Source organism: Heptranchias perlo, chromosome 19 (assembly GCF_035084215.1).
Source record: "Heptranchias perlo isolate sHepPer1 chromosome 19, sHepPer1.hap1, whole genome shotgun sequence".
Taxonomy (NCBI): Eukaryota; Metazoa; Chordata; class Chondrichthyes; order Hexanchiformes; family Hexanchidae; genus Heptranchias; species Heptranchias perlo.
The window spans coordinates 39958581-40030669 of NC_090343.1; positions in this window are offsets into that span (position 1 = coordinate 39958581).

Here is a 72089-nt window from a genome sequence, read left to right on the forward strand (position 1 = left end):
GCTCTAATATTTGCAGCATTTCCTTCAAATCTGCACTTTAGATTATGGGATAAATTTAAGATTTAGCATTCCCAATGGAGGACATAATAGGCAACCTCAACCTTACTTGTGTGTTGTACACACAGCTCTGTATATACAGTGACTTCTGTGTAACTTTACATGTGACACCTCTTGTCCAGATACATAAACTTGGCATATAACAGTTATGAAATAAATTATGAGCTAGTTTTTCCATTTTGGACCACAAATAGAATAAAAGTCAATCACTACAGCTGGAAGTTATGGGATGAAAGACACAGTGGTATCAAAAATTTGTAAGTGCAGGATATCATTTCCACGATGAGCTCTCTTCCGTTGTGGTTCTGCTTCACACACAGAGTCATTGCCTGCACACTGACTGGCTTGTGTGTCATGAACAGTTGTTTGTTATGGCTTGTGTTTTTGTGCCTTGTTGTGGAAATTCTCTCCACATTGTACCATTTTTTTTCTTGTTTTCAAGATCTTTTCCCTTGTAGTTTGCACATCCAAACTAGTGTACATGAGAAATCTTGGGCTGACTGATGGAAAGAAAGAAAGACTTGCATTTATATAGCGTCTGTCATGATCTCAGGATGTCTCAAAATGCTTTACAACCAATGAAGTATTTTTGAAGTGTATTCGCTGTTGTAATGTAGGGGAACGTGGCTGTCAATTTGCGCACAGCGAGGTCCCACAAACAGTAATGAGATACTGACCAGATAATCTGATTTAGTGATGTTAGTTGAGAGATAAATATTGGCCAGGACACCGGGGAGAACTCTCCTAATCTTCTTCGAATAGTGCCATGGGGTCTTTTAAAAAAATAATTCTTGGGATGTGGGCATTGCATTTATTGCCCATCCTTATTACCTTTGAGAATGTGGTGATGAGGCTTCTTCTCAAACCGCTGCAGTCCGTGTGGTGAAGGTACTCCCACTGTGCTGTTAGGTAGGGAGTTCCAGGATTTTGACCCAGCGACTATGAAGGAACAGCGATATATGTCCAAGTCAGGATGGTGTGTGACTTGGAGGGGGAACTTGGAGGTGGTGGTGTTCCCATGCACCTTGTCCTTCTAGTTGGTGGAGGTCATGGGTTTGGGAGTTGCTTAATTGTTCACCACCATTCATGAGTGGATGTGGCAGGACTGCAGAGCTTGGAGCTGAACCATTACATCCACATGAGAGGGTAGAGGGGGGCCTCGGTTTAACATCTCATCCGAAAGACGGCACCTCTGACAGTGCAGCACTCCCTCAGTACTGCATTGAAGTGTCAGCCTAGATTATGTGCTCAAGTCCCTGGAGTGGGACTTGTATCCATGACCTATCTTCATTAATGACCCCAGCCCAGGCTCAGAATGAGGAGTCTGTACAGTTGGGTGACAACAGCTTCCTCCGTTACACTAAATGCTCTCAACCGGGCATCTCCAGGCTGATGTATTGGAGCATCTTTGCCCGTGTACCACCCCCTCTCCCACCCCTGCTATTCATATATGTGAAGAAAGAGTGTTACAGACATTCTTCTTTCAAATCTTTAATGAAGAAAAATATTCCGAAGAAGTCCCACTGATTGTGAATAGGGTATGTGGTCAAGGGAGGGGATATGGTGGATAGAACAGGGTTGAATCTGTATAGTAACTGCTGCCAGGACACGGTATTTTATGTTTCAACTGGTAGAAGTATGACACCAACCTCTGAAGGGGGTCTGTTTTACACCAGTGTAGGCTCTGTGACCTTGATAACAGAAGGTTACTGAATCTATCACCACAATAACAGTCGGTTATTGAATCTATCACCATGATAACAGTCAGTTATTGAATCCAACACCATAATAACAGTCGGTTATTGAATCTAACACCATGATAACAGTCAGTTATTGAATCTAACACCATGATAACAGTCGGTTATTGAATCTAACACCATGATAACAATCAGTTATTGAATCAAACACCATAATAACAGTCGGTTATTGAATCTAACACCATGATAACAGTCGGTTATTGAATCTAACACCATGATAACAGTCGGTTATTGAATCTAACACCATGATAACAGTCGGTTATTGAATCTAACACCATGATAACAGTCGGTTATTGAATCTAACACCATGATAACAGTCAGTTATTGAATCTAACACCATGATAACAGTCGGTTATTGAATCTAACACCATGAGAACAGTCAGTTATTGAATCTAACACCATGATAACAGTCAGTTATTGAATCTAACACCACGATAACAGTCAGTTATTGAATCTAACACCATGATAACAGTCGGTTATTGAATCTAACACCATGATAATAGTCAGTTATTGAATCTAACACCATGATAATAGTCAGTTATTGAATCTAACACCATGAGAACAGTCAGTTATTGAATCTAACACCATGATAACAGTCGGTTATTGAATCTAACACCATGATAACAATCAGTTATTGAATCTAACACCATGATAACAGTCGGTTATTGAATCTAACACGGAGATAACAGTCGGTTATTGAATCTAACACCATGATAACAATCAGTTATTGAATCTAACACCATGATAACAGTCGGTTATTGAATCTAACACGGAGATAACAGTCGGTTATTGAATCTAACACCATGATAACAGTCAGTTATTGAATCTAACACCACGATAACAGTCAGTTATTGAATCTAACACCATGATAACAATCAATATTTGAATCTAACACCATGATAACAGTCGGTTATTGAATCTAACACCGTGATAACAATCAGTAATTGAATCTAACACCGTGATAAAAATCAGTTATTGAATCTAACACCGTGACAACAGTCAGTGATTGAATCGACGACCATGATAACAGTCGGTTATTGAATCTAACACCATGATAACAATCAATTATTGAATCTAACACCACGATAACAGTCAGTTATTGAATCTAACACCATGATAACAGTCAGTTATTGAATCGAACACCGTGATAACAATCAGTAATTGAATCTAACACCACGATAACAGTCAGTTATTGGATCTAACACCGTGACAACAATCAGTTATTAAATCTAACACCATGATAACAGTCAGTTATTGAATCTAACACCATGATAACAGTCAGTTATTGAATCAAATGCCATGATAACAATCAGTTATTGAATCCAGCACCATGAAAACAACATGTTGTTGAATCAAACACCATGATAACAATCAGTTATTGTATCTAACACCATGAAACAATGATTATTTGAATCTAACACCATGATAACAGTCAGTTATTGAATCTAGCAACATGATAACAATCAGTTATTGAATCTAACAACATGATAACAATCAGTTATTGAATCTAACAACATGATAACAATCAGTTATTGAATCTAACACCATGATAACAATCAGTTGTTGAATCTATCACCATGATAACAACAGGTTATTGAATCGAACACCATGATAACAATCAGTATTTGAATCTAACACCATGACAACAGTCAGTTATTGAATCTAACACCATGACAACAATCAGTATTTGAATCTGACACCATGACAACAATCAGTTATTGAATCGAACACCATGACAACAGTCAGTATTTGAATCTAACACCATGATAACAATCAGTTATTGAAGCTAACACCATGACAACAATCATTTATTGAATCTAACACCATGACAACAATCAGGATTTGAATCAAACACCATGCTAACAATCACTTATTGAATCGAACACCATGATAACAATAAGTTATTGAATCTAACACCATGACAACAATCAGTTATTGAATCTAACACAGTGATAACAATCAGTATTTGAATCTAACACCATGATAACAGACAGTTATTGAATCTAAGACCATGATAATAGTCGGTTATTGAATCTAACACAATGATAACAGTCGGTTATTGAATCGAACACCATGATAACAGTCGGTTATTAAATCAAACACCATGATAACAATCAGTTATTGAATCTAACACCATGATAACAATCAGTTGTTGAACCTATCACCATGATAACAATCAGTTATTGAATCTAACACCATGATAACATTCAGTATTTGAATCTAACACCATGATAACAGTCAGTATTTGAATCTAACACCATGATAACAATCAGTATTTGAATCTAACACCATGATAACAATCAGTTATTGAATCTGACACCATGACAACAGTCAGTTATTGAATCTAACAACATGACAACAATCAGTTATTGAATCTAACACCATGACAACAATCAGTTATTGAATCTAACACCATGATAACAATCAGTATTTGAATCTAACACCATGATAACAATCAGTTGATGAATCTAACACCATGATAACAATCAGTTATTGAATCTAACACCATTACAACAATCAGGATTTGAATCTAACACCATGCTAACAATCACTTATTGAATCGAACACCATGATAACAGTCAGTTATTGAATCTAACACCATGACAACAATCAGTTATTGAATCTAACACAGTGATAACAATCAGTATTTGAATCTAACACCATGATAACAATCAGTTGATGAATCTAACACCATGATGACAATCAGTTGATGAATCTAACACCATGCTAACAATCAGTTATTGAATCTAACACCATGATAACAGTCAGTTATTGAATCGAACACCATGATAACAATCAGTATTTGAATCTAACACCATGATAACAGTCAGTTATTGAATCGAACACCATGATAACAATCAGTATTTGAATCTAACACCATGATAACAATCAGTATTTGAATCTAACACCATGATAACAGTCAGTTTTTGAATCGAACACCATGATAACAATCAGTATTTGAATCTGACACCATGACAACAGTCAGTTATTGAATCTAACAACATGATAACAATCAGTTATTGAATCTAACACCATGACAACAGTCAGTTATTGAATCTAACACCATGATAACAATCAGTATTTGAATCTAACACCATGATAACAATCAGTTGATGAATCCAACACCATGATAACAATCAGTTATTGAATCTAACACCATTACAACAATCAGGATTTGAATCTAACACCATGCTAACAATCACTTATTGAATCGAACACCATGATAACAATCAGTTATTGAATCTAACACCATGACAACAATCAGTTATTGAATCTAACACAGTGATAACAATCAGTATTTGAATCTAACACCATGATAACAATCAGTTGATGAATCTAACACCATGATAACAATCAGTTGATGAATCTAACACCATGATAACAATCAGTTATTGAATCTAACACCATTACAACAATCAGGATTTGAATCTAACACGATGCTAACAATCACTTATTGAATCGAACACCATGATAACAATCAGTTATTGAATCTAACACCATGACAGCAATCAGTTATTGAATCTAACACAGTGATAACAATCAGTATTCGAATCTAACACCATGATAACAGACAGTTATTGAATCTAACACCACGATAACAGTCAGTTATTGGATCTAACACCGTGACAACAATCAGTTATTAAATCTAACACCATGATAACAGTCAGTTATTGAATCTAACACCATGATAACAGTCAGTTATTGAATCAAATGCCATGATAACAATCAGTTATTGAATCCAGCACCATGAAAACAACATGTTGTTGAATCAAACACCATGATAACAATCAGTTATTGTATCTAACACCATGAAACAATGATTATTTGAATCTAACACCATGATAACAGTCAGTTATTGAATCTAACAACATGATAACAATCAGTTATTGAATCTAACAACATGATAACAATCAGTTATTGAATCTAACAACATGATAACAATCAGTTATTGAATCTAACACCATGATAACAATCAGTTGTTGAATCTATCACCATGATAACAACAGGTTATTGAATCGAACACCATGATAACAATCAGTATTTGAATCTAACACCATGATAACAGTCAGTTATTGAATCTAACACCATGACAACAATCAGTATTTGAATCTGACACCATGACAACAATCAGTTATTGAATCGAACACCATGACAACAGTCAGTATTTGAATCTAACACCATGATAACAATCAGTTATTGAAGCTAACACCATGACAACAATCATTTATTGAATCTAACACCATGACAACAATCAGGATTTGAATCAAACACCATGCTAACAATCACTTATTGAATCGAACACCATGATAACAATAAGTTATTGAATCTAACACCATGACAACAATCAGTTATTGAATCTAACACAGTGATAACAATCAGTATTTGAATCTAACACCATGATAACAGACAGTTATTGAATCTAAGACCATGATAATAGTCGGTTATTGAATCTAACACAATGATAACAGTCGGTTATTGAATCGAACACCATGATAACAGTCGGTTATTAAATCAAACACCATGATAACAATCAGTTATTGAATCTAACACCATGATAACAATCAGTTGTTGAACCTATCACCATGATAACAATCAGTTATTGAATCTAACACCATGATAACATTCAGTATTTGAATCTAACACCATGATAACAGTCAGTATTTGAATCTAACACCATGATAACAATCAGTATTTGAATCTAACACCATGATAACAATCAGTTATTGAATCTGACACCATGACAACAGTCAGTTATTGAATCTAACAACATGACAACAATCAGTTATTGAATCTAACACCATGACAACAATCAGTTATTGAATCTAACACCATGATAACAATCAGTATTTGAATCTAACACCATGATAACAATCAGTTGATGAATCTAACACCATGATAACAATCAGTTATTGAATCTAACACCATTACAACAATCAGGATTTGAATCTAACACCATGCTAACAATCACTTATTGAATCGAACACCATGATAACAGTCAGTTATTGAATCTAACACCATGACAACAATCAGTTATTGAATCTAACACAGTGATAACAATCAGTATTTGAATCTAACACCATGATAACAATCAGTTGATGAATCTAACACCATGATGACAATCAGTTGATGAATCTAACACCATGCTAACAATCAGTTATTGAATCTAACACCATGATAACAGTCAGTTATTGAATCGAACACCATGATAACAATCAGTATTTGAATCTAACACCATGATAACAGTCAGTTATTGAATCGAACACCATGATAACAATCAGTATTTGAATCTAACACCATGATAACAATCAGTATTTGAATCTAACACCATGATAACAGTCAGTTTTTGAATCGAACACCATGATAACAATCAGTATTTGAATCTGACACCATGACAACAGTCAGTTATTGAATCTAACAACATGATAACAATCAGTTATTGAATCTAACACCATGACAACAGTCAGTTATTGAATCTAACACCATGATAACAATCAGTATTTGAATCTAACACCATGATAACAATCAGTTGATGAATCCAACACCATGATAACAATCAGTTATTGAATCTAACACCATTACAACAATCAGGATTTGAATCTAACACCATGCTAACAATCACTTATTGAATCGAACACCATGATAACAATCAGTTATTGAATCTAACACCATGACAACAATCAGTTATTGAATCTAACACAGTGATAACAATCAGTATTTGAATCTAACACCATGATAACAATCAGTTGATGAATCTAACACCATGATAACAATCAGTTGATGAATCTAACACCATGATAACAATCAGTTATTGAATCTAACACCATTACAACAATCAGGATTTGAATCTAACACGATGCTAACAATCACTTATTGAATCGAACACCATGATAACAATCAGTTATTGAATCTAACACCATGACAGCAATCAGTTATTGAATCTAACACAGTGATAACAATCAGTATTCGAATCTAACACCATGATAACAGACAGTTATTGAATCTAACACCATGATAACAATCAGTTATTGAATCTAACACCATGATAATAGTCGGTTATTGAATCTAACACAATGATAACAGTCGGTTATTGAATCTAACACCATGATAACAGTCGGTTATTGAATCGAACACCATGACAACAGTCTGTTATTGAATCTAACACCATGATAACAATCAGCATTTGAATCTAACACCATAATAACTGTCAGTTATTGAATCCAACACCATGATAACAATCAGTATTTGAATCTAACAACATGACAACAGTCAGTTATTGAATCTAACACCATGATAACAATCAGTATTTGAATCTGACACCATGACAACAGTCAGTTATTGAATCGAACACCATGATAACAATCAGTATTTGAATCTAACACCATGATAACAGTCAGTTATTGAATCTAACAACATGATAACAATCAGTTATTGAATCTAACACCATGACAACAATCAGTTATTAAATCTAACACCATGATAACAATCAGTATTTGAATCTAACACCATGATAACAGTCAGTTATTGAATCTAACAACATGTTAACAATCAGTTATTGAATCTAACACCATGACAACAATCAGTTATTGAATCTAACACCATGACAACAATCAGTATTTGAATCTAACAGCAAGATAACAATCAGTTGATGAATCTAACACCATGATAACAATCAGTTATTGCATCTAACACCATTACAACAATCAGTATTTGAATCTAACACCATGATAACAGACAGTTATTGAATCGAACACCATGATAACAATCAGTTATTGAATCTAACACCATGATAACAGTTGGTTATTGAATCTAACACAATGATAACAGTCGGTTATTGAATAGAACACCATGACAACAGTCAGTTATTGAATCTAACACCAGGATAACAATCAGCATTTGAATCTAACACCATGATAACAATCAGCATTTGAATCGAACACCATGATAACAGTCAGTTATTGAATCTAACACCATTATAACAATCAGTATTTGAATCTAACACCATGATAACAGTCGGTTATTGAATCTAACACCATGAGAACAGGAGGTTATTGAATCTAACACTATGATAACAATCAGTTATTGAATCTAACACCATGATAACAATCAATATTTGAATCTAACACCATGATAACAGTCGGTTATTGAATCTAACACCGTGATAACAATCAGTATTTGAATCTAACACCATGATAACAGTCGGTTATTGAATCTAACACCATGAGAACAGGAGGTTATTGAATCTAACACCATGATAACAATCAGTTATTGAATCTAACACCATGATAACAATCAATATTTGAATCTAACACCATGATAACAGTCGGTTATTGAATCTAACACCGTGATAACAATCAGTAATTGAATCTAACACCGTGATAAAAATCAGTTATTGAATCTAACACCGTGACAACAGTCAGTGATTGAATCGACGACCATGATAACAGTGGGTTATTGAATCTAACACCATGATAACAATCAATTATTGAATCTAACACCACGATAACAGTCAGTTATTGAATCTAACACCATGATAACAGTCAGTTATTGAATCGAACACCGTGATAACAATCAGTAATTGAATCTAACACCACGATAACAGTCAGTTATTGGATCTAACACCGTGACAACCATCAGTTATTAAATCTAACACCATGATAACAGTCAGTTATTGAATCTAACACCATGATAACAGTCAGTTATTGAATCAAATGCCATGATAACAATCAGTTATTGAATCCAGCACCATGAAAACAACATGTTGTTGAATCAAACACCATGATAACAATCAGTTATTGTATCTAACACCATGAAACAATGATTATTTGAATCTAACACCATGATAACAGTCAGTTATTGAATCTAACAACATGATAACAATCAGTTATTGAATCTAACAACATGATAACAATCAGTTATTGAATCTAACAACATGATAACAATCAGTTATTGAATCTAACACCATGATAACAATCAGTTGTTGAATCTATCACCATGATAACAATAGGTTATTGAATCTAACACCATGATAACAATCAGTATTTGAATCTAACACCATGATAACAGTCAGTTATTGAATCTAACACCATGACAACAATCAGTATTTGAATCTGACACCATGACAACAATCAGTTATTGAATCTAACACCATGACAACAGTCAGTATTTGAATCTAACACCATGATAACAATCAGTTATTGAACCTAACACCATGACAACAATCATTTATTGAATCTAACACCATTACAACAATCAGGATTTGAATCAAACTCCATGCTAACAATCACTTATTGAATCGAACACCATGATAACAATAAGTTATTGAATCTAACACCATGACAACAGTCTGTTATTGAATCTAACACCATGATAACAATCAGCATTTGAATCTAACACCATAATAACTGTCAGTTATTGAATCCAACACCATGATAACAATCAGTATTTGAATCTAACAACATGACAACAGTCAGTTATTGAATCTAACACCATGATAACAATCAGTATTTGAATCTGACACCATGACAACAGTCAGTTATTGAATCGAACACCATGATAACAATCAGTATTTGAATCTAACACCAAGATAACAGTCAGTTATTGAATCTAACAACATGATAACAATCAGTTATTGAATCTAACACCATGACAACAATCAGTTATTAAATCTAACACCATGATAACAATCAGTATTTGAATCTAACACCATGATAACAGTCAGTTATTGAATCTAACAACATGTTAACAATCAGTTATTGAATCTAACACCATGACAACAATCAGTTATTGAATCTAACACCATGACAACAATCAGTATTTGAATCTAACAGCATGATAACAATCAGTTGATGAATCTAACACCATGATAACAATCAGTTATTGCATCTAACACCATTACAACAATCAGTATTTGAATCTAACACCATGATAACAGACAGTTATTGAATCGAACACCATGATAACAATCAGTTATTGAATCTAACACCATGATAACAGTCGGTTATTGAATCTAACACAATGATAACAGTCGGTTATTTAATAGAACACCATGACAACAGTCAGTTATTGAATCTAACACCAGGATAACAATCAGCATTTGAATCTAACACCATGATAACAATCAGCATTTGAATCGAACACCATGATAACAGTCAGTTATTGAATCTAACACCATTATAACAATCAGTATTTGAATCTAACACCATGATAACAGTCGGTTATTGAATCTAACACCATGAGAACAGGAGGTTATTGAATCTAACACTATGATAACAATCAGTTATTGAATCTAACACCATGATAACAATCAGTTATTGAATCTAACACCATGATAACAATCAATATTTGAATCTAACACCATGATAACAGTCGGTTATTGAATCTAACACCGTGATAACAATCAGTAATTGAATCTAACACCGTGATAAAAATCAGTTATTGAATCTAACACCGTGACAACAGTCAGTGATTGAATCGACGACCATGATAACAGTTGGTTATTGAATCTAACACCATGATAACAATCAATTATTGAATCTAACACCACGATAACAGTCAGTTATTGAATCTAACACCATGATAACAGTCAGTTATTGAATCGAACACCGTGATAACAATCAGTCATTGAATCTAACACCACGATAACAGTCAGTTATTGGATCTAACACCGTGACAACCATCAGTTATTAAATCTAACACCATGATAACAGTCAGTTATTGAATCTAACACCATGATAACAGTCAGTTATTGAATCAAATGCCATGATAACAATCAGTTATTGAATCCAGCACCATGAAAACAACATGTTGTTGAATCAAACACCATGATAACAATCAGTTATTGTATCTAACACCATGAAACAATGATTATTTGAATCTAACACCATGATAACAGTCAGTTATTGAATCTAACAACATGATAACAATCAGTTATTGAATCTAACAACATGATAACAATCAGTTATTGAATCTAACAACATGATAACAATCAGTTATTGAATCTAACACCATGATAACAATCAGTTGTTGAATCTATCACCATGATAACAATAGGTTATTGAATCTAACACCATGATAACAATCAGTATTTGAATCTAACACCATGATAACAGTCAGTTATTGAATCTAACACCATGACAACAGTCAGTATTTGAATCTGACACCATGACAACAATCAGTTATTGAATCTAACACCATGACAACAGTCAGTATTTGAATCTAACACCATGATAACAATCAGTTATTGAATCTAACACCATGACAACAATCAGTGATTGAATCTAACACCATGACAACAATCAGTATTTGAATCTAACAGCATGATAACAATCAGTTGATGAATCTAACACCATGATAACAATCAGTTATTGTATCTAACACCATGACAACAATCAGGATTTGAATCTAACACCATGCTAACAATCACTTATTGAATCTAACATCATGACAACATTCAGTTGTTGAATCGAACACAGTGATAACAATCAGTATTTGAATCTAACACCATGATAACAGACAGTTATTGAATCGAACACCATGATGACAATCAGTTCTTGAATCTAACACCATGATAACAGTCGGTTATTGAATCTAACACAATGATAACAGTCGGTTATTGAATTGAACACCATGACAAAAGTCAGTTATTGAATCTAACACCAGGATAACAATCAGCATTTGAATCTAACACCATGATAACAATCAGCATTTGAATCGAACACCATGATAACAGTCAGTTATTGAATCTACCACCATAATAACAATCAGGATTTGAATCTAACACGATGCTAACAATCACTTATTGAATCGAACACCATGATAACAATCAGTTATTGAATCTAACACCATGACAACAATCAGTTATTGAATCTAACACAGTGATAACAATCAGTATTCGAATCGAACACCATGATAACAGACAGTTATTGAATCTAACACCATGATAACAATCAGTTATTGAATCTAACACCATGATAACAGTCGGTTATTGAATCTAACACAATGATAACAGTCGGTTATTGAATCTAACACCATGATAAAAATCAGTTATTGAATCTAACACCATGATAACAGTCGGTTATTGAATCGAACACCATGACAACAGTCAGTTATTGAATCTAACACCATGATAACAATCAGCATTTGAATCTAACACCATAATAACTGTCAGTTATTGAATCCAACACCATGATAACAATCAGTATTTGAATCTAACAACATGATAACAGTCAGTTATTGAATCTAACACCATGATAACAATCAGTATTTGAATCTGACACCATGACAACAGTCAGTTATTGAATCGAACACCATGATAACAATCAGTATTTGAATCTAACACCATGATAACAGTCAGTTATTGAATCTAACAACATGATAACAATCAGTTATTGAATCTAACACCATGACAACAATCAGTTATTGAATCTAACACCATGATAACAATCAGTATTTGAATCTAACACCATGATAACAGTCAGTTATTGAATCTAACAACATGATAACAATCAGTTATTGAATCTAACACCATGACAACAATCAGTTATTGAATCTAACACCATGACAACAATCAGTATTTGAATCTAACAGCATGATAATAATCAGTTGATGAATCTAACACCATGATAACAATCAGTTATTGCATCTAACACCATTACAACAATCAGGATTTGAATCTAACACCATGCTAACAATCACTTATTGAATCGAACACCATGACAACAATCAGTTATTGAATCTAACTCCATGATAACAATCAATTATTGAATCAAACACCATGATAACAGTCAGTTATTGAATCTAACACCATGATCACAGTCAGTTATTGAATCTCACACCATGACAACAGTTGGTTATTGAATCTAACACCATGATAACAATTAGTTATTGAATCTAACACCATGACAACAATCAGTTATTGAATCTAACACCATGATAACAATCAGTATTTGAATCTAACACCAGGATAACAATCAGTTGATGAATCTAACATCATAATAACAATCAGTTATTGAAGCTAACACCATGATAACAATCAGTTATTGATTCTAACACCATTATAACAATCAGTATTTGAATCTAACACCATGCCAACAATCACTTATTGAATCTAAAACCATGATAACAATCAGTTATTGAATCTAACACCATGATAACAATCAGTATTTGAATCCAGCACCATGATAACTGTCAGTTATTGAACCTAACACCATGATAACAATCATTATTTGAATTTAACACCATGATAACTGTCAGTTATTGAATCTAACACCATGATAACAATCAGTATTTGAATCCAACACCATGACAACAATCAGTATTTGAATCTAACACAATGATAACAATCAGTTATTGAATCTAACACCATGACAACAATCAGTTATTGAATCTAACTCCATGATAACAATCAGTTATTGAATCTAACATCATGATAACAGTCAGTTATTGAATCTAACACCATGACAACAATCAGTTATTGAATCTAACACCATGGCAACAATCAGTATTTGAATCTAACACCATGATAACAAGCAGTATTTGAATCTAACACCATGATAAAAGTCAGTTATTGAATCTAACACCATGATAACAGTCAGTTATTCAATCTAACACCAGAACAGTCGGCTATTGAATCTCACACCAAGATAATAGTCGGTTATTGAATCTAACACCAAGATAACAATCAGTACTTGAATCTAACTCCATGATAACAATCAGTTGATGAATCTAACACCATGATAACAATCAGTTGATGAATCTAACACCATGATAACAATCAGTTATTGAATCTAACACCATTACATCAATCAGGATTTGAATCTAAAACGATGCTAACAATCACTTATTGAATCGAACACCATGATAACAATCAGTTATTGAATCTAACACCATGACAACAATCAGTTATTGAATCTAACACAGTGATAACAATCAGTATTCGAATCTAACACCATGATAACAGACAGTTATTGAATCTAACACCATGATAACAATCAGTTATTGAATCTAACACCATGATAACAGTCGGTTATTGAATCTAACACAATGATAACAGTCGGTTATTGAATCTAACACCATGATAAAAATCAGTTATTGAATCTAACACCATGATAACAGTCGGTTATTGAATCGAACACCATGACAACAGTCAGTTATTGAATCTAACACCATGATAACAATCAGCATTTGAATCTAACACCATAATAACTGTCAGTTATTGAATCCAACACCATGATAACAATCAGTATTTGAATCTAACAACATGATAACAGTCAGTTATTGAATCTAACAACATGATAACAATCAGTATTTGAATCTGACACCATGACAACAGTCAGTTATTGAATCGAACACCATGATAACAATCAGTATTTGAATCTAACACCATGATAACAGTCAGTTATTGAATCTAACACCATGATAACAATTAGTTATTGAATCTAACACCATGACAACAATCAGTTATTGAATCTAACACCTTGATAACAATCAGTATTTGAATCTAACACCAGGATAACAATCAGTTGATGAATCTAACATCATAATAACAATCAGTTATTGAAGCTAACACCATGATAACAATCAGTTATTGATTCTAACACCATTATAACAATCAGTATTTGAATCTAACACCATGCCAACAATCACTTATTGAATCTAAAACCATGATAACAATCAGTTATTGAATCTAACACCATGATAACAATCAGTATTTGAATCCAGCACCATGATAACTGTCAGTTATTGAATCTAACACCATGATAACAATCATTATTTGAATTTAACACCATGATAACTGTCAGTTATTGAATCTAACACCATGATAACAATCAGTATTTGAATCCAACACCATGACAACAATCAGTATTTGAATCTAACACAATGATAACAATCAGTTATTGAATCTAACACCATGACAACAATCAGTTATTGAATCTAACTCCATGATAACAATCAGTTATTGAATCTAACATCATGATAACAGTCAGTTATTGAATCTAACACCATGACAACAATCAGTTATTGAATCTAACACCATGGCAACAATCAGTATTTGAATCTAACACCATGATAACAAGCAGTATTTGAATCTAACACCATGATAAAAGTCAGTTATTGAATCTAACACCATGATAACAGTCAGTTATTCAATCTAACACCATAACAGTCGGCTATTGAATCTCACACCAAGATAATAGTCGGTTATTGAATCTAACACCAAGATAACAATCAGTACTTGAATCTAACTCCATGATAACAATCAGTTGATGAATCTAACACCATGATAACAATCAGTTGATGAATCTAACACCATGATAACAATCAGTTATTGAATCTAACACCATTACATCAATCAGGATTTGAATCTAAAACGATGCTAACAATCACTTATTGAATCGAACACCATGATAACAATCAGTTATTGAATCTAACACCATGACAACAATCAGTTATTGAATCTAACACAGTGATAACAATCAGTATTCGAATCTAACACCATGATAACAGACAGTTATTGAATCTAACACCATGATAACAATCAGTTATTGAATCTAACACCATGATAACAGTCGGTTATTGAATCTAACACAATGATAACAGTCGGTTATTGAATCTAACACCATGATAAAAATCAGTTATTGAATCTAACACCATGATAACAGTCGGTTATTGAATCGAACACCATGACAACAGTCAGTTATTGAATCTAACACCATGATAACAATCAGCATTTGAATCTAACACCATAATAACTGTCAGTTATTGAATCCAACACCATGATAACAATCAGTATTTGAATCTAACAACATGATAACAGTCAGTTATTGAATCTAACAACATGATAACAATCAGTATTTGAATCTGACACCATGACAACAGTCAGTTATTGAATCGAACACCATGATAACAATCAGTATTTGAATCTAACACCATGATAACAGTCAGTTATTGAATCTAACAACATGATAACAATCAGTTATTGAATCTAACACCATGACAACAATCAGTTATTGAATCTAACACCATGATAACAATCAGTATTTGAATCTAACACCATGATAACAGTCAGTTATTGAATCTAACAACATGATAACAATCAGTTATTGAATCTAACACCATGACAACAATCAGTTATTGAATCTAACACCATGACAACAATCAGTATTTGAATCTAACAGCATGATAACAATCAGTTGATGAATCTAACACCATGATAACAATCAGTTATTGTATCTAACACCATTACAACAATCAGGATTTGAATCTAACACCATGCTAACAATCACATATTGAATCGAACACCATGATAACAATCAGTTATTGAATCTAACACCATGACAACAATCAGTTATTGAATCGAACACAGTTATAACAATCAGGATTTGAATCTAACACCATGATAACAGACAGTTATTGAATCGAACACCATGATGACAATCAGTTATTGAATCTAACACCATGATAACAGTCGGTTATTGAATCTAACACAATGATAACAATCAGTATTTGAATCTAACACCATGATAACAGTCGGTTATTGAATTGAACACCATGACAACAGTCAGTTATTGAATCTAACACCAGGATAACAATCAGCATTTGAATCTAACACCATGATAACAATCAGCATTTGAATCGAACACCATGATAACAGTCAGTTATTGAATCTAACACCATTATAACAATCAGTATTTGAATCTAACACCATGATAACAGTCGGTTATTGAATCTAACACCATGATAACAATCAGTTGATGAATCTAACACCATGATAACAATCAGTTATTGAATCTAACACCATTACATCAATCAGGATTTGAATCTAACACGATGCTAACAATCACTTATTGAATCGAACACCATGATAACAATCAGTTATTGAATCTAACACCATGACAACAATCAGTTATTTAATCTAACACAGTGATAACAATCAGTATTCGAATCGAACACGATGATAACAGACAGTTATTGAATCTAACACCATGATAACAATCAGTTATTGAATCTAACACCATGATAACAGTCGGTTATTGAATCTAACACAATGATAACAGTCGGTTATTGAATCTAACACCATGATAAAAATCAGTTATTGAATCTAACACCATGATAACAGTCGGTTATTGAATCGAACACCATGACAACAGTCAGTTATTGAATCTAACACCATGATAACAATCAGTTTTTGAATCTAACACCATGATAACAATCAGTATTTGAATCTGACACCATGACAACAGTCAGTTATTGAATCGAACACCATGATAACAATCAGTATTTGAATCTAACACCATGATAACAGTCAGTTATTGAATCTAACAACATGATAACAATCAGTTATTGAATCTAACACCATGACAACAATCAGTTATTGAATCTAACACCATGATAACAATCAGTATTTGAATCTAACACCATGATAACAGTCAGTTATTGAATCTAACAACATGATAACAATCAGTTATTGAATCTAACACCATGACAACAAACAGTTATTGAATCTAACACCATGACAACAATCAGTATTTGAATCTAACAGCGTGATAACAATCAGTTGATGAATCTAACACCATGATAACAATCAGTTATTGAATCGAACACCATGATAACAGTCAGTTATTGAATCTAACACCATGATCACAGTGAGTTATTGAATCTCACACCATGACAACAGTTGGTTATTGAATCTAACACCATGATAACAATTAGTTATTGAATCTAACACCATGACAACAAACAGTTATTGAATCTAACACCATGATAACAATCAGTATTTGAATCTAACACCAGGATAACAATCAGTTGATGAATCTAACATCATAATAACAATCAGTTATTGAATCTAACACCATGATAACAATCATTATTTGAATTTAACACCATGATAACTGTCAGTTATTGAATCTAACACCATGATAACAATCAGTATTTGAATCCAACACCATGACAACAATCAGTATTTGAATCTAACACAATGATAACAATCAGTTATTGAATCTAACACCATGACAACAATCAGTTATTGAATCTAACTCCATGATAACAATCAGTTATTGAATCTAACATCATGATATCAGTCAGTTATTGAATCTAACACCATGACAACAATCAGTTATTGAATCTAACACCATGGCAACAATCAGTATTTGAATCTAACACCATGATAACAAGCAGTATTTGAATCTAACACCATGATAAAAGTCAGTTATTGAATCTAACACCATGATAACAGTCAGTTATTGAATCTAACACCATAACAGTCGGCTATTGAATCTCACACCAAGATAATAGTCGGTTATTGAATCTAACACCATGACAACAATCAGTTATTGAATCTAACACAGTGATAAAAATCAGTATTCAAATCTAACACCATGATAACAGACAGTTATTGAATCTAACACCATTATAACAATCAGTATTTGAATCTAACACCATGATAACAGTCGGTTATTGAATCGAACACCATGATAACAGTCAGTTATTGAATCTAACACCATTATAACAATCAGTTTTTGAATCTAACACCATGATAACAGTCGGTTATTGAATCGAACACCATGACAACAGTCAGTTATTGAATCTAACACCATGATAACAATCAGCATTTGAATCTAACACCATAATAACTGTCAGTTATTGAATCCAACACCATGATAACAATCAGTATTTGAATCTAACAACATGATAACAGTCAGTTATTGAATCTAACACCATGATAACAATCAGTATTTGAATCTGACACCATGACAACAGTCAGTTATTGAATCGAACACCATGATAACAATCAGTATTTGAATCTCACACCATGATAACAGTCAGTTATTGAATCTAACACCATGACAACAATCAGTTATTGAATCAAACACCATGATAACAATCAGTATTTGAATCTAACACCATGATAACAGTCAGTTATTGAATCTAACAACATGATAACAATCAGTTATTGAATCTAACACCATGACAACAATCAGTTATTGAATCTAACACCATGACAACAATCAGTATTTGAATCTAACAGCATGATAACAATCACTTATTGAATCGAACACCATGATAACAATCAGTTATTGAATCTAACACCATGACAACAATCAGTTATTGAATCGAACACAGTGATAACAATCAGTATTTGAATCTAACACCATGATAACAGACAGTTATTGAATCGAACACCATGATGACAATCAGTTATTGAATCTAACACCATGATAACAATCAGCATTTGAATCGAACACCATGATAACAGTCAGTTATTGAATCTAACACCATTATAACAATCAGTATTTGAATCTAACACCATGATAACAGTCGGTTATTGAATCTAACACCATGATAACAATCAGTTGATGAATCTAACACCATGATAACAATCAGTTATTGAATCTAACACCATTACATCAATCAGGATTTGAATCTAACACGATGCTAACAATCACTTATTGAATCGAACACCATGATAACAATCAGTTATTGAATCTAACACCATGACAACAATCAGTTATTTAATCTAACACAGTGATAACAATCAGTATTCGAATCGAACACGATGATAACAGACAGTTATTGAATCTAACACCATGATAACAATCAGTTATTGAATCTAACACCATGATAACAGTCGGTTATTGAATCTAACACAATGATAACAGTCGGTTATTGAATCTAACACGATGATAAAAATCAGTTATTGAATCTAACACCATGATAACAGTCGGTTATTGAATCGAACACCATGACAACAGTCAGTTATTGAATCTAACACCATGATAACAATCAGTTTTTGAATCTAACACCATGATAACAATCAGTATTTGAATCTGACACCATGACAACAGTCAGTTATTGAATCGAACACCATGATAACAATCAGTATTTGAATCTAACACCATGATAACAGTCAGTTATTGAATCTAACAACATGATAACAATCAGTTATTGAATCTAACACCATGACAACAATCAGTTATTGAATCTAACACCATGATAACAATCAGTATTTGAATCTAACACCATGATAACAGTCAGTTATTGAATCTAACAACATGATAACAATCAGTTATTGAATCTAACACCATGACAACAAACAGTTATTGAATCTAACACCATGACAACAATCAGTATTTGAATCTAACAGCGTGATAACAATCAGTTGATGAATCTAACACCATGATAACAATCAGTTATTGTATCTAACACCATTACAACAATCAGGATTTGAATCTAACACCATGCTAACAATCACTTATTGAATCGAACACCATGACAACAATCAGTTATTGAATCTAACTCCATGATAACAATCAATTATTGAATCGAACACCATGATAACAGTCAGTTATTGAATCTAACACCATGATCACAGTGAGTTATTGAATCTCACACCATGACAACAGTTGGTTATTGAATCTAACACCATGATAACAATTAGTTATTGAATCTAACACCATGACAACAAACAGTTATTGAATCTAACACCATGATAACAATCAGTATTTGAATCTAACACCAGGATAACAATCAGTTGATGAATCTAACATCATAATAACAATCAGTTATTGAATCTAACACCATGATAACAATCATTATTTGAATTTAACACCATGATAACTGTCAGTTATTGAATCTAACACCATGATAACAATCAGTATTTGAATCCAACACCATGACAACAATCAGTATTTGAATCTAACACAATGATAACAATCAGTTATTGAATCTAACACCATGACAACAATCAGTTATTGAATCTAACTCCATGATAACAATCAGTTATTGAATCTAACATCATGATATCAGTCAGTTATTGAATCTAACACCATGACAACAATCAGTTATTGAATCTAACACCATGGCAACAATCAGTATTTGAATCTAACACCATGATAACAAGCAGTATTTGAATCTAACACCATGATAAAAGTCAGTTATTGAATCTAACACCATGATAACAGTCAGTTATTGAATCTAACACCATAACAGTCGGCTATTGAATCTCACACCAAGATAATAGTCGGTTATTGAATCTAACATCATGACAACAATCAGTTATTGAATCTAACACAGTGATAAAAATCAGTATTCGAATCTAACACCATGATAACAGACAGTTATTGAATCTAACACCATTATAACAATCAGTATTTGAATCTAACACCATGATAACAGTCGGTTATTGAATCTAACACAATGATAACAGTCGGTTATTGAATCTAACACCATGATAAAAATCAGTTATTGAATCTAACACCATGATAACAGTCGGTTATTGAATCGAACACCATGACAACAGTCAGTTATTGAATCTAACACCATGATAACAATCAGCATTTGAATCTAACACCATAATAACTGTCAGTTATTGAATCCAACACCATGATAACAATCAGTATTTGAATCTAACAACATGATAACAGTCAGTTATTGAATCTAACACCATGATAACAATCAGTATTTGAATCTGACACCATGACAACAGTCAGTTATTGAATCGAACACCATGATAACAATCAGTATTTGAATCTCACACCATGATAACAGTCAGTTATTGAATCTAACACCATGACAACAATCAGTTATTGAATCAAACACCATGATAACAATCAGTATTTGAATCTAACACCATGACAACAATCAGTTATTGAATCTAACACCATGACAACAATCAGTATTTGAATCTAACAGCATGATAACAATCAGTTGATGAATCTAACACCATGATAACAATCAGTTATTGTATCTAACACCATTACAACAATCAGGATTTGAATCTAACACCATGCTAACAATCACTTATTGAATCGAACACCATGATAACAATCAGTTATTGAATCTAACACCATGACAACAATTAGTTATTGAATCGAACACAGTGATAACAATCAGTATTTGAATCTAACACCATGATAACAGACAGTTATTGAATCGAACACCATGATGACAATCAGTTATTGAATCTAACACCATGATAACAGTCGGTTATTGAATCTAACACAATGATAACAGTCGGTTATTGAATTGAACACCATGACAACAGTCAGTTATTGAATCTAACACCAGGATAACAATCAGCATTTGAATCTAACACCATGATAACAATCAGCATTTGAATCGAACACCATGATAACAGTCAGTTATTGAATCTAACACCATTATAACAATCAGTATTTGAATCTAACACCATGATAACAGTCGGTTATTGAATCTAACACCATGATAATAATCAGTTGATGAATCTAACACCATGATAACAATCAGTTATTGAATCTAACACCATTACATCAATCAGGATTTGAATCTAACACGATGCTAACAATCACTTATTGAATCGAACACCATGATAACAATCAGTTATTGAATCTAACACCATGACAACAATCAGTTATTGAATCTAACACCATGATAACAGTCGGTTATTGAATCTAACACAATGATAACAGTCGGTTATTGAATCTAACACCATGATAAAAATCAGTTATTGAATCTAACACCATGATAACAGTCGGTTATTGAATCGAACACCATGACAACAGTCAGTTATTGAATCTAACACCATGATAACAATCAGCATTTGAATCTAACACCATAATAACTGTCAGTTATTGAATCCAACACCATGATAACAATCAGTATTTGAATCGAACAACATGATAACAGTCAGTTATTGAATCTAACACCATGATAACAATCAGTATTTGAATCTGACACCATGATAACAGTCAGTTATTGAATCTAACAACATGATAACAATCAGTTATTGAATCTAACACCATGACAACAATCAGTTATTGAATCTAACACCATGATAACAATCAGTATTTGAATCTAACACCATGATAACAGTCAGTTATTGAATCGAACAACATGATAACAATCAGTGATTGAATCTAACACCATGACAACAATCAGTTATTGAATCTAACACCATGACAACAATCAGTATTTGAATCTAACAGCGTGATAACAATCAGTTGATGAATCTAACACCATGATAACAATCAGTTATTGTATCTAACACCATTACAACAATCAGGATTTGAATCTAACACCATGCTAACAATCACTTATTGAATCGAACACCATGACAACAATCAGTTATTGAATCTAACTCCATGATAACAATCAATTATTGAATCTAACATCATCATAACAGTCAGTTATTGAATCTAACACCATGATCACAGTCAGTTATTGAATCTCACACCATGACAACAGTTGGTTATTGAATCGAACACCATGATAACAATTAGTTATTGAATCTAACACCATGACAACAATCAGTTATTGAATCTAACACCATGATAACAATCAGTATTTGAATCTAACACCAGGATAACAATCAGTTGATGAATCTAACATCATAATAACAATCAGTTATTGAAGCTAACACCATGATAACAATCAGTTATTGATTCTAACACCATTATAACAATCAGTATTTGAATCTAACACCATGCCAACAATCACTTATTGAATCTAAAACCATGATAACAATCAGTTATTGAATCTAACACCATGATAACAATCAGTATTTGAATCCAGCACCATGATAACTGTCAGTTATTGAATCTAACACCATGATAACAATCATTATTTGAATTTAACACCATGATAACTGTCAGTTATTGAATCTAACACCATGATAACAATCAGTATTTGAATCCAACACCATGACAACAATCAGTATTTGAATCTAACACAATGATAACAATCAGTTATTGAATCTAACACCATGACAACAATCAGTTATTGAATCTAACTCCATGATAACAATCAGTTATTGAATCTAACATCATGATAACAGTCAGTTATTGAATCTAACACCATGACAACAATCAGTTATTGAATCTAACACCATGGCAACAATCAGTGTTTGAATCTAACACCATGATAACAAGCAGTATTTGAATCTAACACCATGATAAAAGTCAGTTATTGAATCTAACACCATAACAGTCGGCTATTGAATCTCACACCAAGATAATAGTCGGTTATTGAATCTAACACAATGATAACAGTCGGTTATTGAATCTAACACCATGACAACAATCAGTTATTGAATCTAACACCATGGCAACAATCAGTATTTGAATCTAACACCAGGATAACAATCAGTTGATGAATCTAACATCATAATAACAATCAGTTATTGAAGCTAACACCATGATAACTATAAGTTATTGATTCGAACACCATTATAACAATCAGTATTTGAATCTAACACCATGCTAACAATCACTTATTGAATCTAACACCATGATAACAATCAGTTATTGAATCTAACACCATGACAACAATCAATTATTGAATCTAACACAGTGATAACAATCAGTATTTGAATCTAACACCATGATAACAGTCGGTGATTGAATTTAACACCATGATACCCGTCAGTTATTGAATCGAACACCATGATAACAGTCAGTTATTGAATCTAACACCATGATCACAGTCAGTTATTGAATCTCACACCATGATCACAGTAGGTTATTGAATCTAACACCATGATAACAATCAGTATTTGAAACTAACACCATGATAACCATGAGTTATTGAATCTAACACCATGATAACAGTCAGTTATTGAATCTAACACCATGATAACTGTCAGTTATTGAATCAAACACCATGATAACAATCAGTATTTGAATTTAACACCATGATAACGGTCAGTTATTGAATCTAACACCATGATAACAATCAGCATTTGAATCCAACACCATGACAACAATCAGTATTTGAATCTAACACAATGATAACAATCAGTTATTGAATCTAACACCATGACAACAATCAGTTATTGAATCTAACACAGTGATCACAGTCAGTTATTGAATCGAACAGCATGATAACAGTAGGTTATTGAATCTAACATCATAACAACAATCAGTTATTGAATCTAACACCATGATAACAGTCAGTTATTGAATCTAACACCATGATCACAGTCAGTTATTGAATCTAACAGCATGATAACAGTAGGTTATTGATTCTAACATCATAACAACAATCAGTTATTGAAGCTAACACCATGACAACAATCAGTTATTGATTCTAACACCATTATAACAATCAGTATTTGAATCTAACACCATGCTAACAATCACTTATTGAATCTAACACCATGATAACAATCAGTTATTGAATCTAACACCATGACAACAATCAATTATTGAATCTAACACAGTGATAACAATCAGTTATTGATTCTAACACCATGATAACAATCAGTATTTGAATACAGCACCATGATAACTGTCAGTTATTGAATCTAACACCATGATAACAATCATTATTTGAATTTAACACCATGATAACTGTCAGTTATTGAATCTAACACCATGATAACAATCAGTATTTGAATCCAACACCATGAGAACAATCAGTATTTGAATCTAACACAATGATAACAATCAGTTATTGAATCTAACACCATGACAACAATCAGTTATTGAATCTCACTGCATGATAACAATCAGTTATTGAATCTAACACCATGACAACAATCAGTTATTGAATCTAACACCATGGCAACAATCAGTATTTGAATCTAACACCAAGATAACAAGCAGTATTTGAATCTAACACCATGATAAAAGTCAGTTATTGAATCTAACACCATGATAACAGTCAGTTATTGAATCTCACACCATAACAGTCGGCTATTGAATCTCACACCAAGATAATAGTCGGTTATTGAATCTAACACAATGATAACAGTCGGTTATTGAAACGAACACCATGATAACCATCAGTTATTGAATCGAACACCATGATAACAATCAGTATTTGAATCTAACACCATGATAACTGTCAGTTATTGAATCGAACACCATGATAACAATCAGTATTTGAATTTAACACCATGATAACTGTCAGTTATTGAATCTAACACCATGATAACAATCAGTATTTGAATCTAACACCATGACAACAATCAGTATTTCATTCTAACACAATGATAACAATCAGTTATTGAATCTAAAACCATGACAACAATCAGTTATTGCATCTAACACCATGATAACAGTCGGTTGTTGAATTTAACACCATGATAACAATCAGTTATTGAATCTTACCCATGATAACAGTTGGTTATTGAATCTAACACCATGGGAACAGTCAGTGATTGAATCTAACACCATGATAACAATCCATTATTGAATCTTACCCATGATAACAGTTGGTTATTGAATCTAACACCATGAGAACAGATAGTGATTGAATCCAAAACCATGATAACAGTCGGTTATTGAATCTAACACCATGATAACAGTTGGTTATTGAATCTAACACCATGATAACAGGAGGCTATTGAATCTTACACCATGATAACAGTCAGTGATTGAATCTAACACCATGATAACAATCAGTTATTGAATCTAACACCATGATAACATTCAGTGATAGAATCTAACCCATGATAACAGTCGATTATTGAATCTAACACCATGATAACAGTCAGTTATTGAATCTAACACCACGATAACAATCAGTTATTGAATCTAACACCATGATTACAATCAGTTCTTGAATCTAACACCATGATAACAGTCGGTTATTGAATCTAACACCATGATAACAGTAGATTATTGAAACGAACACCATGATAACAATCAGTTATTGAATCTAACACCATGATAACAGTCGGTTATTGAATCTAACACCATGATAACAGTTGGTTGTTGAATCTAACACCATGATAACAGGAGGCTATTGAATCTAACACCATGATAACAATCAGTTATTGAATCTTACACCATGATAACAGTCAGTGATTGAATCTAACACCATGATAACAAACAGTTATTGAATCTAACACCATGATAACAGTCAGTGACAGAATCTAACCCATGATAACAGTCGGTTATTGAATCTAACACCATGATAACAGTCAGTTATTGAATCTAGCAGCATGATAACAGTCAGTTATTGAATCTAACCCATCATAACAGTCGGTTATTGAATCTAACACCATGATAACAGTCAGTGATTGAATCTAACACCATGATAACAGTCGGTTATTGAATCTAACTCCATGATAACAATCAGTTATTGAATCTAACACCATGACAACAATCAGTTATTGAATCTAACTCCATGATAACAATCAGTTATTGAATCTAACACCATGATAACAGTCAGTTATTGAATCTAACACCATGATCACAGTCAGTTATTGAATCTAACAGCATGATAACAGTAGGTTATTGAATCTGACACCATGATAACAATTTGTTATTGAATCTAACACCATGACAACAATCAGTTATTGAATCTAACACCATGATAACAATCAGTATTTGAATCTAACACCAGGATAACAATCAGTTGATGAATCTAACATCATAACAACAATCAGTTATTGAAGCTAACACCATGACAACAATCAGTTATTGATTCTAACAACATTATAACAATCAGTATTTGAATCTAACACCATGCTAACAATCACTTATTGAATCTAACACCATGATAACAATCAGTTATTGAATCTCACACCATGACAACAATCAATTATTGAATCTAACACAGTGATAACAATCAGTATTTAAATCTAACACCATGATAACAGTCAGTTATTGTATCTAACACCATAAAACAATCAGTATTTGAATCTAACACCATGATAACAGTCGGTTATTGAATTTAACACCATGATAACCGTCAGTTATTGAATCGAACACCATGATAACAATCAGTATTTGAATCTAACACCTTGATAACCATCAGTTATTGAATCTAACACCATGATAACAATCAGTATTTGAATCTAACACCTTGATAATCAACAATTCTTGAATCTAACACCATGATAACAATCAGTTATTGAAGCTAACACCATGATAACAATCAGTTATTGAATCTAACACCATTACAACAATCAGGATTTGAATTGAACACCATGATAACAATCACTTATTGAATCGAACACCATGATAACAATCAGTTATTGAATCTAACACCATGACAACAATCAGTTATTGAATCTAACACAGTGATAACAATCAGTATTTGAATCTAACACCATTATAACAGACAGTTATTGAATCTAACACCAAGATAACAATCAGTTATTGAATCTAACACCATGATAACAGTCGGTTATTGAATCTAACACAATGATAACAGTCGGTTATTGAAACTAAAACCATGATAAAAATCAGTTATTGAATCTAACACCATGATAACAGTCGGTTATTGAATTGAACACCATGACAACAGTCAGTTATTGAATCTAACACCATGATAACAATCAGCATTTGAATCTAACACCATGATAACAATCAGTATTTGAATCTAACACCATGATAACCGTCAGTTATTGAATCTAACACCATTATAACAATCAGTATTTGAATCTAACACCATGATAACAGTCGGTTATTGAATCTAACACCATGAGAACAGGAGGTTATTGAATCTAACAACATGATAACAATCAGTTATTGAATCTAACACCATGACAACAATCAGTTATTGAATCGAACACCATGACAACAATCAGTTATTGAATCTAAAACCATGATAAAAGTCGGTTATTAAATCTAACACGATGACAACAGTCAGTTATTGAATCTAACTCCATGATAACAGTCGATTATTGAATCTAACACCATGATAACAATCAGTATTTGAATCGGACACCATGACAACAGTCAGTTATTGAATCTAACACCATGATAACAATCATTATTTGAATTTAACACCATGATAACTGTCAGTTATTGAATCTAACACCATGATAACAATCAGTATTTGAATCCAACACCATGAAAACAATCAGTATTTGAATCTGACACCATGATAACAATCAGTTATTGAATCTAATACCTTGATAACAGTCAGTTATTGAATCTAACACCATGATAACAGTCGGTTATTGAATCTAACACCATGACAACAATCAGTTATTGAATCTAACACCATGGCAACAATCAGTATTTGAATCTAACACCATGATAACAAGCAGTATTTGAATCTAACACCATGATAAAAGTCAGTTATTGAATCTAACACCATGATAACAGTCAGTTATTGAATCTAACACCATAACAGTCGGCTATTGAATCTAAAACCAAGATAATAGTCGGTTATTGAATCTAACACAATGATAACAGTCGGTTATTGAAACGAACACCATGATAACCATCAGTTATTGAATCGAACACCATGATAACAATCAGTATTTGAATTTAACACCATGATAACTGTCAGTTATTGAATCTAACACCATGATAACAATCAGTATTTGAATCTAACACCATGACAACAATCAGTATTTCAATCTAACACAATGATAACAATCAGTTATTGAATCTTACCCATGATAACAGTTGGTTGTTGAATCTAACACCATGAGAACAGTCAGTGATTGAATCCAACACCATGATAACAGTCGGTTATTGAATCTAACACCATGATAACAGTTGGTTATTGAATCTAACACCATGATAACAGGAGGCTATTGAATCTTACACCATAACAGTCAGTGATTGAATCTAACACCATGATAACAATCAGTTATTGAATCTAACAACATGATAACAGTCAGTGATAGAATCTAACCCATGATAACAGTCGGTTATTGAATCTAACACCATGATAACAGTCAGTTATTGAATCTAACAGCATGATAACAGTCAGTTATTGAATCTAACCCATCATAACAGTCGGTTATTGAATCTAACACCATGATAACAGTCGGTCGTTGAATTTAACACCATGATAACAATCAGTTATTGAATCTTAACCACGATAACAGTCGGTTATTGAATCTAACACCATGATAACAGTCAGTGATTGAATCTAACACCATGATAACAGTCGGTTGTTGAATCTAACACGATGATAACAGTCGGTTATTGAATCTAACACCATGATAACAATCAGTTATTGAATCTAACATCATGATAACAATCAGTATTTGAATCCAACACCATGATAACAGTCGGTAATCGAATCTGACACCATGATAACAATCAGTTATTGAATCTAACACCTTGATAACAGTCAGTTATTGAATCTAACACCATAATAACAGTCGGTTATTGAATCTAACACCATGATAACAGTCGGTTATTGAATCTAACACCGTGATAACAATCAGTATTTGAATCTAACACGATGATAACAGTCGGTTATTGAATCTAACACCGTGATAACAATCAGTTATTGAATCTAACACCATGATAACAGTCGGTTATTGAATCTAACACCATGACAACAATCAGTTATTGAATCTAACACCATGCCAACAATCAGTATTTGAATCCAACACCATGATAACAAGCAGTATTTGAATCTAACACCATGATAAAAGTCAGTTATTGAATCGAACAACATGATAACAGTCAGTTATTGAATCTAACACCATAACAGTCGGCTATTGAATCTCACACCAAGATAATAGTCGATTATTGAATCGAACACAATGATAACAGTCGGTTATTGAAACGAACACCATGATAACCATCAGTTATTGAATCGAACACCATGATAACAATCAGTATTTGAATCTAACACCATGATAACTGTCAGTTATTGAATCGAACACCATGATAACAATCAGTATTTGAATTTAACACCATGATAACTGTCAGTTATTGAATCTAACACCATGATAACAATCAGTATTTGAATCTAACACCATGACAACAATCAGTATTTCAATCTAACACAATGATAACAATCAGTTATTGAATCTAAAACCATGACAACAATCAGTTATTGAATCTTACCCATGATAACAGTTGGTTTTTGAATCTAACACCATGAGAACAGTCAGTGATTGAATCCAACACCATGATAACAGTCAGTTATTGAATCTAACACCATAATAACAGTCGGTTATTGAATCTAACACCATGATAACAGTCGGTTATTGAATCTAACACCGTGATAACAATCAGTATTTGAATCTAACACGATGATAACAGTCGGTTATTGAATCTAACACCGTGATAACAATCAGTTATTGAATCTAACAACATGATAACAGTCAGTGATAGAATCTAACCCATGATAACAGTCGGTTATTGAATCTAACACCATGATAACAGTCAGTTATTGAATCTAACAACATGATAACAGTCAGTGATAGAATCTAACCCATGATAACAGTCGGTTATTGAATCTAACACCATGATAACAGTCAGTTATTGAATCTAACAGCATGATAACAGTCAGTTATTGAATCTAACCCATCATAACAGTCGGTTATTGAATCTAACACCATGATAACAGTCGGTCGTTGAATTTAACACCATGATAACAATCAGTTATTGAATCTTAACCACGATAACAGTCGGTTATTGAATCTAACACCATGATAACAGTCAGTGATTGAATCTAACACCATGATAACAGTCGGTTGTTGAATCCAACACCATGATAACAGTCGGTAATCGAATCTGACACCATGATAACAATCAGTTATTGAATCTAACACCTTGATAACAGTCAGTTATTGAATCTAACACCATAATAACAGTCGGTTATTGAATCTAACACCATGATAACAGTCGGTTATTGAATCTAACACCGTGATAACAATCAGTATTTGAATCTAACACGATGATAACAGTCGGTTATTGAATCTAACACCGTGATAACAATCAGTTATTGAATCTAACACCATGATAACAGTCGGTTATTGAATCTAACACCATGACAACAATCAGTTATTGAATCTAACACCATGCCAACAATCAGTATTTGAATCCAACACCATGATAACAAGCAGTATTTGAATCTAACACCATGATAAAAGTCAGTTATTGAATCTAACACCATGATAACAGTCAGTTATTGAATCTAACACCATAACAGTCGGCTATTGAATCTCACACCAAGATAATAGTCGATTATTGAATCTAACACAATGATAACAGTCGGTTATTGAAACGAACACCATGATAACCATCAGTTATTGAATCGAACACCATGATAACAATCAGTATTTGAATCTAACACCATGATAACTGTCAGTTATTGAATCGAACACCATGATAACAATCAGTATTTGAATTTAACACCATGATAACTGTCAGTTATTGAATCTAACACCATGATAACAATCAGTATTTGAATCTAACACCATGACAACAATCAGTATTTCAATCTAACACAATGATAACAATCAGTTATTGAATCTAAAACCATGACAACAATCAGTTATTGAATCTAACACCATGATAACAGTCGGTTATTGAATTTAACACCATGATAACAATCAGTTCTTGAATCTTACCCATGATAACAGTTGGTTATTGAATCTAACACCATGGGAACAGTCAGTGATTGAATCTAACACCATGATAACAATCCATTATTGAATCTTACCCATGATAACAGTTGGTTATTGAATCTAACACCATGAGAACAGTCAGTGATTGAATCCAACACCATGATAACAGTCGGTTACTGAATCTAACACCATGATAACAGTTGGTTATTGAATCTAACACCATGATAACAGGAGGCTGTTGAATCTTACACCATGATAACAGTCCGTGATTGAATCTAACACCATGATAAAAATCAGTTATTGAATCTAACACCATGATAACAGTCAGTTATTGAATCTAACACCACGAAAACAATCAGTTATTGAATCGAACACCATGATTACAATCAGTTCTTGAATCTAACACCATGATAACAGTCGGTTATTGAATCTAACACCATGATAACAGTAGATTATTGAAACTAACACCATGATAACAATCAGTTATTGAATCTAACACCATGATAACAGTCGGTTATTGAATCTAACACCATGATAACAGTTGGTTGTTGAATCTAACACCATGATAACAGTAGGCTATTGAATCTAACACCATGATAACAATCAGTTATTGAATCTTACACCATGATAACAGTCAGTGATTGAATCTAACACCATGATAACAAACAGTTATTGAATCTAACACCATGATAACAGTCAGTGATAGAATCTAACCCATGATAATAGTCGGTTATTGAATCTAACACCATGATAACAGTAGATTATTGAAACTAACACCATGATAACAATCAGTTATTGAATCTAACACCATGATAACAGTCGGTTATTGAATCTAACACCATGATAACAGTTGGTTGTTGAATCTAACACCATGATAACAGTAGGCTATTGAATCTAACACCATGATCACAATCAGTTATTGAATCTTACACCATGATAACAGTCAGTGATTGAATCTAACACCATGATAACAATCAGTTATTGAATCTAACATCATGATAACAATCAGTATTTGAATCGAACACCATGATAACAGTCGGTAATCGAATCTGACACCATGATAACAATCAGTTATTGAATCTAACACCTTGATAACAGTCAGTTATTGAATCTAACACCATAATAACAGTCGGTTATTGAATCTAACACCATGATAACAGTCGGTTATTGAATCGAACACCGTGATAACAATCAGTATTTGAATCGAACACCATGATAACAATCAGTTATTGAATCTAACACCATGATAACAGTCAGTTATTGAATCTAACACCATGATAACAGTCAGTTATTGAATCTAACCCATCATAACAGTCGGTTATTGAATCTAACACCATGATAACAGTCGGTTGTTGAAATTAACAGCATGATAACAATCAGTTATTGAATCTTAACCATGATAACAGTCGGTTATTGAATCTAACACCATGATAACAATCAGTTATTGAATCTAACATCATGATAACAATCAGTATTTGAATCCAACACCATGATAACAGTCGGTAATCGAATCTGACACCATGATAACAGTCGGTTATTGAATCTAACACCATGATAACAAACAGTTATTGAATCTAACACCATGATAACAGTCAGTGATAGAATCTAACCCATGATAATAGTCGGTTATTGAATCTAAAACCATGATAACAGTAGATTATTGAAACTAACACCATGATAACAATCAGTTATTGAATCTAACACCATGATAACAGTCGGTTATTGAATCTAACACCATGATAACAGTTGGTTGTTGAATCTAACACCATGATAACAGTAGGCTATTGAATCTAACACCATGATCACAATCAGTTATTGAATCTTACACCATGATAACAGTCAGTGATTGAATCTAACACCATGATAACAATCAGTTATTGAATCTAACATCATGATAACAATCAGTATTTGAATCCAACACCATGATAACAGTCGGTAATCGAATCTGACACCATGATAACAATCAGTTATTGAATCTAACACCTTGATAACAGTCGGTTATTGAATCTAACACCATAACAGTCGGCTATTGAATCTAAAACCAAGATAATAGTCGGTTATTGAATCTAACACAATGATAACAGTCGGTTATTGAAACGAACACCATGATAACCATCAGTTATTGAATCGAACACCATGATAACAATCAGTATTTGAATTTAACACCATGATAACTGTCAGTTATTGAATCTAACACCATGATAACAATCAGTATTTGAATCTAACACCATGACAACAATCAGTATTTCAATCTAACACAATGATAACAATCAGTTATTGAATCTTACCCATGATAACAGTTGGTTGTTGAATCTAACACCATGAGAACAGTCAGTGATTGAATCCAACACCATGATAACAGTCGGTTATTGAATCTAACACCATGATAACAGTTGGTTATTGAATCTAACACCATGATAACAGGAGGCTATTGAATCTTACACCATGATAACAGTCAGTGATTGAATCTAACACCATGATAACAATCAGTTATTGAATCTATCACCATGATAACAGTCAGTGATAGAATCTAACCCATGATAACAGTCGGTTATTGAATCTAACACCATGATAACAGTCAGTTATTGAATCTAACAGCTTGATAACAGTCAGTTATTGAATCTAACCCATCATAACAGTCGGTTATTGAATCTAACACCATGATAACAGTCGGTCGTTGAATTTAACACCATGATAACAATCAGTTATTGAATCTTAACCACAATAACAGTCGGTTATTGAATCTAACACCATGATAACAGTCAGTGATTGAATCTAACACCATGATAACAGTCGGTTGTTGAATCTAACACGATGATAACAGTCGGTTATTGAATCTAACACCATGATAACAATCAGTTATTGAATCTAACATCATGATAACAATCAGTATTTGAATCCAACACCATGATAACAGTCGGTAATCGAATCTGACACCATGATAACAATCAGTTATTGAATCTAACACCTTGATAACAGTCAGTTATTGAATCTAACACCATAATAACAGTCGGTTATTGAATCTAACACCATGATAACAGTCGGTTATTGAATCTAACACCGTGATAACAATCAGTATTTGAATCTAACACGATGATAACAGTCGGTTATTGAATCGAACACCGTGATAACAATCAGTTATTGAATCTAACACCATGATAACAGTCGGTTATTGAATCTAACACCATGACAACAATCAGTTATTGAATCTAACAGCATGCCAACAATCAGTATTTGAATCCAACACCATGATAACAAGCAGTATTTGAATCTAACACCATGATAAAAGTCAGTTATTGAATCTAACACCATGATAACAGTCAGTTATTGAATCTAACACCATGGGAACAGTCAGTGATTGAATCTAACACCATGATAACAATCCATTATTGAATCTTACCCATGATAACAGTTGGTTATTGAATCTAACACCATGAGAACAGTTGGTTATTGAATCTAACACCATGATAACAGGAGGCTGTTGAATCTTACACCATGATAACAGTCCGTGATTGAATCTAACACCATGATAAAAATCAGTTATTGAATCTAACACCATGATAACAGTCAGTGATAGAATCGAACCCATGATAACAGTCGATTATTGAATCTAACACCATGATAACAGTCAGTTATTGAATCTAACACCACGAAAACAATCAGTTATTGAATCGAACACCATGATTACAATCAGTTCTTGAATCTAACACCATGATAACAGTCGGTTATTGAATCTAACACCATGATAACAGTAGATTATTGAAACTAACACCATGATAACAATCAGTTATTGAATCTAACACCATGTTAACAGTCGGTTATTGAATCTAACACCATGATAACAGTTGGTTGTTGAATCTAACACCATGATAACAGTCAGTGATTGAATCTAACACCATGATAACAATCAGTTATTGAATCTAACATCATGATAACAATCAGTATTTGAATCGAACACCATGATAACAGTCGGTAATCGAATCTGACACCATGATAACAATCAGTTATTGAATCTAACACCTTGATAACAGTCAGTTATTGAATCTAACACCATAATAACAGTCGGTTATTGAATCTAACACCATGATAACAGTCGGTTATTGAATCGAACACCGTGATAACAATCAGTATTTGAATCGAACACCATGATAACAATCAGTTATTGAATCTAACACCATGATAACAGTCAGTTATTGAATCTAACACCATGATAACAGTCAGTTATTGAATCTAACCCATCATAACAGTCGGTTATTGAATCTAACACCATGATAACAGTCGGTTGTTGAAATTAACAGCATGATAACAATCATTTATTGAATCTTAACCATGATAACAGTCGGTTATTGAATCTAACACCATGATAACAATCAGTTATTGAATCTAACATCATGATAACAATCAGTATTTGAATCCAACACCATGATAACAGTCGGTAATCGAATCTGACACCATGATAACAGTCGGTTATTGAATCTAACACCATGATAACAAACAGTTATTGAATCTAACACCATGATAACAGTCAGTGATAGAATCTAACCCATGATAATAGTCGGTTATTGAATCTAAAACCATGATAACAGTAGATTATTGAAACTAACACCATGATAACAATCAGTTATTGAATCTAACACCATGATAACAGTCGGTTATTGAATCTAACACCATGATAACAGTTGGTTGTTGAATCTAACACCATGATAACAGTAGGCTATTGAATCTCACACCATGATCACAATCAGTTATTGAATCTTACACCATGATAACAGTCAGTGATTGAATCTAACACCATGATAACAATCAGTTATTGAATCTAACATCATGATAACAATCAGTATTTGAATCCAACACCATGATAACAGTCGGTAATCGAATCTGACACCATGATAACAATCAGTTATTGAATCTAACACCTTGATAACAGTCGGTTATTGAATCTAACACCATAACAGTCGGCTATTGAATCTAAAACCAAGATAATAGTCGGTTATTGAATCTAACACAATGATAACAGTCGGTTATTGAAACGAACACCATGATAACCATCAGTTATTGAATCGAACACCATGATAACAATCAGTATTTGAATTTAACACCATGATAACTGTCAGTTATTGAATCTAACACCATGATAACAATCAGTATTTGAATCTAACACCATGACAACAATCAGTATTTCAATCTAACACAATGATAACAATCAGTTATTGAATCTTACCCATGATAACAGTTGGTTGTTGAATCTAACACCATGAGAACAGTCAGTGATTGAATCCAACACCATGATAACAGTCGGTTATTGAATCTAACACCATGATAACAGTCAGTGATTGAATCTAACACCATGATAACAATCAGTTATTGAATCTAACACCATGATAACAGTCAGTGATAGAATCTAACCCATGATAACAGTCGGTTATTGAATCTAACACCATGATAACAGTCAGTTATTGAATCTAACAGCTTGATAACAGTCAGTTATTGAATCTAACCCATCATAACAGTCGGTTATTGAATCTAACACCATGATAACAGTCGGTCGTTGAATTTAACACCATGATAACAATCAGTTATTGAATCTTAACCACAATAACAGTCGGTTATTGAATCTAACACCATGATAACAGTCAGTGATTGAATCTAACACCATGATAACAGTCGGTTGTTGAATCTAACACGATGATAACAGTCGGTTATTGAATCTAACACCATGATAACAATCAGTTATTGAATCTAACATCATGATAACAATCAGTATTTGAATCCAACACCATGATAACAGTCGGTAATCGAATCTGACACCATGATAACAATCAGTTATTGAATCTAACACCTTGATAACAGTCAGTTATTGAATCTAACACCATAATAACAGTCGGTTATTGAATCTAACACCATGATAACAGTCGGTTATTGAATCTAACACCGTGATAACAATCAGTATTTGAATCTAACACGATGATAACAGTCGGTTATTGAATCGAACACCGTGATAACAATCAGTTATTGAATCTAACACCATGATAACAGTCGGTTATTGAATCTAACACCATGACAACAATCAGTTATTGAATCTAACACCATGCCAACAATCAGTATTTGAATCCAACACCATGATAACAAGCAGTATTTGAATCTAACACCATGATAAAAGTCAGTTATTGAATCTAACACCATGATAACAGTCAGTTATTGAATCTAACACCATGGGAACAGTCAGTGATTGAATCTAACACCATGATAACAATCCATTATTGAATCTTACCCATGATAACAGTTGGTTATTGAATCTAACACCATGAGAACAGTTGGTTATTGAATCTAACACCATGATAACAGGAGGCTGTTGAATCTTACACCATGATAACAGTCCGTGATTGAATCTAACACCATGATAAAAATCAGTTATTGAATCTAACACCATGATAACAGTCAGTGATAGAATCGAACCCATGATAACAGTCGATTATTGAATCTAACACCATGATAACAGTCAGTTATTGAATCTAACACCACGAAAACAATCAGTTATTGAATCGAACACCATGATTACAATCAGTTCTTGAATCTAACACCATGATAACAGTCGGTTATTGAATCTAACACCATGATAACAGTAGATTATTGAAACTAACACCATGATAACAATCAGTTATTGAATCTAACACCATGTTAACAGTCGGTTATTGAATCTAACACCATGATAACAGTTGGTTGTTGAATCTAACACCATGATAACAGTAGGCTATTGAATCTAACACCATGATAACAATCAGTTATTGAATCTTACACCATGATAACAGTCAGTGATTGAATCTAACACCATGATAACAAACAGTTATTGAATCTAACACCATGATAACAGTCAGTGATAGAATCTAACCCATGATAATAGTCGGTTATTGAATCTAACACCATGATAACAGTAGATTATTGAAACTAACACCATGATAACAATCAGTTATTGAATCAAACACCATGATAACAGTCGGTTATTGAATCTAACACCATGATAACAGTTGGTTGTTGAATCTAACACCATGATAACAGTAGGCTATTGAATCTAACACCATGATCACAATCAGTTATTGAATCTTACACCATGATAACAGTCAGTGATTGAATCTAACACCATGATAACAGTCAGTGATAGAATCTAACCCATGATAATAGTCGGTTATTGAATCTAACACCATGATAACAGTAGATTATTGAAACTAACACCATGATAACAGTCGGTTATTGAATCTAACACCGTGATAACAATCAGTATTTGAATCTAACACGATGATAACAGTCGGTTATTGAATCGAACACCGTGATAACAATCAGTTATTGAATCTAACACCATGATAACAGTCGGTTATTGAATCTAACACCATGACAACAATCAGTTATTGAATCTAACACCATGCCAACAATCAGTATTTGAATCCAACACCATGATAACAAGCAGTATTTGAATCTAACACCATGATAAAAGTCAGTTATTGAATCTAACACCATGATAACAGTCAGTTATTGAATCTAACACCATGGGAACAGTCAGTGATTGAATCTAACACCATGATAACAATCCATTATTGAATCTTACCCATGATAACAGTTGGTTATTGAATCTAACACCATGAGAACAGTTGGTTATTGAATCTAACACCATGATAACAGTAGATTATTGAAACTAACACCATGATAACAGTCGGTTATTGAATCTAACACCGTGATAACAATCAGTATTTGAATCTAACACGATGATAACAGTCGGTTATTGAATCGAACACCGTGATAACAATCAGTTATTGAATCTAACACCATGATAACAGTCGGTTATTGAATCTAACACCATGACAACAATCAGTTATTGAATCTAACACCATGCCAACAATCAGTATTTGAATCCAACACCATGATAACAAGCAGTATTTGAATCTAACACCATGATAAAAGTCAGTTATTGAATCTAACACCATGATAACAGTCAGTTATTGAATCTAACACCATGGGAACAGTCAGTGATTGAATCTAACACCATGATAACAATCCATTATTGAATCTTACCCATGATAACAGTTGGTTATTGAATCTAACACCATGAGAACAGTTGGTTATTGAATCTAACACCATGATAACAGGAGGCTGTTGAATCTTACACCATGATAACAGTCCGTGATTGAATCTAACACCATGATAAAAATCAGTTATTGAATCTAACACCATGATAACAGTCAGTGATAGAATCGAACCCATGATAACAGTCGATTATTGAATCTAACACCATGATAACAGTCAGTTATTGAATCTAACACCACGAAAACAATCAGTTATTGAATCGAACACCATGATTACAATCAGTTCTTGAATCTAACACCATGATAACAGTCGGTTATTGAATCTAACACCATGATAACAGTAGATTATTGAAACTAACACCATGATAACAATCAGTTATTGAATCTAACACCATGTTAACAGTCGGTTATTGAATCTAACACCATGATAACAGTTGGTTGTTGAATCTAACACCATGATAACAGTAGGCTATTGAATCTAACACCATGATAACAATCAGTTATTGAATCTTACACCATGATAACAGTCAGTGATTGAATCTAACACCATGATAACAAACAGTTATTGAATCTAACACCATGATAACAGTCAGTGATAGAATCTAACCCATGATAATAGTCGGTTATTGAATCTAACACCATGATAACAGTAGATTATTGAAACTAACACCATGATAACAATCAGTTATTGAATCAAACACCATGATAACAGTCGGTTATTGAATCTAACACCATGATAACAGTTGGTTGTTGAATCTAACACCATGATAACAGTAGGCTATTGAATCTAACACCATGATCACAATCAGTTATTGAATCTTACACCATGATAACAGTCAGTGATTGAATCTAACACCATGATAACAGTCAGTGATAGAATCTAACCCATGATAATAGTCGGTTATTGAATCTAACACCATGATAACAGTAGATTATTGAAACTAACACCATGATAACAATCAGTTATTGAATCTAACACCATGATAACAGTTGGTTATTGAATCTAACACCATGATAACAGTTGGTTGTTGAATCTAACACCATGATAACAGTAGGCTATTGAATCTAACACCATGATCACAATCAGTTATTGAATCTTACACCATGATAACAGTCAGTGATTGAATCTAACACCATGATAACAATCAGTTATTGAATCTAACATCATGATAACAATCAGTATTTGAATCGAACACCATGATAACAGTCGGTAATCGAATCTGACACCATGATAACAATCAGTTATTGAATCTAACACCTTGATAACAGTCAGTTATTGAATCTAACACCATAATAACAGTCGGTTATTGAATCTAACACCATGATAACAGTCGGTTATTGAATCTAACACCGTGATAACAATCAGTATTTGAATCTAACACCATGATAACAATCAGTTATTGAATCTAACACCATGATAACAGTCAGTTATTGAATCTAACACCATGATAACAGTCAGTTATTGAATCTAACCCATCATAACAGTCGGTTATTGAATCTAACACCATGATAACAGTCGGTTGTTGAATTTAACAGCATGATAACAATCAGTTATTGAATCTTAACCATGATAACAGTCGGTTATTGAATCTAACACCATGATAACAATCAGTTATTGAATCTAACATCATGATAACAATCAGTATTTGAATCCAACACCATGATAACAGTCGGTAATCGAATCTGACACCATGATAACAGTCGGTTATTGAATCTAACACCATGATAACAAACAGTTATTGAATCCAACACCATGATAACAGTTGGTTGTTGAATCTAACACCATGATAACAGTAGGCTATTGAATCTAACACCATGATCACAATCAGTTATTGAATCTTACACCATGATAACAGTCAGTGATTGAATCTAACACCATGATAACAATCAGTTATTGAATCTAACATCATGATAACAATCATTATTTGAATCCAACACCATGATAACAGTCGGTAATCGAATCTGACACCATGATAACAATCAGTTATTGATTCTAACACCTTGATAACAGTCAGTTATTGAATCTAACACCATAATAACAGTCGGTTATTGAATCTAACACCATGATAACAGTCGGTTATTGAATCTAACACCGTGATAACAATCAGTATTTGAATCTAACACCATGATAACAGTCGGTTATTGAATCTAACACCGTGACAACAATCAGTTATTGAATCTAACACCATGATAACAGTCGGTTATTGAATCTAACCCATGTTAACAGTCAGTTATTGAATCTATCAAAGTGATAACAATCAGTTATTGAATCTAACACCATGATAACAGTCAGTTATTGAATCTAACACCATGATAACAGTCAGTTATTGAATCTAACCCATCATAACAGTCGGTTATTGAATCTAACACCATGATAACAGTCGGTTGTTGAATTTAACAGCATGATAACAATCAGTTATTGAATCTTAACCATGATAACAGTCGGTTATTGAATCTAACACCATGATAACAATCAGTTATTGAATCTAACATCATGATAACAATCAGTATTTGAATCCAACACCATGATAACAGTCGGTAATCGAATCTGACACCATGATAACAGTCGGTTATTGAATCTAACACCATGATAACAGTCGGTTATTGAATCTGACACCGTGATAACAATCAGTTATTGAATCTAACACCATGATAACAGTCTGTTTTTGAATCTCACCCATGATAACAGTCGGTTATTGAATCTAACAACGTGAATACAATCAGTTATTGAATCTAACACCATGATAACAGTCGGTTATTGAATCTAACACCGTGATAACAATCAGTTATTGAATCTAACACCGTGATAACAATCAGTATTTGAATCGAACACCATGATAACAGTCGGTTATTGAATCGAACACCATTATAACAATCAGTATTTGAATCGAACACCATGATAACAGTCGGTTATTGAATCTAACACCATGATAACAGTCGGTTATTGAATCTAACACCATGATAACAGTAGGTTATTGAATCTAACACCATGATAACATTCAGTATTTGAATCTAACACCATGATAACAGTCAGTTATTGAATCTAACACCATTATAACAATCAGTATTTGAATCTAACACCATGATAACAGTCGGTTATTGAATCTAACACCATGATAACAGTCGGTTATTGAATCTAACACCATGATAACAGTCGGTTATTGAATCTAACACCATGATAACAGTAGGTTATTGAATCTAACACCATGATAACATTCAGTATTTGCATCTAACACCATGATAACAGTCAGTTATTGAATCTAACACCATTATAACAATCAGTATTTGAATCTAACACCATGATAACAATCAGTTATTGAATCTAGCACCATGATAACAATCAGTATTTGAATCTCCCAGCATGATAACAATCAGTTGTTGAATCTAACACCATGATAACAATCAGTTATTGCATCTAACACCATGATAACAATCAGTATTTGAATCTAACACCATGATAACTGACAGTTATTGAATCTAACACCATGTTAACAATGAGTATTTGAATCTAACACCGTGATAAAAGTCGGTTATTGAATGTAACACAATGATAACAATCAGTTATTGAATCTAACACCATGACAACAATCAGTTATTGAATCTAACACCATGATAACAATCAGTATTTGAATCTGACACCACGATAACAATCAGTATTTGAATCTAACGCCATGATCACAGTCGGTTTTTGAATCTAACACCATGATAACAATCAGTGATTGAATCTAACACCATGATAACAGTCGGTTATTGAATCTAACACCATGATAACAATCAGTTATTGTATCTTACACCATGATAACAGTCAGTGATTGAATCTAACACCATGATAACAATCAGTTATTGAATCTAACACCATGATAACATCAGTGATAGAATATAACACCATGATAACAATCATTATTTGAATCGAACACCATCATAACTGTCAGTTATTGAATCTAACACCATGATAACAGTCAGTTATTGAATCAAACACCATGATAACAATGAGTATTTGAAACTAACACCATGATAACAGTCAGTTATTGAATCGAACTCCATGATAACAATGAGTATTTGAATCTAACACCATGATAATAGTCAGTCATTGATTCTAACACAATGATAACAGTCAGTTATTGAATCTAACACCATGATAACAATCAGTTATTGAATCTAACACCATGATAACAATCAGTTATTGAATCTAACACCATGATAACAATCATTATTTGAATCTAACACCATCATAACTCTCAGTTATTGAATCCAACACCATGATAACAATCAGTATTTGAATCTACCAACATGATAACAATCAGTCATTGAATCTGACACCATGACAACAATCAGTTATTGAATCTAACACCGTGAAAACAATCAGTTATTGAATCTAACTCCATGATAACAATCAGTTTGGATTATGGATTAGAGTTATACAGCACGGATAGAGGCCGTTCGGCCCATCGTGTCCGCGCCGGCCATCAAGCCCTGTCTAATCTAATCCCATATTCCCGCATTTGGTCCGTCGCCTTCCATGCTATGGCATTTCAAGTGCTCATCCAAATGCTTCTTGAATGTTGTGAGGGTTCCTGCCTCCACAACCCTTTCAGGCAGTGAGTTCCAGACTCCAACCACCCTCTGGGTGAAAAAGTTCTTTCTCAAATCCCCTCTAAACCTCCCGCCTTTTACCTTGAATCTAGGCCCCCTTGTTATAGAACCCTCAACGAAGGGAAAAAGCTCCTTAGTATCCATCCTATCGGTGCCCCTCATAATTTTGTACACCTCAATCATGTCCCCCCTCAGCCTCCTCTGCTCCAAGGAAAACAAACCCAATCTTCCCAGTCTCTCATCATAGCTGAAGCGCTCCAGCCCTGGTAACATCCTGGTGAATCTCCTCTGCACCCTCTCCAAAGCGATCACATCCTTCCTGTCGTGTGGCGACCAGAACTGCACACAGTACTCCAGCTGTGGCCTAACCAGTGTTTTATACAGCTCCATCATAACCTCCTTGCTCTTATATTCAATGCCTCGGCTAATAAAGGCAAGTATCCCATATGCCTTCTTTACCACCTTATCTACCAGTTCCGCCGCCTTCAGGGATCTGTGAACTTGCACACCAAGATCCCTCTGACCCTCTGTCTTGCCGAGGGTCCTCCCATTCATTGTGTATTCCAGCCATGATCTTATTGAATGGCGGAGCAGGCTCGAGGGGCCGATTGGCCTACTCCTGCTCCAATTTCTTATGTTGTTTTTCCCTTGCCTTGTTAGTCCCTCCAAAGTGCATCACCTTGCACTTTTCCGGGTTAAATTCCATTTGCCACTGTTCCGCCCATCTGACCAACCCATCTATATCGTCCTGCAGACTGAGGCTATCCTCCTCGCTATTTACCACCCTACCAATTTTTGTATCATCAGCGAACTTACTGATCATACCTTTTACATTCATATCCAAGTCATTAATGTAGCCACAAACAGCAAGGGACCCAGCACCGATCCCTATGGTACCCCACTGGCCACAGGCTTCCAGTCACAAAAACAACCTTCGACCATCACCCTCTGCCTTCTGCCACGAAGCCAGTTTTGTATCCAAAGTGCCAAGGCACCCTGGATTCAATGGGCTCGTACCTTCTTGACCAGTCTCCTGTGGGGGACTTTATCAAAGGCCTTACTGAAATCCATGTATCCCACATCCACTACGTTACCCTCATCCACACGTCTAGTCACCCCCTCAAAAAATTCAATCAAATTAGTCAGACATGATCTTCCCTTGACAAAGCCATGTTGACTATCCCTGATTAATCCTTGCTTCTCCAAGTGGAGACGAATTTTGTCCTTCAGAAATTCTTCCAATAATTTTCCGACCACTGATGTTAGGCTCACTGGCCTGTAGTTCCCCGGTTTTTCCCTACTCCCCTTCTTGAATAATGGTACTACATTAGCGGTTCTCCAGTCCTCTGGCACATCCCCTGTGGCCAGAGAGGTTCTGAATATATGTGTTAGAGCCCCCGCAATCTCCTCCTTTGCCTCACACAGTAGCCTGGGATACATTTCGTCCGGGCCTGGGGATTTATCCATTTTTAGGCCTGCTAAAACCGCCAATACCTCCTCCCGCTCGATGTTAATATGTTCGAGAAGATCACAGTCCCCCTGCCGTATTTCTATGTCTACATCGTCCTTCTCCATAGTGAAAACAGATGCAAAATATTCATTTAGAACCCCTCCTACATCTGCCGGCTCCACACACAGATTGCCATTTTTGTCCCCAATGGGCCCTATTTTTTCCATAGTCATCCTCTTACCCTTAATATACTTATAAAACATCTTAGGATTTTCCTTTATTTTGCTCGCCAGTGTTATTTCATGGCCCCTCCTTGATCTCCTAATTTCTTTTTTAAGTATCCCCCTGCACTTTTTGTACTCCTCTAGGGCTTCCTCCGTCTTTAGCCTTTTGTTGAATCTAACACCATGATAACAATCAGTTATTGAATCTAACACCGTGATAACAATCAGTTATTGAATCTAACACCATGATTACAGTCGGTTATTGAATCTAACACCATGACAATAGTCAGTTATTGAATCTAACACCATGATAACCATCAGTATTTGAATCTAACACCATGATAACAGTCGGTTATTGAATCTAACACCATGATAACAATCAGTTATTGAATCTAACACCATGATAACAGTCGGTTATTGAATTTAACACCATGATAACAGTCGGTTATTGAATCTAACACCATGACAACAATCAGTTATTGAATCTAACACCATGATAACAGTCAGTTATTGAATCTAACACCATGATAACAATCAGTTATTGAATCTAATACAATTATAACAATCAGTTATTGAATCTAACACCATGATCACAGTCAGCCATTGATTCTAACACCATGATAACAGTCAGTTATTGAATCTAACACCATGATAACAGTCAGTTATTGAATCTAACACCATGATAACAATCAGTATTTGAATCTAACACCATGATAACAATCACTTGTTGAATCTAACAGCATGATAACAATCAGTATTTGAATCTAACACCATGATAACAATCAGTTGTTGAATCTAACACCATGATAACAATCAGTTATTGCATCGAACACCAGGTTAACAATGATTATTTGAATCTAACAACGTGATAACAATCAGTTATTGAATCTAACACCATGATAACAGTCAGTTATTGAATCTCACACCACGATAACAATCAGTTATTGCATCTAGCACCATGATAACAATCAGTATTTGAATCTAACACCATGATAACAATCAGTTATTGAATCTAACACCATGATAAAAATCAGTATTTGAATCTAACACCATGATAACAATCAGTCATTGAATCTAACACCACGATAACAATCAGTTATTGTGTCTAACACCATGATAACAGTCAGTTGTTATATCTAACACCATGATAACAATCAGTATTTGAATGTAACATCATGATAACAATCACTTATTGAATCTAACAGCATGATAACAATCAGTATTTGAATCTAACACCATGATAACATCAGTTATTGAATCTAACACCATGATAACAATCAGTTATTGAGTCTAACACCATGATAACAGTCAGTTGTCATATCTAACACCATGATAACAATCAGTATATGAATGTAACACCATGACAACAATCAGTTATTGAATCTAACACCATGATAACAATCAGTTATTGAATCTAACACCATGATAACAGTCAGTTATTGAATCTAACACCATGATAACAATCAGTGATTGAATCTAACACCATGATAACAGTCGGTTATTGAATCTAACACCATGATAACAGTCGGTTATTGAATCTAACACCATGACAACAATCAGTTATTGAATCTAACACCATGATAACAGTCAGTTATTGAATCTAACACCATGATAACAATCAGTTATTGAATCTAATACAATTATAACAATCAGTTATTGAATCTAACACCATGATCACAGTCAGCCATTGATTATAACACCATGATAACAGTCAGTTATTGAATCTAACACCATGATAACAGTCAGTTATTGAATCTAACACCATGATAACAATCAGTATTTGAATCTAACACCATGATAACAATCACTTGTTGAATCTAACAGCATGATAACAATCAGTATTTGAATCTAACACCATGATAACAATCAGTTGTTGAATCTAACACCATGATAACAATCAGTTATTGCATCGAACACCAGGTTAACAATGATTATTTGAATCTAACAACGTGATAACAATCAGTTATTGAATCTAACACCATGATAACAGTCAGTTATTGAATCTCACACCACGATAACAATCAGTTATTGCATCTAGCACCATGATAACAATCAGTATTTCAATCTAACACCATGATAACAATCAGTCATTGAATCTAACACCACGATAACAATCAGTTATTGTGTCTAACACCATGATAACAGTCAGTTGTTATATCTAACACCATGATAACAATCAGTATTTGAATGTAACATCATGATAACAATCACTTATTGAATCTAACAGCATGATAACAATCAGTATTTGAATCTAACACCATGATAACAATCAGTTATTGAATCTAACACCATGATAACAATCAGTTATTGAGTCTAACACCATGATAACAGTCAGTTGTCATATCTAACACCATGATAACAATCAGTATATGAATGTAACACCATGACAACAATCAGTTATTGAATCTAACACCATGATAACAATCAGTTATTGAATCTAACACCATGACAACAGTCAGTTATTGAATCTAACACCATGATAACAATCAGTGATTGAATCTAACACCATGATAACAGTCAGTTATTGAATCTAACACCACGATAACAATCAGTTATTGAATCGAACACCATGATAACAGTCAGTTATTGAATCTAACACCATGATAACAGTCAGTTATTGTATCTAACCAATCATAACAGTCGGTTATTGAATCTAACACCATGAGAACAGTCGGTTGTTGAATTTAACACCATGATAACAATCAGTTATTGAATCTTAACCATGATAACAGTCGGTTATTGAATCTAACACCATGATCACAGTCAGTGATTGAATCTAACACCATGATAACAGTCGGTTATTGAATCTAACACCATGATAACAATCAGTTATTGAATCTAACATCATGATAACGATCAGTATTTGAATCCAACACCATGATAACAGTCGGTAATCGAATCTGACACCATGATAACAATCAGTTGTTGAATCTAACACCATGATAACAGTCAGTTATTGAATCTAACACCATGATAACAATCAGTGATTGAATCTAACACCATGATAACAGTCAGTTATTGAATCTAACACCACGATAACAATCAGTTATTGAATCTAACACCATGATAACAGTCAGTGATTGAATCTAACACCATGATAACAGTCGGTTATTAAAACTAACACCATGATAACAATCAGTTATTGAATCTAACATCATGATAACTATCAGTATTTGAATCCAACACCATGATAACAGTCGGTAATCGAATCTGACACCATGATAACAGTCGGTTATTGAATCTAACACCATGATAACAGTCGGTTATTGAATCTAACACCATGATAACAATCAGTTATTGAATCTAACACCATGATAACAGTCGGTTATTGAATCTAACAACGTGATTACAATCAGTTATTGAATCTAACACCATGATAACAGTCAGTTATTGAATCTAACACCGTGATAACAATCAGTATTTGAATCGAACACCATGATAACAGTCGGTTATTGAATCTAACACCGTTATAACAATCAGTTATTGAATCTAACACCGTGATAACAATCAGTATTTGAATCGAACACCATGATAACAGTCGGTTATTGAATCCAACCCATGATAACAGTCAGTTATTAAATCTAACACCATGATAACAGTCAGTTATTGAATCTAACACCATGATAACAATCAATTATTGAATCCAACACCGTGATAACAATCAGTATTTGAATCGAACACCATGATAACAGTCAGTAATTGAATCTAACACCATTATAACTATCAGTATTTGAATCTAACACCATGATAACAGTCGGTTATTGAATCTAACACCATGATAACAATCAGTTATTGAATCGAACACCATGATAACAGTCGGTTATTGAATCTAACACCATGACAACAGTCGGTTATTGAATCTAACACCATGATAACAGTAGGTTATTGAATCTAACACCATGATAACATTCAGTATTTGAATCTAACACCATGATAACAGTCAGTTATTGAATCTAACACCATTATAACAATCAGTATTTGAATCTAACAACATGATAACAGTCGGTTATTGAATCTGACACCATGATAACAATCAGTTATTGAATCTAACACCATGATAACAGTCGATTATTGAATCTAACACCATGATAACAGTCGGTTATTGTATCTAACACCATGTCAACAATCAGTTATTGAATCATACACCATGACAACAATCAGTTATTGAATCTAACACCATGACAACAATCAGTTGTTGAATCTAACTCCATGATAACAATCAGTTGTTGAACCGAACACGATGCTAACAATCAGTTATAGAACCTAACACCATGATAACAATCAGAATTTGAATCTAACACCATGATAACCATCAGTTATTGAATCTAGCACCATGATAACAATCAGTTGTTGAATCCAACACCTTGACCTCAATCAGTTATTGAATCTTCCACCATGACAACAATCAGTTATTGAATCTAACACCATGATAACAATCAGTTATTGTATCTAACACCATGATAACAGTCAGTATTTGAATCTAACACCATGACAACAATCAATTGTTGAATCTAACACCATGATAACAATCAGTTATTGAATCTTACACCATGACAACAATCAATTGTTGAATCTAACACCATGATAACAATCAGTTATTGAATCTTACACCATGACAACAATCAATTGTTGAATCGAACACCATGACAACAATCACTTATTGAATCTAACACCATGATAACAGTCAGTTATTGAATCTTACACCATGACAACAATCAATTGTTGAATCTAACACCATGATAACAATCAGTTATTGAATCATCCATCATGACAACAATGAGTATTTGAATCTAACACCATGATAACAATCAGTATTTGAATCTAACACCATGATAACAATCAGTTATTGAATCTAGCACCATGATAACAATCAGTATTTGAATCTCACACCATGATAACAGTCGGTTATTGAATCTCACACCATGATAACAGTCGGTTATTGAATCTAACAACGTCATAACAATCAGTTATTGAATCTAACACCATGATAACAGTCAGTTATTGAATCTAACACCGTGATAACAGTCAGTTATTGAATCTAACACCGTGATAACAATCAGTATATGAATCGAACACCATGATAACAGTCAGTTATTGAATCTAACACCATGATAACAGTCGGTTATATAATCTAACACCATGATAACAGTCAGTTATTGAATCTAACACCATGATAACAGTCAGTTATTAAATCTAACACCATGATAACAGTCAGTTATTAAATCTAACACCATGATAACAGTCAGGATTTGAATCTAACACCATGATAACAGTCGGTTATTGAATCTAACACCATGATAACAGTTGGTTGTTGAATCTAACACCATGATAACAGTAGGCTATTGAATCTCACACCATGATAACAATCAGTTATTGAATCTTACACCATGATAACAGTCAGTGATTGAATCTAACACCATGATAACAAACAGTTATTGAATCTAACACCATGATAACAGTCAGTGCTGGAATCTAACCCATGATAACAGTCGGTTATTGAATCTAACACCATGATAACAGTCAGTTATTGAATCCAGCAGCATGATAACAGTCAGTTATTGAATCTAACCCATCATAACAGTCGGTTATTGAATCTAACACCATGATAACAGTCGGTTGTTGAATTTAACACCATGATAACAATCAGTTATTGAATCTTAACCACGATAACAGTCGGTAATTGAATCTAACACCTTGATAACAGTCAGTGATTGAATCTAACACCATGATAACAGTCGGTTGTTGAATCTAACACTATGATAACAATCAGTTATTGAATCTAACATCATGATAACAATCAGTATTTGAATCCAACACCATGATAACAGTCGGTAATCGAATCTGACACCATGATAACAATCAGTTATTGAATCTAACACCTTGATAACAGTCAGTTATTGAATCTAACACCATAATAACAGTCGGTTATTGAATCTAACACCATGATAACAGTCGGTTATTGAATCTAACACCGTGATAACAATCAGTATTTGAATGTAACACCATGATAACAGTCGGTTATTGAATCTAAAACCGTGATAACAATCAGTTATTGAATCTAACACCATGATAACAGTCGGTTATTGAATCTAACCCATGTTAACAGTCGGTGATTGAATCTATCAAAGTGATAACAATCAGTTATTGAATCTAACACCATAATAACAGTCAGTTATTGAATCTAACACCATGATAACAGTCAGTTATTGAATCTAATCCATCATAACTGTCGGTTGTTGAATCTAACACCATGATAACAGTCGGTTGTTGAATTTAACACCATTATAACAATCAGTTATTGAATCTTAACCATGATAACAATCAGTTATTGAATCTAACCCATGATAACAGTCGGTTATTGAATCTAACAACGTGATTACAATCACTTATTGAATCTAACACCGTGATAACAGTCAGTTATTGAATCTAACACCATGATAACAATCAGTATTTGAATCGAACACCATGATAACAGTCGGTTATTGAATCTAACACCGTGATAACAAACAGTTATTGAATCTAACACCGTGATAACAATCAGTATTTGAATCGAACACCATGATAACAGTCGGTTATTGAATCCAACCCATGATAACAGTCAGTTATTAAATCTAACACCATGATAACAGTCAGTTATTGAATCTAACACCATGATAACAGTCAATTATTGAATCTAACACCGTGATAACAATCAGTATTTGAATCGAACACCATGATAACAGTCAGTTATTGAATCTAACACCATTATAACAATCAGTATTTGAATCTAACACCATTATAACAGTCAGTTATGGAAACTAACACCATGATAACAATCAGTTATTGAATCTAGCACCATGATAACAGTCGGTTATTGAATCTAACACCATGATAACAGTCGGTTATTGAATCTAACACCATGATAACAGTAGGTTATTGAATCTAACACCATGATAACATTCAGTATTTGAATCTAACACCATGATAACAGTCAGTTATTGAATCTAACACCGTTATAACAATCAGTATTTGAATCTAACACCATGATAACAGTCGGTTATTGAATCTGACACCATGATAACAATCAGTTATTGAATCTAACACCATGATAACAGTCGGTCATTGAATCTAACACCATGATAACAGTCGGTTATTGTGTCTAACACCATGTCAACAATCAGTTATTGAATCTAACTCCATGATAACAATCAGTTATTGAATCTAACTCCATGATAACAATCAGTTGTTGAATCTTACACCATGACAACAATCAGTTATTGAATCTAACACCATGACAACAATCAGTTATTGAATCTAACTCCATGATAACAATCAGTTGTTGAATCTTACACCATGATAACAATCAGAATTTGAATCTAACACCATGATAGCCATCAGTTATTGAATCTAGCACCATGATAACAATCAGTTGTTGAATCCAACACCTTGATCTCAATCAGTTATTGAATCTTCCACCATGACAACAATCAGTTATTGAATCTAACACCATGATAACAATCAGTTATTGTATCTAACACCATGATAACAGTCAGTATTTGAATCTAACACCATGACAACAATCACTTATTGAATCTAACACCATGATAACAGTCAGTTATTGAATCTTACACCATGACAACAATCAATTGTTGAATCTAACACCATGATAACAATCATTTATTGAATCATCCATCATGACAACAATGAGTATTTGAATCTAACACCATGATAACAATCAGTATTTGAATCTAACACCATGATAACAATCAGTTATTGAATCTAGCACCATGATAACAATCAGTATTTGAATCTCACACCATGATAACAATCAGTTATTGAATCTAACACCATGATAACAGTCATTATTTGAATCTAACACCATCATAACTCTCAGTGATTGAATCTAACACCATGATAACAATCAGTTATTGAATCTAACACCGTGAAAACAATCAGTTATTGAATCTAACTCCATGATAACAATCAGTTTGGATTATGGATTAGAGTTATACAGCACGGATAGAGGCCGTTCGGCCCATCGTGTCCGCGCCGGCCATCAAGCCCTGTCTAATCTAATCCCATATTCCCGCATTTGGTCCGTAGCCTTGTATGCTATGGCATTTCAAGTGCTCATCCAAATGCTTCTTGAATGTTGTGAGGGTTCCTGCCTCCACAACCCTTTCAGGCAGTGAGTTCCAGACTCCAACCACCCTCTGGGTGAAAAAGTTCTTTCTCAAATCCCCTCTAAACCTCCCGCCTTTTACCTTGAATCTAGGCCCCCTTGTTATAGAACCCTCAACGAAGGGAAAAAGCTCCTTAGTATCCATCCTATCGGTGCCCCTCATAATTTTGTACACCTCAATCATGTCCCCCCTCAGCCTCCTCTGCTCCAAGGAAAACAAACCCAATCTTCCCAGTCTCTCATCATAGCTGAAGCGCTCCAGCCCTGGTAACATCCTGGTGAATCTCCTCTGCACCCTCTCCAAAGCGATCACATCCTTCCTGTAGTGTGGCGACCAGAACTGCACACAGTACTCCAGCTGTGGCCTAACCAGTGTTTTATACAGCTCCATCATAACCTCCTTGCTCTTATATTCAATGCCTCGGCTAATAAAGGCAAGTATCCCATATGCCTTCTTTACCACCTTATCTACCTGTTCCGCCGCCTTCAGGGATCTGTGAACTTGCACACCAAGATCCCTCTGACCCTCTGTCTTGCCGAGGGTCCTCCCATTCATTGTGTATTCCCTTGCCTTGTTAGTCCCTCCAAAGTGCATCACCTTGCACTTTTCCGGGTTAAATTCCATTTGCCACTGTTCTGCCCATCTGACCAACCCATCTATATCGTCCTGCAGACTGAGGCTATCCTCCTCGCTATTTACCACCCTACCAATTTTTGTATCATCAGCGAACTTACTGATCATACCTTTTACATTCATATCCAAGTCATTAATGTGGACCACAAACAGCAAGGGACCCAGCACCGATCCCTGTGGTACCCCACTGGCCACAGGCTTCCAGTCACAAAAACAACCTTCGACCATCACCCTCTGCCTTCTGCCACGAAGCCAGTTTTGTATCCAAAGTGCCAAGGCACCCTGGATTCAATGGGCTCGTACCTTCTTGACCAGTCTCCTGTGCGGGACTTTATCGAAGGCCTTACTGAAATCCATGTATCCCACATCCACTACGTTACCCTCATCCACACGTCTAGTCACCCCCTCAAAAAGTTCAATCAAATTAGTCAGACATGATCTTCCCTTGACAAAGCCATGTTGACTATCCCTGATTAATCCTTGCTTCTCCAAGTGGAGACTAATTTTGTCCTTCAGAAATTCTTCCAATAATTTTCCGACCACTGATGTTAGGCTCACTGGCCTGTAGTTCCCCGGTTTTTCCCTACTCCCCTTCTTGAATAATGGTACTACATTAGCGGTTCTCCAGTCCTCTGGCACATCCCCTGTGGCCAGAGAGGTTCTGAATATATGTGTTAGAGCCCCCGCAATCTCCTCCTTTGCCTCACACAGTAGCCTGGGATACATTTTGTCCGGGCCTGGGGATTTATCCATTTTTAGGCCTGCTAAAACCGCCAATACCTCCTCCCGCTCGATGTTAATATGTTCGAGAAGATCACAGTCCCCCTGCCGTATTTCTATGTCTACATCGTCCTTCTCCATAGTGAAAACAGATGCAAAAAATTCATTTAGAACCCCTCCTACATCTGCCGGCTCCACACACAGATTGCCATTTTTGTCCCTAATGGGCCCTATTTTTTCCATAGTCATCCTCTTACCCTTAATATACTTATAAAACATCTTAGGATTTTCCTTTATTTTGCTCGCCAGTGTTATTTCATGGCCCCTCCTTGATCTCCTAATTTCTTTTTTAAGTATCCCCCTGCACTTTTTGTACTCCTCTAGGGCTTCCTCCGTCTTTAGCCTTTTGTTGAATCTAACACCATGATAACAATCAGTTATTGAATCTAACACCATGATTACAGTCGGTTATTGAATCTAACACCATGACAACAGTCAGTTATTGAATCTAACACCGTGATAACAATCAGTTATTGAATCTAACACCATGATTACAGTCGGTTATTGAATCTAACACCATGACAACAGTCAGTTATTGAATCTAACACCATGATAACCATCAGTATTTGAATCTAACACCATGATAACAGTCGGTTATTGAATCTAACACCATGATAACAGTCGGTTATTGAATCTAACACCATGATAACAGTCGGTTATTGAATCTAACACCATGACAACAATCAGTTATTGAATCTAACACCATGATAACAGTCAGTTATTGAATCTAACACCATGATAACAATCAGTTATTGAATCTGATACAATTATAACAATCAGTTATTGAATCTAACACGATGATCACAGTCAGCCATTGATTCTAACACCATGATAACAGTCAGTTATTGAATCTAACACCATGATAACAATCAGTTATTGAATCTAACACCATGATAACAGTCAGTTATTGAATCTAACACCATGATAACAATCAGTTATTGAATCTAACACCATGATAACAGTCAGTTATTGAATCTAACACCATGATAACAATCAGTATTTGAATCTAACACCATGATAACAATCACTTGTTGAATCTAACAGCATGATAACAATCAGTATTTGAATCTCACACCATGATAACAATCAGTTGTTGAATCTAACACCATGATAACAATCAGTTATTGCATCTAACACCAGGTTAACAATGATTATTTGAATCTAACACCATGATAACAATCAGTATTTGAATCTAACACCATGATAACAATCAGTTATTGAATCTAACACCATGATAACAATCAGTATTTGAATCTAACACCATGATAACAATCAGTTATTGAATCTAACACCACGATAACAATCAGTTATTGAGTCGAACACCATGATAACAGTCAGTTGTTATATCTAACACCATGATAACAATCAGTATTTGAATGTAACACCATGATAACAATCACTTATTGAATCTAACAGCATGATAACAATCAGTATTTTAATCTAACACCATGATAACAATCAGTTATTGAATCTAACACCATGATAACAATCAGTTATTGAGTCTAACACCAAGATAACAGTTAGTTGTTATATCTAACACCATGATAACAATCAGTATATGAATGTAACACCATGACAACAATCAGTTATTGAATCTAACACCATGATAACAATCAGTTATTGTATCTAACACCGTGATAACAATCAGTTGTTGAATCTAACACCATGATAACAATCAGTTATTGAATCTGACACCATGATAACAATCAGTTATTGAATCTAACACCATGATAACAGTCAGTTATTGAATCTAACACCCTGATAACAATCAGTTATTGAATCTAACACCATGATAACAATCAGTTATTGAATCTAACACCATGATAACAGTCAGTTATTGAATCTAACACCACGATAACAATCAGTTATTGAATCTAACACCATGATAACAGTCAATTATTGCATCTAACACCATGATAACAGTCAGTTATTGAATCTAACACCATGATAACAATCAGTGATTGAATCTAACACCATGATAACAGTCAGTTATTGAATCTAACACCACGATAACAATCAGTTATTGAATCTAACACCATGATAACAGTCAGTTATTGAATCTAACACCATGATAACAGTCAGTTATTGTATCTAACCCATCATAACAGTCGGTTATTGAATCTAACACCATGAGAACAGTCGGTTGTTGAATTTAACACCATGATAACAATCAGTTATTGAATCTTAACCATGATAACAGTCGGTTATTGAATCTAACACCATGATCACAGTCAGTGATTGAATCTAACACCATGATAACAGTCGGTTATTGAATCTAACACCATGATAACAATCAGTTATTGATTCTAACATCATGCTAACAATCAGTATTTGAATCCAACACCATGATAACAGTCGGTAATCGAATCTGACACCATGATAACAATCAGTTATTGAATCTAACACCTTGATAACAGTCAGTTATTGAATCTAACACCTGAATAACAGTCGGTCATTGAATCTAATACCTTGATAACAGTCGGTTATTGAATCCAACACCGTGATAACAATCAGTATTTGAATCTAACACCATGATAACAGTCGGTTATTGAATCTAACACCATGATAACAATCAGTTCTTGAATCTAACACCATGATAACAATCAGTATTTGAATCTAACACCATGATAACAGTCGGTTATTGAATCTAACACCATGATAACAGTCGGTTATTGAATCTAACACCGTGATAACAGTCAGATATTGAATCTAACACCGTGATATCAATCAGTATATGAATAGAACACCATGATAACAGTCAGTTATTGAATCTAACACCATGATAACAGTCGGTTATATAATCTAACACCATGATAACAGTCAGTTATTGAATCTAACACCATGATAACAGTCAGTTATTGAATCTAACACCATTATAACAATCAGTATTTGAATCTAACACCATGATAACAGTCGGTTATTGAATCTAACACCATGATAACAGTCGGTTATATAATCTAACACCATGATAACAGTCAGTTATTTAATCTAACACCATGCTAACAGTCAGTTATTAAATCTAACACCATGATAACAGTCAGTTATTAAATCTAACACCATGATAACAGTCAGGATTTGAATCTAACACCATGATAACAGTCGGTTATTGAATCCAACCCATGATGACAATCAGTTATTGCATCTAACACCATGATAACAAGCAGTATTTGAATCTAACACGATGATAACAATCAGTTATTGAATCGAAGACCATGATAACAGACAGTTATTGAATCTAACACCATGGTAACAATGAGTATATGAATCTAACACCGTGATAACAATCAGTTATTGAATCTAACACAATGATAACAATCAGTTATTGAATCTAGCACCAAGATAACAATCATTTATTGAACCTAACACCATGACAACAATCAGTTATTGCGTCTAACACCATGATAACAATCAGTTGTTGAATCTCACAACATGATGACAATCAGTATTTGAATCTAACACCATGATAACAATCAGTTATTGATTCTAACACCATGATAACAGTCAGTTATTGAATCTAACACCATGATAACAATCAGTATTTGCATCTAACACAATGATAACAATCACTTATTGAATCTAACAGCATGATAACAATCAGTATTTGAATTTAACACCATGATAACAATCAGTATTTGAATCTGACACCATGATAACAATCAGTTGTTGAATCTAACACCATGAGAACAATCAGTTATTGAATCTAACACTATGATTACAATCAGTTATTGAATCTAACACCATGATAACAATCAGTTATTGAATCTAACACCATGATAACAATCAGTTATTGAATCTAACACCATGATAACAGTCAGTTATTGAATCTTAACCATGATAACAGTTGGTTATTGAATCTAACACCATGATCACAGACAGTGATTGAATCTAACACCATGATAACAGTCGGTTATTGAATCTAACACTATAACAGTCGGTTATTGAAGCTAACACTATGATAACAGTCGGTTATTGAATCTAACATCATGATAACAATCAGTATTTGAATCCAACACCATGATAACAGTCGGTAATCGAATCTGACACCATGATAACAATCAGTTATTGAATCTAAAACCTTGATTACAGTCAGTTATTGAATCTAACACCAGAATAACAGTCGGTTATTGAATCTATCACCATGATAACAGTCGGTTATTGAATCTAACACCGTGACAACAATCAGTATTTGAATCTAACACCATGATATCAGTCGGTTATTGAATCTAACACCATGATAAAAATCAGTTATTGAATCTGACACCATGATAACAATCAGTATTTGAATCTAACACCATGATAATAGTCGGTTATTGAATCTAACACCATGATAACAGTCAGTTATTGAATCTAACACCATGATAACAATCAGTTATTGAATCTAACACCATGATAACAATCAGTATTTGAATCTAACACCATGATAACAGTCGGTTATTGAATCTAACACCATGATAACAGTCGGTTATTGAATCTAACAACGTGATAAAGTCAGTTATTGAATCGAACACCATGATAACAGTCAGTTATTGAATCTAACACCGTGATAACAATCAGTATATGAATCGAACACCATGATAACAGTCAGTTTTTGAATCTAACACCATGATAACAGTCGGTTCTATAATCTAACACCATGATAACAGTCAGTTATTGAATCGAACACCATGATAACAGTCGGTTATTGAATCTAACACCTTGATAACAGTCAGTTATTAAATCTAACACCTTGATAACAGTCAGTTATTGAATCTAACACCATTATAACAATCAGTATTTGAATCTAACACCATGATAACAGTCGGTTATTGAATCTAACACCTTGATAACAGTCAGTTATTGAATCTAACAACTTGATAACAGTCGGTTATTGAATCTAACACCATGATAACAATCAGTATTTGCATCTAACACAATGATAACAATCACTTATTGAATCTAACAGCATGATAACAATCAGTATTTGAATTTAACACCATGATAACAATCAGTATTTGAATCTGACACCATGATAACAATCAGTTGTTGAATCTAACACCATGAGAACAATCAGTTATTGAATCTAACACTATGATTACAATCAGTTATTGAATCTAACACCATGATAACAATCAGTTATTGAATCTAACACCATGATAACAATCAGTTATTGAATCTAACACCATGATAACAGTCAGTTATTGAATCTTAACCATGATAACAGTTGGTTATTGAATCTAACACCATGATCACAGACAGTGATTGAATCTAACACCATGATAACAGTCGGTTATTGAATCTAACACTATAACAGTCGGTTATTGAAGCTAACACTATGATAACAGTCGGTTATTGAATCTAACATCATGATAACAATCAGTATTTGAATCCAACACCATGATAACAGTCGGTAATCGAATCTGACACCATGATAACAATCAGTTATTGAATCTAAAACCTTGATTACAGTCAGTTATTGAATCTAACACCAGAATAACAGTCGGTTATTGAATCTATCACCATGATAACAGTCGGTTATTGAATCTAACACCGTGACAACAATCAGTATTTGAATCTAACACCATGATATCAGTCGGTTATTGAATCTAACACCATGATAAAAATCAGTTATTGAATCTGACACCATGATAACAATCAGTATTTGAATCTAACACCATGATAATAGTCGGTTATTGAATCTAACACCATGATAACAGTCAGTTATTGAATCTAACACCATGATAACAATCAGTTATTGAATCTAACACCATGATAACAATCAGTATTTGAATCTAACACCATGATAACAGTCGGTTATTGAATCTAACACCATGATAACAGTCGGTTATTGAATCTAACAACGTGATAAAGTCAGTTATTGAATCGAACACCATGATAACAGTCAGTTATTGAATCTAACACCGTGATAACAATCAGTATATGAATCGAACACCATGATAACAGTCAGTTTTTGAATCTAACACCATGATAACAGTCGGTTCTATAATCTAACACCATGATAACAGTCAGTTATTGAATCGAACACCATGATAACAGTCGGTTATTGAATCTAACACCTTGATAACAGTCAGTTATTAAATCTAACACCTTGATAACAGTCAGTTATTGAATCTAACACCATTATAACAATCAGTATTTGAATCTAACACCATGATAACAGTCGGTTATTGAATCTAACACCTTGATAACAGTCAGTTATTGAATCTAACAACTTGATAACAGTCGGTTATTGAATCTAACACCATGATAACAGTCAGTTATTGAAACCAACCCATGATAACAGTCAGTTATTAAATCTAACACCATGATATCAGTCATTTATTGAATCTAACACCGTGATAACAATCAATCTTTGAATCGAACACCATGATAACAGTCGGTTATTGAATCTGACACCATGATAACAATCAGTTATTGAATCCAACACCATGATAACAATCAGTTATTGAATCTAACACCATGATAACAGTCGGTTATTGAATCTAACACCATGATAACAGTCAGTTATTGAATCCAACCCATGATAACAGTCAGTTATTAAATCGAACACCATGATAACAATCAGTTATTGAATCAAACACCATGATAACAGTCAGTTATTGAATCTGACACCGTGATAACAATCAATATTTGAATCGAACACCATGATAACAATCAGTTATTGAATCTAAAACCATGATAACAGTCGGTTGTTGAATCTAACACCATGATAACAGTCAGTTATATAATCTAACACCATGATAACAGTCGGTTATTGAATCTAACACCATGATAACAATCAGTTATTGAATCTAACACCATGATAACAATCAGTTATTGAATCTAACACCATGATAACAATCATTTATTGAATCTAACACCATGATAACAGTCGGATATTGAATCTAACACCACGACAACAGTCAGTTATTGAATCTAACACCATGATAACAATCAGTTATTTAATCTAACACCATGATAACAAGAAGTATTTGAATCTAACACAATGATAAAAGTCAGTTATTGAAGCTAACACCATGATAACAATCAGTATTTGAATTTAACACCATGATAACAGTCGGCTATTGAATCTGACACCGTGATAACCATCAGTTATAGAATCTAACACCATGATAACAATAAGTATTTGAAACTAACACCATGATCACCATCAGTTATTGAATCTAACACCATGATAACAATCAGTATTTGAATCTAACTCCATGATAACAATCAGTTATTGAATCTAACTCCATGATAACAATCAGTTGTTGAATCTTACACCATGACGACAATCAGTTATTGAATGTAACACCATGACAACAATCAGTTATTGAATCTAACACCATGCTAACAATCAGTTATAGAACCTAACACCATGATAACAATCAGAATTTGAATCTAACACCATGATAACAGTCAGTTATTGAATCTAACACCATGATAACCATCAGTTATTGAATGTAGCACCATGATAACAATCAGTTGTTGAATCCAACACCTTGATCTCAATCAGTTATTGAATCTTCCACCATGACAACAATCAGTTATTGAATCTGAAACCATGATAACAATCAGTTATTGTATCTAACACCATGATAACAGTCAGTATTTGAATCTAACACCATGACAACAATCACTTATTGAATCTAACACCATGATAACAGTCAGTTATTGAATCTTACACCATGACAACAATCAATTGTTGAATCTAACACCATGATAACAATCAGTTATTGAATCTTCCATCATGACAACAATGAGTATTTGAATCTAACACCATGATAACAATCAGTATTTGAATCTAACGCCATGATAACAATCAGTTATTGAATCTAGCACCATGATAACAATCAGTATTTGAATCTCACACCATGATAACAATCAGTTGTTGAATCGAACAACATGATAACAATCAGTTGTTGCATCTAACACCATGATAACAATCAGTATTTGAATCTAACACCATGATAACTGACAGTTATTGAATCTAACACCATGTCAACAATGAGTATTTGACTCTAACACCGTGATAACAATCAGTTATTGAATCTAACACCATGATAACAGTCAGTTGTTATAGCTAACACCATGTTAACAATCAGTATTTGAATCTAACACGATGATAACAGTCGGTTATTGAATCAAACACAATGATAACAATCAGTTATTGAATCTAACACCATGACAACAATCAGTTATTGTATATAACACCGTGATAACAATCAGTTGTTGAATCTGACACCATGATAACAATCAGTTATTGAATCTAACACCATGATAACAATCAGTTATTGAATCTAACACCATGATAACAATCAGTTATTGAATCTAACACCATGATAACAGTCAGTTGTTGAATCTAACACCACGATAACAATCAGTTATTGAATCTACCACCATGATAACAGTCGGTTATTGAATCTAACACCATGATAACAGTCGGTTATTGAATCTAACACCATGATAACAGTCGGCTATTGAATCTAACACCATGATAACCATCAGTTATTGAATCTAACACCATGATAACAATCATTATTTGAAACTAACACCATGATAACCATCAGTTATTGAATCGAACACCATGATAACAATCAGTATTTGAATCTAACACCATGATAACATGATGTGGAGATGCCGGTGATGGACTCGGGTTGACAATTGTAAACAATTTTACAACACCAAGTTATAGTCCAGCAATTTTATTTTAAATTCACAAGCTTTCGGAGACTTCCTCCTTCCTCAGGTAAATGAGTCCATTTACCTGAGGAACGAGGAAGTCTCCGAAAGCTTGTGAATTTAAAATAAAATTGCTGGACTATAACTTGGTGTTGTAAAATTGTTTAAAACCATGATAACAGTCAGTTCTTGAATCGAACACCATGATAACAATCAATATTTGAATTTAACACCATGATAACTGTCAGTTATTGAATCTAACACCATGATAACAATCAGTATTTGAATCTAACACCATGACAACAATCAGTGATTGAATCTAACTCCATGAAAACAATCAGTTTTTGAATCTAACTCCATGATAACAATCAGTTGTTGAATCTAACACCATGATCACAATCAGTTATTGAATCTTACACCATGACAACAATCCGTTATTGAATCTAACACCATGACAACAATCAGTTATTGAATCTAACTCCATGATAACAATCAGTTGTTGAATCTAACACCATGATAACAATCAGAATTTGAATCGAACACCATGATAACAGTCAGTTATTGAATCTAACACCATGACAACCATCAGTTATTGAATCTAGCACCATGATAACAATCAGTTGTTGAATCTAACACCATGATAACAGTCAGTTCTTGAATCTTACACCATGAAAACAATCAATTATTGAATCTAACACCATGATAACAGTCAGTTATTGAATCTTACACCATGACATCAATCAGTATTTGAATCTAACACCATGATAACAATCAGTTATTGAATCTAAGACCATGATAACAATCAGTATTTGAATCTCACACCATGATAACAATCAGTTGTTGAATCTAACACCATGATAACAATCAGTTATTGCATCTAACACCATGATAACAATCAGTTATTGAATCTAACACCATGATAACAGTCAGTTGTTGAATCTAACACCACGATAACAATCAGTTATTGAATCTACCACCATGATAACAATCAGTATTTGAATCTAACGCCATGATAACAGTCGGTTATTGAATCTAACACCATGATAACAGTTGGTTATATAATCTAACACCATGATAACAGTCGGTTATTGAATCTAACACCATGATAACAGTCGGTTATTGAATCTAACACCATGATAACAGTCGGCTATTGAATCTAACACCATGATAACCATCAGTTATTGAATCTTACACCATGATAACAATCATTATTTGAAACTAACACCATGATAACCATCAGTTATTGAATCGAACACCATGATAACAATCAGTATTTGAATCTAACACCATGATAACATGATGTGGAGATGCCGGTGATGGACTCGGGTTGACAATTGTAAACAATTTTACAACACCAAGTTATAGTCCAGCAATTTTATTTTAAATTCACAAGCTTTCGGAGACTTCCTCCTTCCTCAGGTAAATGAGTCCATTTACCTGAGGAACGAGGAAGTCTCCGAAAGCTTGTGAATTTAAAATAAAATTGCTGGACTATAACTTGGTGTTGTAAAATTGTTTAAAACCATGATAACAGTCAGTTCTTGAATCGAACACCATGATAACAATCAATATTTGAATTTAACACCATGATAACTGTCAGTTATTGAATCTAACACCATGATAACAATCAGTATTTGAATCTAACACCATGACAACAATCAGTGATTGAATCTAACTCCATGAAAACAATCAGTTTTTGAATCTAACTCCATGATAACAATCAGTTGTTGAATCTAACACCATGATCACAATCAGTTATTGAATCTTACACCATGACAACAATCCGTTATTGAATCTAACACCATGACAACAATCAGTTATTGAATCTAACTCCATGATAACAATCAGTTGTTGAATCTAACACCATGATAACAATCAGAATTTGAATCGAACACCATGATAACAGTCAGTTATTGAATCTAACACCATGACAACCATCAGTTATTGAATCTAGCACCATGATAACAATCAGTTGTTGAATCTAACACCATGATAACAGTCAGTTCTTGAATCTTACACCATGAAAACAATCAATTATTGAATCTAACACCATGATAACAGTCAGTTATTGAATCTTACACCATGACATCAATCAGTATTTGAATCTAACACCATGATAACAATCAGTTATTGAATCTAAGACCATGATAACAATCAGTATTTGAATCTCACACCATGATAACAATCAGTTGTTGAATCTAACACCATGATAACAATCAGTTATTGCATCTAACACCATGATAACAATCAGTATTTGAATCTAACACCATGAAAACTGACAGTTATTGAATCTAACACCATGTTAACAATGAGTATTTGAATCTAACACCGTGATAACAATCAGTTATTGAATCCAACACCATGATAACAGTCAGTTGTTATATCTAACACCATGTTAACAATCAGTATTTGAATCTAACACCATGATAACAGTCGGTTATTGAATCTAACACAATGATAACAATCAGTTATTGAATCTAACACCATGTCAACAATCAGTTATTGAATCTAACACCATGATAACAATCAGTTATTGTATCTAACACCGTGATAACAATCAGTTGTTGAATCTGACACCATGATAACAATCAGTTATTGAATCGAACACCATGATAACAATCAGTTATTGAATCTAACACCATGATAACAATCAGTTGTTGAATCTCACAACCTGATTACAATCAGTATTTGAATCTAACACCATGAAAACAGTCAGTTATTGATTCTTACACCATGATAACAGTCAGTTATTGAATCTAACACCATGATAACAATCACTTATTGAATCTAACAGCATGACAACAATCAGTTATTGAATCTAACACCATGATAACAATTGTAAACAATTTTACAACACCAAGTTATAGTCCAACGATTTTATTTTTAATCCCACAAGCTTTCGGGGGCTGAACAATTGTTAACCCCAGTCCATCACCGGCATATCCACACCATGATAACAGTCAGTTATTGAATATAACACCATGACAACAATGAGTATATGAATCTAACACCATGATAACATGATGTTGAGATGCCGGTGATGGACTGGGGTTGACAATTGTAAACAATTTTACAACACCAAGTTATAGTCCAGCAATTTTATTTTAAATTGACAAGCTTTCGGAGGCTTCCTCCTTCCTCAGGTGAACGATGTGGAAATGAAATCATCGAAATGAAATCGCATTTCTAATTCACAGAACAATGCTCGGTGATTACAGACAGTTTTTTCAACTGCCCGTTGCCAAGGCAATCAGTGTGCAGACAGACAGGTGTTACCTGCCAGGTCTCAGAATATACAAATCACCAAAAAAAACAACAAACAAAAAAAAACAGAGATAGAGAGGTAGAAACATGGAAAAGACAGCAACTGACCCGTTATATTAAAAACAGATAACATTTGTTCGCTGGTGGGGTAACGTGTAGCGTGACATGAACCCAAGATTCCGGTTGAGGCCGTCCTCATGGGTGCTGAACTTGGCTATCAATTTCTGCTCGACGATTTTGCGTTGTCGTGTGCCTCGAAGGCCGCCTTGGAGTACGCTTACCCGAAGGTTGGTGGATGAATGTCCATGACTGCTGAAGTGTTCCCCGACTGGGAGGGAACCCTCCTGTTTGGCGATTGTTGCGCAGTGTCCGTTCATCCGTTGTCGCAGCGTCTGCATGGTCTCGCCAATGTCCCATGCTCTGGGGCATCCTTTCCTGCAACGTATGAGGTAGACAACGTTGGCCGAGTCACAGGAGTATGAACCATGCACCTGGTGGGTGGTGTCCTCTCGTGTGATGGTGGTATCTGTGTCGATGATCTGGCATGTCTTGCAGAGGTTACCGTGGCAGGGTTGTGTGGTGTCGTGGACACTGTTCTCTTGAAAGCTCGGTAATTTGCTGCGAACGATGGTCTGTTTGAGGTTGGGTGGCTGTTTAAAGGCGAGTAGTGGAGGTGTGGGGATGGACATAGCGAGGTGTTCGTCGTCATTGATGACATGTTGAAGGCTGCGGAGAACATGGCGTAGATTCTCCGCTCCGGGGAAGTACTGGACGACAAAAGTTACTCTGTTGGTTGCGTCCCGTGTTAGTCTCCTGAGGAGGTCTATGCGATTTTTTGCTGTGGCCCGTCGGAACTGTCGATCGATGAGTCGAGCGTCATATCCCGTTCTTACTAGGGCGTCTTTCAGCGTCTGTAGGTGTCCATCGCGTTCCTCCTCGTCTGAGCAGACCCTGTGTATTCGCAGGGCCTGTCCATAGGGGATGGCCTCTTTGACGTGGTTAGGGTGGAAGCTGGAAAAGTGGAGCATCGTGAGGTTGTCCGTGGGCTTGCGGTAGAGTGAGGTGCTGAGGTGCCCGTCTTTGATGGAGATTCGTGTGTCCAAGAAAGAAACTGATTCTGAGGAGTAGTCCATGGTGAGCTTGATGGTGGGATGGAACTTGTTGATGTTATCGTGTAGTCTCTTTAGTGATTCCTGGCCGTGGGTCCATAGAAAGAAAATGTCGTCGATGTATCTGGTGTATAGTGTTGGTTGGAGGTCTTGTGCAGTGAAGAAGTCCTGCTCGAACTTGTGCATGAAAATGTTGGCGTATTGGGGTGCGAATTTGGTCCCCATGGCTGTTCCGTGTGTTTGGGTAAAGAACTGGTTATCGAAGGTGAAGACATTGTGATCCAGGATGAAGCGGATGAGTTGTAGGATGGCATCCGGAGATTGGCTGTTGTTGGTGTTGAGTATTGATGCTGTCGCAGCGATGCCGTCATCGTGGGGGATACTGGTGTATAGTGCCGAGACGTCCATCGTGGTGAGAAGTGTTCCTGGTTCAACTGGTCCGTGGGTACTGAGTTTTTGTACTCAGAACAGAACGGACTATTGCAAAGAAGCATACCGACAACTGGACATAGACCTCCTCAGGAGACTAACACGGGACGCAACCAACAGAGTACCTTTTGTCGTCCAGTACTTCCCCGGAGCGGAGAAACTACGCCATGTTCTCCGCAGCCTTCAACATGTCATCAATGACGACGAACACCTCGCTATGGCCATCCCCACACCTCCACTACTTGCCTTTAAACAGCCACCCAACCTCAAACAGACCATTGTTCGGAGCAAATTACCTCGCTTTCAAGAGAACAGCGTCCACGACACCACACAACCCTGCCACGGTAACCTCTGCAAGACATGCCAGATTATCGACACAGATACCACCATCACACGAGAGGACACCACCCACCAGGTGCATGGTTCATACTCCTGTGACTCGGCCAACGTTGTCTACCTCATACGTTGCAGGAAAGGATGCCCCAGAGCATGGTACATTGGCGAGACCATGCAGACGCTGCGACAATGGATGAACGGACACCGCGCAACAATCGCCAAACAGGAGGGTTCCCTCCCAGTCGGGGAACACTTCAGCAGTCATGGACATTCATCCACCGACCTTCGGGTAAGCGTACTCCAAGGCGGCCTTCGAGACACACGACAACGCAAAATCGTCGAGCAGAAATTGATAGCCAAGTTCCGCACCCATGAGGACGGCCTCAACCGGGATCTTGGGTTCATGTTACACTACATGTAACCCCACCAGTGAACAAATGTTATCTGTTTTTAATATAACGGGTCAGTTGCTGTCTATTCTATGTTTCTACCTCTCTATCTCTGTTTTTTTTTGTTTGTTGTTTTTTTTGGTGATTTGTATATTCTGAGACCTGGCAGGTAACACCTGTCTGTCTGCACACTGATTGCCTTGGCAACGGGCAGTTGAAAAAACTGTCTGTAATCACCAAGCATTGTTCTGTGAATTATAAATGCGATTTCATTTCGAGGATTTCATTTCCACATCGTTGACCTGAGGAAGGAGGAAGCCTCCAAAAGCTTGTGAATTTAAAATAAAATTGCTGGACTATAACTTGGTGTTGTAAAATTGTTTACAACCATGATAACAGTCAGTAATTGAATCTAACACCATGATAACAATCAGTATTTCAATCTAACACCATGATAACAATCAGTTATTGTATCTGACACCATGATAACAATCAGTTATTGTATCTGACGCCATGATAACAATCAGTATTTGAATCTAACACCATGATAACAGTCAGTTATTGTATCTGACACCATGATAACAATCAGTATTTGAATCTAACACCATGATAACAGTCAGTTATTGTATCTGACACCATGATAACAATCAGTTATTGAATCTAACACCATGATAACAATCAGATATTGAATCTAACACCATGATAACAATCAGTTATTGAATCTAACACCATGATAACAGTCAGTTATTGTATCTGACACCATGATAACAATCAGTATTTGAATCTAACACCATGATAACAGTCGGTTATTGAATCTAACACCATGATAACAATCAGTTATTGAATCTAACACCATGATAACAATCAGTTATTGAATCTAACAACGTGATAACAATCAGTTATTGAATCTAACACCATGAT